The sequence below is a fragment of the Anolis carolinensis genome, chromosome 1 (genome assembly GCF_035594765.1).
Source record: "Anolis carolinensis isolate JA03-04 chromosome 1, rAnoCar3.1.pri, whole genome shotgun sequence".
Lineage (NCBI taxonomy): Eukaryota > Metazoa > Chordata > Lepidosauria > Squamata > Dactyloidae > Anolis > Anolis carolinensis.
Genome location: NC_085841.1, coordinates 31,458,452 through 31,530,540, shown reverse-complemented (window position 1 = coordinate 31,530,540; position 72,089 = coordinate 31,458,452). Strand labels below are relative to the sequence as shown.

At 40.0% G+C, this 72,089-nt stretch overlaps 1 protein-coding gene and 1 long non-coding RNA gene across 2 annotated transcripts; both read left to right on the top strand.

The window, feature by feature from the left end:
* The first annotated feature begins 21,841 nt into the window (after positions 1-21,841).
* LOC134296618 (rootletin-like) lies at positions 21,842-25,044 on the top strand. Its single transcript, XM_062972009.1, has one exon. It carries the CDS (start codon positions 22,286-22,288, stop codon positions 23,354-23,356), a length of 1,071 nt encoding a protein of 356 aa, XP_062828079.1. The 5' UTR covers positions 21,842-22,285; the 3' UTR covers positions 23,357-25,044.
* A 14,641-nt stretch (positions 25,045-39,685) lies between these two features.
* On the top strand, positions 39,686-41,613 carry LOC103283033 (uncharacterized). The gene is made up of 2 exons (XR_507970.3): positions 39,686-40,125; positions 41,183-41,613. It is a non-coding gene; the product is annotated as an uncharacterized LOC103283033 (long non-coding RNA).
* The last annotated feature ends 30,476 nt before the right edge of the window (positions 41,614-72,089 follow it).

Below are 72,089 nucleotides of genomic sequence, written 5' to 3'. Positions count from 1 at the left end.
ATGTTATTCACTGAGTCTGTTTCATTCCCCTCCAGCTTTTTGTCTCCTCCTCCACCACTACTTCTTCTTTTCTTTTCTTTTTTAACTAGAAGAAACAGATGGATTGAGCTGCAGCCAAAACAGAATATTTACTTTCAATGCACTTCTTATAAACTTCCATTCAAAGTATTTTTTTCTGACTCCCTTTCCATGATTCATTCATCCAGTAGGGACAGGGACAGGAACTATGAGCAGCTTTAGACTACTGGTGGGTAGGAGGTAGATTTCTATAGTCCCGTAGAGGAAGATAGAAACATAGTTTCAGATGCAGATAGTAAAATATGTATTGAGTGGCAGATCTTTGTCTTGGAACTAGCCAAGTGTTCATGGAAGCTCTAGTGGAGGTCATCAGAGAGTGATTCTTACTTGCATTTTAGCTCTAGCATCATATAGAAAGTTTTTGAAATTCTTAATTACCAATCCTTTATTAAGGTGTCAGATCCTTGTGAGAGCAATCTAAGATTGTGGTCACCTTGGACCTACAAGTCCCATAAGTTCAACTCCAGTCAGCTCTGATTAATGGTCAATAATAATACAGGACTAACAGGAAATTACTCCTCCTTTGATAAATAATTTGCTGTGAGAAGGGCTACTTCCTTTTAAGAAACCAGAATCTACTGCAAGTCAAATTAATAGGATTAATGGGATTTATAGCTTTATTTAGTGTTATTTGCTTTACTTTCTCCAGCATGCAAGCATAAATGCCTAGCCCTGACTCCTCCATTACCATTTCCTCACTTGAAGAGCTTTTGGAGAAACTGAAGTATGTATGGTTGGAGACTCTAGCCAGAAGCGTCAATCTGTGATGGACTGGGACAGCTCTGTATTCTCTAAGAAAGAATAGTGCTTGAATTTGGAAAAGAGTCTTGAGAAACCTGCTGAGATCAAAAGATTTAATATCAGAGAGAAAAGTGTGGTTTTGGAGAACTCTGTCAGGACCAAAGATTTTTACACTTGGTTAGAGAAATACTAAAAGGGTAGAAAGGAGTAGGGTGTGCTTTTGCCCAGAGAGTTGAACAAGATGTGGAAGTGGATAATGTACTTGAAATCAAGTTTATGAGATGATTTACATTTTTACAATGGCTGACATCTGGGAGAAAACCTCCCATTAGATATAAATACTTATAAGGGATACATTTAAACAGTTATATAAAACTTTTATTTATACCCCGCCACCATCTCCCCAACGGGGACTCGGGGCGGCTCACATGGGGCCATGCCCAAGACAATACAATAGACAAAATATAAAAACAACATATCAGAATGCAATTAAACAATGCAACAATAACACTACACAATACAGAACAAAAAAGCAGAACGTAGCATAACATAACAAGGGCGGGCCGCATGGACACAAGGTTAAAAACTCGGGGTAAGAAGAGATAAGAATAAAACCATGGGGAACAGGGTCTACAGAATACATGTTGGGGAGAGAAACACAGGAGGTATATACAATTACTCTCCGAAAACACACCGGAAGAGCCATGTTTTTAAAACTTTCCTAAAGGCTAAAAGAGTGGGGGCTAGCCTGATCTCAATGGGCAGTGAGTTCCACAAACGGGGGGCCACAGCAGAAAAGGCCCTCTCCCTTGTTCCCACAAGGCGGGCCTGTGATAAAGGCAGTGGAGACAGGAGGGCCTCCCCAGATGAACGAAGGGCTCGGGCAGGTTTATAGTAGTTGACTTTGGTGTGAAAATAATATGTATGTTACTTTGCTATCTGATGTGAGATGTTTGTTTGTTTGTTTTATCAAAGAAATGTTTCTTTAAAGATTTGTTTGATTATATTAAATGGAAAGAGGTGGATTGAAAAATGTGATAAGGTAGGGTTAGATGTAAGTCATGTGATATTCATATGGAAATTTGGTTGGTATCCATGCTGGAACAGTAGACAATTAGAAAAGTGAGACATATATAGTAGGAAATACTGGAAACAAATTGGAAAAGAAAAAGATATTATTAGAAAAAGATGGAAGGACTGCCTCCCAATAAAGAAGAAAGGTCTTTTAAAAAAAATAGGATAGATTGCCTGAGAAAAGTGATTGATTTTGTTAGGATAATCCTTGGATTTAAAAAAGTGTTGCTAAAAAGTTGGTGGTGAATCTTTGATTCATTGAATATTTGAACCTATAGATCCCATTTGTCCTATTCAACGTGGTCAGTTGTAAGGGATTGTAAAAATTTTAACCCAGAACTTCTGAAGGAACAGAGATTGCCCACACAGGGTGTAGATCAAAGCTTCTGATGTGGGTGCACCAAGGTATATTCCCCCAATATTCCAGGGACCAACACTGCATTTAACCACAGTTATTTCTTTCTTGGAAATCCACTAAAAACTATTAGAGATTCCTCTTCTTCAGAAGAGGAAGGGGAGCAGGAAAGTGTTCATGAATCTGAGGGTGAGTTGGAATCTGAGGAGGAGATTTTGCAAGTACCCACATTTCAGGAGAGGCAAAAGGAAACAGAGCAGAGACGTCGTTCAGCTAGAATAGCTGCCAGAAATGCAGCTGAGTAATTGGGAACTGCCCTAGCAGCTGTGACGAGACTCAGGGCTATAAACCAGAAGCAGATGCAACCAGCTTTTGCTGGTAACAAACTGACTCTAATGCCTAAGTCTTTGCTCCCCTTGTGCCTGCTTCGAATCAGCATCTGGGAAACTGCTCCTAAGGATTTATTGCTGTTTCTTTGTCTGAAGTAAGCCTGCTATTTGATTTGGGAATTTATCAGATTTGGGAATTTATCAGGAAGCAAGGAAGTGTTTGCCCTAAGACTTCTTTGCTTCCTTTTGTATTATTCCACTGAGTGTGCTGTTCTTTATGTTTTGCTAAAGTAAAGCAGTTTTCATTTACTTACCACAGTGTTTTAAGGCTGTTCTTGAAAGACAAACCAGGACAGAAACAATGTTCCAGGAAACACCACTTTGAGTGGCAATGGCATAGACCAGGCATGTCCAATCTGCCACCCAAGGGCCACATGCAACCCAGGATGGCTACAAATGTGGCCCAACAAAAAAAATCATAAACATACTAAAAGCATTAAGATTTTTGTTCCGGTTTTTATAACTCGATTCCATGGTCCTGAAATGTGTACTTTGTAGATGACAACAGGATGGAATGGAATGGAATGGAATAATCAGAGTATGTTACATCTACAAATATTGGAGTATTTTCCATAATTTGCATTATAATTGCAATCAGATCAGCCAAAAGACCAGCTCAACAATTTTAAAAGATGCTCTTAATGGGGCGGCACATTATTAAGATGATTATATGAGAACTTTTCTTTGCTACCTGTGGTGGTGGATATCACAGGGAAAAGGTTTTGCTTGTCAATTATTGTTAGTGTCAATAGATTTTATATGTGTCCCAAGACAATTCTTCTTCTTTCAATGTGGCCCATGGGAAGCCAAAAGGTGAGACATCCCTGGTGTAGACACTACTGCGCTAGATGGACCTAACTCAGTGTGTCGCAGCTGCTTATATTCCACTTTCATAAAAATGTACTCCTTGAGGCTTGGAGATCCTGAGAAGCCACAAAAACTTCTGAAGCATATATAAGGCTACCCCATTGCTAACACTCAAAGAAATGATTGCAGCAAGAAGGTTAACTTTTATTGTTGTGTAAAGTAAGAGAGAAAAATAACAACTTGAGTTTAGACAACAGAGGGTGGGAGGAATATCACACTCTGGCAGATGTCTTGGCTGAGGTAGGTTATTTACAAGAACACAACTGAGTTCTGAGAATGGGGAGATTTCATCTAAAGCTTCCAGGAGCAAATTGGAGCATTATTCAGGGGAAATTCCATAGAGACCATGTTAGGGGAGCTGTTGCTGATAAGCCTGCTGTGGATTTGATAGAGCCAACACAGAATCTTTCTTGCTCTCCTAACCAAATGAAGAGGAGCGTGCAGAGAAAGGTTTAAAACAGCCCAATAGCTGCAGGCTGCAGAATGTAGGTAGATTTCTCCTCCTGGGTAATAAAAGAGGCTGTTGCAAACTTTTCCAACCTTGTTGACAACATAACCCATTTACTCTGGAGATTTGAGCGTGAAATTTGTACTTTAGAAACGAAATCCTCATTTAGCAACAAAAGTGTCACATATGGAAACTTTTTCCAGCACAGCTTTCCAGTTGCCATCTGGCTACTTTTGCCAAATTCATAGCAACGGATGAGCAAAGCTTCTGTGCTTTGAAAGCAGTGACAGAGTTTTAGCCAACATGTCTAATAACAAATTGACACACACACTGCAAAAAAAAACTAAGTCAGCAAAGACTTCATTTTGTCTTGGCAAAAGATTGTCAGTAGATCACTGGCAGGTCATATACATTTGACAAAACTGGCCCAGTCAATTTTTATTCTTATAGAATCAACGAGTTACAGACCGGAAGGTGTGCTCCTGTTATCCCATTTGGACCACCAGGAGATGTAGAAGCATTTGACAAGTGGGACCTCCAGCAAAATGATCAACAGACAAAATGCTGACCAGCCTTGCCGCATACCAGAATTTGCATTCCCTTTCCATATATCTCACCTATCTCTTCTCTTTCCATTTTGTTTTCTTTTCCAACTTGCATTCAGTATTCTGTGGCTAAAGTGATTAGGTGATCTTATTTTGTAGTCATCTATTTCAAGCCCTGCCCAGCCCAAACCTCTTTTAAAGATAAAGAGCCATACAAAGGGATAGCAAGGATCATGAAACACAGGTTTCATGAACCCGTGCTTTATTTCTGTCTTCCCCACTATAGGGCATTTCATTTGAAGCCTGACCTAAGAAGAATACTGTTAATTCCCTCAATGCTCCTATAAAGCTGCCCACGTGTAAACATGGACGAAGGTGCAACTTTTCTTCTATTCTAGAATTCAGCTGTGGAAGCACACATTCAGAAAGTACAAATAAACATATGTCTTACAGAGTTCCTTCAAAATATTATATATGGTAACCCAATGCCTAATTACTTTACTGATCATATTAGGAACTAAAACTACTTCAACTGTAAAGCACAAACTCTTCTGCTGAAATACGGTGACCCTTCTGATTATCAGACCAACTAAATTGCCCTTGACATTAATGACAGCATGTTCTATAATTTCAAGGATGCGCTGTGAGAATTCTTTCTTTGAGCTGTGTGTTGAAGATGTTACTTTTCTCCCAATCATAGAAAGGGGGGAAAGATATTTTATTGAGGTAATGCAAGAAGTGCTTGACCTATAATTTTTCTTTCTCTTCCCTCATTATTTTTGCTAATTAATGAAGCTGCTAATATTTGCATGCAAGTTCTCTTCCCACTTTTTCTATAACCTCATTCCACCACCACCACCCCACCACTACTCCACTTGATTTCTACAGAGATAGTCACAATACAATGTTTATTTCAGCCTGGTCTCTTGGCAAAGAAATGATTGTAACATCACAGATTCAATCCTAGGAGGATGAGAGAATGCCAACATCAGTTGTTATAGAGCTCGGTAGACTTCCCCCCTTCCTTCAAATGAATGCCATGCAAAACTAAAGGAGTGTTGTTGAAAATTGGATTTCATTCAGGCAGACAAGCAACACATTTCTTGTCACTCGCTACCAACGTCTTCAATGCTGACCATAAATGAACTTGTTCTGAGGCCGCAACCATAACAGAAGGCATCAAAACAGACTGAAAGTAGAATCTTAGCCCCTCATGCCTAGACATGGTTCTTACAGCTAAGGATAGATGTGTGGAATTGTGCTGTGAATGAAATGAGAGCCCTGTATTTTTCAAATGCTTTTTTGCCTGGAAAAGAGTTGCTGGGAATTAGAGCAGTCAAAGGGCTCAACCAAGAGCAGCTATGGTAGGACTGAATGAGTCTGATACCCAAGGATTTGAAACTCTAGGAAGCCTCAATTCTAGAATCTAAAAAAACTGATCCCAGACACTGTAGCTAATACTGAAATAGATGGAAAATAGTCATATGTGCCATTTTATTTATTTACTTATTTACTTACTTTATTTATACCCCGCCTTCCTCCCTGAAGGGGACTCAAGGCTGCTAACCATCACACACTTTGATCAAATTTTAAACAAAGCAAATACAAAAATTAAAAAAACAATTAAACAATATTGTGTGCTTAGATTAAAAATATATCGTTAAAATACTATATGGATGAGGACAAAAATTGAAATTGAATCCTCCGGGTTCAGTCATAAGGCCGAACAGGGTATATGGTTAAAGCCTGTGTTGGATGGGGTTACACTGAAGACACAGGTTCACAAGTTAGGTGTTCTCCTGGATTTATCACTGAGCCTGGAACCCCAGGTCTCAGCAGTGACCAGGAGAGCATTTGCACAACTAAAACTTGTGTGCCAGTTGTGCCCGTACCTTGGGAAGTCAGACTTGGCCCCAGTGGTCCATGCTCTTGTTACATCCCGATTAGATTACTGCAACATGCTCCACATTGGGTTGCCTTTGAAGACAGCCCGGAAGCTCCAACTAGTCTAATGGGCGGCAGCCAGACTTATAACCGGAGCAGCATACAGGGAGCATACTACTCCTTTGTTGTGTCAGCTCCACTGGCTGCAGATATGCTACCGAGCCCAATTTAAAGTGCTGGTCTTGACCTATAAAGCCCTAAACAGTTCTGGTCCAACTTACCTGTTCAAACGTATCTCCTCTTATGAGCCTACTAGAACTTTAAGATCATCTGGGGAGGCCCTGCTCTCAGTCCCACCTCCTTCGCAAGCATGATTGGCGGGGACGAAAGACAGGGCCTTCTCAGTGGTGGCTCCTCAGCTGTGGAGCTCTCTTCCCAGTGACATCAGGCAGGCTCCATCCCTTCTGGGTTTTAGAAAAAAGCTGGAGACAAGGCTATGCGCAGAAGCATTTAAAAGATAAGTCTCTACGGATTCGACATAGTCTGGATTAAGGATTATGCACAAGGTTTTGGATGAATTGAATTATACACTTTATATGTTTTAAAATTGTGTATACTGTTTTATGTGTATTAATGAATGTTAATCCTTTAAAACTATTTTTATGTTTTACTGTTATTGTTGTTTTTTATCGGCATTGAATTTTTGCCAGATTTGTAAACTGCCTTGAATCCTTTCGGGTGAGAAGGGTGGGATAGAAATGAAGTAAATAAATAAATAAATTACAAGAAATACAATGAAATGCATTTTAAAACACTCAATCCCCCCAAAAATCCCACCCACAACCTCCCCAGCAATGTGCCCCTTATCCTTCTCCAAATGCCTGCCTTCATAAAAAAAAAGTACTGACCTGCTTGTGGGAGGTCAGAAGGGATGGGGCCATCCTGGTCTCGCTTGGGAGGGAGTTCCACAGCATGGGAGCAGCCACCGAAAAGGACCTCCCCATGTTCCCACCAAACATGCTTGAGCAGGTGATAGGACAGACAGAAGGCTCTCCCCAGTTGATCATACATGTCTATGAGGTTGATAGAAAGAGATACAGTCCTTCAGATAACCTAGACCAGAGCCTTATAGGGCTTTGTATGTCAAAACCAGAAGTTTGAATTGTGACTGGAATCATGTCGGCAGCCAGTAGAGCTGCTGCAACAGAGGAGTTGTACGCGCCTTTTTAGTCTGGCTGCTGCTCTTCAGACCACTACAAGTTTCTGATCACTTTTCAAAGGCAGCCCCACGTAGAGTGCATTACAGTAGTCCAACTGGGATGTAACTAAAGCATGTACCAATGCTGGCTTCTCCAGGAATGGGCGCAGTTGGCTCCCTAGCTTTAATTGGGCAAAAGCACTCCTGTTCACAGCTGAAACCTAAGCCTCCAGGAGTACCCCCAAACTTCAAATTTGTTTTTTCAGAGGGAGTGTAACCCCATCTAACACAGGCTGAATCCTTATTCCCGGATCTGTCTTTCAACTGACCAGGAGCACCTCTGTCTTGTCTGGATTAAGCTTCAATTCATTTGCCCTCATCCAGTCCATTACAGCTGTCAGCCACTGGTTTAGCACAGGAATTGCTTTCTAGAATTAGTTGGAAACTCCGGATGACCTCTCCCACCAGTTTCATTTATATGTTAAACAGCATGGGGAGGGGGGGCAATGCAGAGCCCTGAGGGACCCCACAGGCCAGTAGCCAAGGAGTCAAACAGAAGTCCCCCAGCACCACTTTCTGAGAACGTCCCTCCAGGAAGGAATGGAGCCACTGAAGAACAGTATTGTACCAGCTATATACCAATGCCTTCCACCTCAGTGGGTATCAGGCTTTAATCCAAATGTTAAATGAACTCTCCAAGGTGCTGAGGCCTCCACCTTGGATAACGTCTTGGACAGGATACTCAGAAGCCTGACTGACATGGAAACCACTGCCCTATACCCAGCTCTGAATTTCAGCTCCAAGGTGACTGTACAATGTCAATACATTACCACTTTCATTGAAAGAGCCACAAAACACCCCATTCTCAAACTTTCCTTGAATTCAAGGTCTCTTGGGTCTTATACAAACAATTCTTAAATTTTGAGGCATTGTGAACCTCTCCTACCAGTGCTGAAAAGCCTATAATATAGTGAGCAAGTCATCAGTCCTATGTAAAACAAATGATGGGTGGATGAATGATGTAAATGATCTTGAAGTATATTTATTTAGGCAAAGCAGAAAAGAAAAGAAGCAAGGAGAGGTGTCTTCAATAGCTCTGGTTAACATACCCAGTGACCCTACTGTGCTGGATAATAAATGTCACATCTCATGTTAGATCTTGCCTGGACAGATTATCCCTGAAGACTTGGATCTGTCTCTGAAACTAACATTAGCAGCTGCATGCTTTAGGTTAACCCTTCACCTGCCTCACAGCTGCTTTTGCTTTGCCCTGAGCCAAACCTTTTAAAGGAGGGTTGACTGACTTCAGAGTCCATCAAGCAAGAGAGCTGCAGGACAGATAGCCTACCACGGAGAACATCTGTGTTTGAGTTTGTCCTTCTATAGGACATTTGTTGCAGTGTTTCCAAAGCAAATTCAGTGGCTTTTTTCTGATCTGAGAGGACAATGTTGTAGTGAGGCTCTATATCTAATAGAAAACAGGATTATCCAATACAGTCTAAACACTTGTTAAGTCCTTCTGTTTTCCATCAAGGAAAAGGGGTTAAGTGAATGCTTGAAATTAAAAGAACTGAATGATGTTTAACAGTTGGCAAGTCATGCTGATAGCATTCAAATTGTTGCCTCTTTGTACCATTGCTCCTAGAATCCAGCACAATAAGGCTTCTAGTTGAAATCTTCTAGTAGATGTGTGGAAAGTTTGAACCATATTGGTAAATATTTAAGTATCCCAACTGCTTGATGACATGAGAAATAAAATGTTCTGAATTCATTCATTTTAAAAAAACGGGATAGAAATATTTGTGAGAGGGATTGTGAACTCTGGTGTCCAAATTCCTGTTCTTGGGCTCCTTTAATTCAAAAAGAATACTTTTGAGCCAGCATCTCTTTGTAGGTCTGAGGGTTATAATAAAGAACAAAGTTCACAGTTCTCACATGCCCATTATTACTTTATTTTATAACGAAGTACAGAAGACAGTGCAGTGTAGTGGTTTGAGTGCATGGAAACCTACTGAGTAACCTTGGACAAATCACACTCTTTTAGCCTTACAGGAAGGCAATAACAAACCTCCTCTAAAAATAGTGCACCTTGCCAAGAAAACCTAGTGATAGAATCACCAGAAATCAGAAATTACTTGAAGGTGCACAGCAGCAATAACAGGAGCCCTGTCATGGGACTTTTATGTGTATCGTACTTAGTACACTTTAGGTGCTTTATACACGATAGATAGCAGCAGCACCAATATTATTTTCATAACACTAAACTGGAAGACCTGCATACAAAACAGAAACAAAATATCAATTTCATCAAACATCACAAGTCTCTGATTCAATAAACTTCTGTTTCATCTGTGATGGAAAGAAACATGAATTGAAGAAGGGGAAAGAGGTAGGAAGGAGGAGAATATATCAGGGCATAGTGCTGAAACTAGTACAGGCTGAGTATTATTCAGAATTCTCCAAAATTCAAAATTTTTTTTACAGCATTTATATTCCACCCTTTTGACCCCGAAGGGGACTCAGGGCGGATCACATTGCACACATAAAGGCAAACATTCAATGCCATAACATAGAACAGAGACAAAGACAAGACGCAGGCACGGGCTGGCCTCGAACTCATGACCTCTTGGTCAGAGTGATTTGTTGCAGCTGGCTTGCTTTCCAGCCTGCACCACAGCCCGGACCGGCCCAAATTGTTCACATAGGTGGCTGAGATAGTGGCATCTTTGCTTTCTGATGGTTCAAAGTTCACAAACTTTGTTTAATGCACAAAATTATTTACTGTATATAAAATTACATTTGGCTATGTACGATATATAAGGTCTATAAGAAAGACGGATGAATTTCACATTTAGACTGGTATCCCATCTCCATGATATCTCATTATGTATATGTAAATATGCCAAAATCTGTGAAGAACGGAAATCCAAAACACTTCTGTTCCCAAGCATTCCAGGTAAGGGATAATCAACTTGTGCTACAATGAGATCGATGAGACCCAAAGTTTAATTGTTTATTTAGTCATGAAGACCACTGAGTGGTCTTGGACAAGTCCCTTTTTATTTTTATTCTGCAGTGATCTATTCAAACAAAATAATATCTGATCTGGACTTGCTCTAGTCACAGAAACATTAATGAACTGAAACTCTGCTTGTAAGACCTGTCTGACTTCGAAGGAGTCTTCTATGGTCTACTGGTTTCAAGTCATGATGACCTGAATTATTTTCTACATTAACCTCTGATACCACTGTGGAATTATAAGAGGTGAAAGCAAGTTCACAGTTCTGGTTGCCTTTGTTTCTAGTGGTCATAGATAGCACAAGCTATACTGCACCTGCTGTGAAAATAAATAGGGTCAATATGGTAATATGTACTTTTTGTGTTATATACCTATTTTCCTCACCCCTCCCCACTGCTGCAAATAGATAGGGACACTTTCTAATCTCATCAAACAGCTCCCACTACTGCACAAAACCCCACAAATTAGTCAATTTGGATTTGATTTTGGGGTTTGTTTGTTTATAGTTCTCAGTAAATGAACTGACACAGGACTGCTTCCATTAGTCTAGAATCTTTCTTCAAAAATGGTACAAAAATATATTAAAGGTTGGAATAAGAAACAGAAAAATCCCAAAATCAGATGGATAGTGTGACTATTAGATTTGCACCTAAACTATATCCCAAAATGGAATTATAGAGTGGATTATTATGCATGGCAATACCAGGTTCTTTTTATGTGAATATTGAATCTATGGCCACTCTGCACCTCTGTCATATTGAGGAAAACCGCTCTGAGGCCATCTGGCAGCTGCCACACAGGCCCAATCCATCCCTTACTTTGAAGAATGCAGCAAAAAGAACAGTGGACCCGTCTGCATTGGGCCTGGTCTGCTGACCACACTGTGGCCAAACAGCAAGCTACTCCACAGTTTTGAGCAAATTCCGAAGTATCCCCGGGTTTCCTTAATATGTGGCTAACTCAGGTTACCTTACATTTTCTTGTGATAAGGACTGTAAATTCCAGAATGTCATGGGGACAACAAACTATTAGACTATGAGTCCAGGTAGACAGGTCCTAAGTGGTATTCAGAGGGATATATTCTTTAAATGGTAGAACCTGCCCTTCTATTATGACAGTGAGGAACTAGCTCAGGCAGCAGAGAAAGGGGGAGGTGGCAATAACAGCCTAGCAAATATTCTTCCTGAATTCTCTGATCGTTTATCTGTGTGAGGCCCACAGCCTGGCTTTCCAACTCTAAACTAATCTGATACCTTCTGCTGTGGTGGAAAATCTAAATTCAACCTCTAAACTAACCTTATACTTTCTGCTGCGGTGGAAGACCCTAAGATTCAATTGCAAGCCCAGCTGTCTTCTGGATATGGAACTAATCTGATACCTTCTGCTGTGGTAGAAGATCTAAGATTCAGCTTCTTCATCTATCTAATGCCTTCTGCTATAGTGGAAGACCCTAAGATTCAATTGCAAGCCCAGCTGTCTTCTGGATATGGAACTAACCTGATATCTTCTGCTGTGGTAGAAGATCTAAGATTCAGCTTCTTCATCTATCTAATGCCTTCTGCTACGGTGGAAGACCCTAAGATTCAACTGCAAGCCCAGCTGTCTTTTGGATATGGAACTAACCTGATACCTTCTGCTGTGGTGGAAGATCTAAGATTCAGCTTCTTCACCTATCTAATGCCTCCTGTTGCGGTGGAAGACCCTAAGATTCAACTGCAAGCCCAGCTGTCTTCTGGATATGGAACTAACGTGATACTTTCTGCTGTGGTGGAAGATCTAAGATTCAACTTCTTCACTAACCTGATACCTTTTGCTGTGGTGAAAGACCCTAAGAGTCAACTGCAAATCCAGCTGCCTTCTGGACATGGAATGGAAGACATCTTGTCTTTCAATGCAAGCAGCAATGAAATGCAAAGTTTCCACTGATTTTCCATCCAATAATCATAGACTGAGGCCCTTTTGACACTATACAATAAAACACGTTCCCGTTGCCCAATGAAATCCTGGGATTTAGAGTTTTGTGACAGATGTTTGCAAAATTACTCTAAATACACCATCAAAGTACAAATCCCCAGATTCTGTATGATGTAGCCAATGCAGTTGTGGAAGTACTATAATTACACAGTGTGAAAAAGACATTGACTTCTTAAACCTACAAGAACTACAACCTCAGCAACCAAAACACATCAGGATCAGGCTCCCCTCCTCTCCCCATGCACCACCCAAAAACCTCTCACCCCAACACTGAACAAGTAATTTTTAAAATACTGTGTATATGTCTAGAAATGTTAGTCAATAAATCAACCAAAAAAAAGGTAAGATACAAAATTTATTGAGTAGAGTTCAAGAGTTTAGTTCATCCCAGGAGAATCGAAAAGAAGCACTGGCCCCTGTACTCTCTCTGTTGTGACTCCACTTCTAGCCTTTTTGAATGTCTGGATGGGAAAATGGTGGTGGTAGTAACCAGAGGAAGCCAGCAGCAACACAGGGCCTTTCCCTATCTGCAGAATGACTGACTTATTCACATGTCATATCAAAATCCCCTAAATTCTTAACTCATACATAGGGATCACTTACACTTGAGTATATATGGTGGAAAGCTAAGAATTCTACCAATCCATATACTTTTTACAATATTTTCAATACCCAGACATTCTGCTGTTTATCCACCACCTCTCCTCTCAGCATAGTTCACATGCAAGAACTTTTGAAAAGCATCAATCGGGCTCCTTACATTTTTGCAGCCCTTCAATTCTTCTTGCTGTATTCTCTTTGAACTCATTTGAAATTTTCATTTTTCCCACTTTTGATGCTCAAGTGTCTAAGGAATCTTCCTCAGACAAAGAAGCCAGAGATACTGGCACTGGGGCAGGGTGGTGTTTGAAAGCAAGAAGAGATTGTTTTCAAAAGTCAAATTCATTATAAGCATTTCTTATATTTGTTTAATAAAAAGCCAAGTTTTCTTCAACAAGCAAAGGCTGGTGTGAAGTTCTATCCATCTTTGTCTCTCTCTTCCCCCACCCCATGTGCTTGTTAGTGGAAACATTCAGGCACTATATGCTCTTCAAGTATGAAAATAAAGAACACACACACAAACACATATTATACATATATTAAGAAAACTAAAATCCAAATATGGTAACAAACGAAAAACATATGCAAGGAAACATATTGCAACAGTATCTGCACCGGGAAAGTACACCGGAATAAGAAGTTTTCTTAATGTATTAATAAGGTCAACAAGTAAAGTAAAAAAGATACAATCATTTTATATATTTAACATAAAATAATGAAAGGTGTGATAATAAAGAAACACCTAATTTATTTTAAATCTTTCCCCATACTACACTTACTGTTCTAATAAAATGCTTCTAATTACTTGAGTATGTTTAGCTTTCCCCCTCCCCACTCCCTGTCCCTTCCTCTTTCCTTCTGCCACCTTCACATGGACCAATGTATCTTATTTTTTATCTCCAGAATTTCATTCTTTTTGTTGAAGATTTGTTCCCCTGTCCTTCAGTAAATACACATTCTATAAATTTCCCCCATACTTTCATATTTTCAAGAAATCTGTTTGCTTCAATATTCCCTTTTTAACCTTAATGTCACAAGTCAGTTTGTCGTTAATCACTATGTTCCAAACTTCCCTGTACCATTCTTCTAACTTTTGTCTTTCTTTTCTTTTCTTTTTTTGCAATTGTCAGTCTCACTGCCGTTAATTCCTTCACTTCTTATGAGGATATAGTATTCCCATATAGTGATAATAATGCTGCTTTTGGTGTACTCTTTATCTCTATTTTTATTATTGACCTTATGTCCTTAAATACTATTTCCCAGAATTTTTGTATAAATTTCCAAGACCACCACAGAGGAATATATGAGCCTAGTTCTTGGCATCTTCTAAAGCATTGATTTGAGTATTTCTCATCTATCTGATTTAATCTAACTGTTGTTAAATACCATCTCCACATTATTTTATAATAATTTTCTTTAATTCTTATAGACATATTTTTTAAAGTGCGCATACTCCATATTCTTTTCCATTCTTGAATAGTCAATTTTCTTCCCAAGTCTAGTTCCAATATTTCCCTGAGATTGTCTTGAGAATGCTGGTCTTCCAGTAATAGTTTATAAATATTTTTGTACCTCTTATTGTTTTGTTTTCTACCTTAGTCTCTCTTTGGATAATCATCCTCTCAAAATTTGTATATTCACTACCCTCCTTATATTTCTTTTGTATATGGTTGACAATTTTCCCAGTTGTAAGCACTTATACCATGCTATATTATTTTCTAATAATTGATCTTTAATTCTTTCTATATTTGTCATCTTTGAATCCTAATCTCTTATTTTCATTATTTCTCTTCTTTCAAATTTTCCTTCTAGTTCTATTTTTTAAGTTGACGGGGAAGAGTTCTATAATTTATATTGGTGTTAATGGTGAAATACCTGGCATCAGCTTTATTTTATATTTCCTCCAGATTTCCAAAATGTTTTTAGGAAGTTCTTCTTATATCTTCCATTTTTATCTAGAAAAATGTATTCTAATTTCAAATCAAAAATTTTATCGTCTTCTTCTAACCGTTCAAAATCTCTTATTTTGCTAAGCTTCCTACTATGTATCTTATTTAATTGACTTGGTAGTATAATTTAATATTTGGGAGGCTTAAGACACCTTTGTGGTTTATACCATTTAATTTTATTTATTCTGGCTTTTTAAATTCCATTACAATACAAATGTAATATATTTTGCCAGTTTTTTACTTCTTGATCCGAAATGTTTATAGGTAACATTCTGAATAAGAAATTTAATTTAGGTAGTATCTTCATTTTAATGCTATCCTTCCAAACCATGATAACTTAAGTTTAGAATCATAGAGTTGGAAGAGACCTCATGGGCCATCCAGCCCAACCTCCTTCCAAGAAGCAGGAAATCGCATTCAAATCACCCCCGACAGATGGCCATCTAGCCTCTATTTAAAAGCCTCCAAAAAAAGAGCCTCCACCACACTCCGGGGCAGAGAGTTCCACTGCTGAACAGCTCTCACAGTGAGGAAGTTCTTCCTAATGTTCAGGTGGAATCTCCTTTCCTGTAGTTTAAAGCCATTGTTCCGCATCCTAGTTTCCAGGGCAGCAGAAAACAAGCCTGCTCCCTCCTCCCTATGACTTCCCCTCACATATTTATACATGGCCATCATTTCTCCTCTCAGCCTTCTCTTCTGCAGGCTAAGCATACCCTGCTCTTTCAGCCACTCCTCATAAGGTTTGTTCTCCAGACCCCTGATCATTTTAGTCTCCCTCCTCTGGACACATTCCAGCTTAGAATCAACATCTCCTTTCAATTGCGGTACCCAGAATTGGATACAGTGTGATTCCAGGTGTGGCTTGACGAAGGCAGAATAGAGGGGTAGCATGACTTCCCTGTATCTAGACACTAGACTCCTATTTATGCAGGCCAAAGTCCCATTGGCTTTTTTAGCTGCCGCACAACATTGATGGCTCATGTTTAACTTGTTGTCCACGAGGATTCCAAGATCTTTTTCACACGTACTGCTGTCGAGCAAGGCATCCCCCATTTTGTATCTTTGCATTTCATTTTTTCTGCCTACGTGGAGTATCTTGAATTTGTCCCTGTTGAACGTATTTTCTTTTTCTTTTTTTAGTTTTGGCTCATCTCTCTAATATGTTAGGATCATTTTTAATTCTGCTCCTGTCTTCTGGAGTAGTGGGCATCCCTTCCAAATTGGTGTCATCTGCAGACTTGATGATCATGCCTTCTAACCCTTCAACTAAGTCATTAATAAAGATGTTGGAACAGAACCCTTTGGGTTTGTTCACTTAACCAATTACAGATCCACCTAACCGTAGTTTTGCCTAGCCCACATTTGACTAGTTTGTTTGCCAGAAGGTCATGAGGAACCTTGTCGAAGACCTTACTGAAATCCAGATATGCTAAATCCACGGTGTGCCTAATAATAATAATAGGAACAATGCTGACTAGAGGTCCAAAGCTGAAAGAAAAAGGTGCCACTTGTTTCCTCTTCTTTTCCAATCATTTCTGAATTTCCTGCTATTTTTGTTAGCACTGATGATAATATTGATTATGTTGTTAGCTTCTCCAAAGTTGCATGGCTGAAAATAGGCTCAGGCCTGAAAATGTTTATGCTGCTCTTATTTCCTGTTCATTCATTAATTTTCCTGAAGCTGGTAGAGAGAGCTCCATACCTGCATTTTTTGTTTTAAAACAGGTTAGAGAAAGTACATCTGTGGAGCAACATGACCCTCCTCTAGACTACTTTTGTGTCCTCAACTCCACGGATCTCCCTATTCCTCCCCCCTCAAAAATAAAATGCCTATTTGGGAATAGCAACTCACTTTTAAATAGGTTGCATTCTGACTCTACCACCCCATGTTTAACAAAACCAGGCATGGATGTTGCACCATTGGGGGTGGGGGAAAGGTGTGCCATTTTTCACAATTTATGTAGGCCCTGAAAGGCCTATGAGTGGAAAATCCCTCCATGGGGTCAAGTGCACTTGGCACACCCCTATAAAACAAAGGTACATGGCTCTGCCTGTTGCTATCCAGTAACTCCCAATTTCTTCACACAATTATTTTAAAATGGAGGATTGACTATCTATTTAAATAAAAATGTGATGTCCATTTGTGGGGACCTCATATCTCCCAAACTACTTCACTGATTGCTACAAAATTTGGACACAACGTAGCATTCAAATTGACAAGTGTTTTAAGGTATTTACATACCTACTATCACAAACCTACCACACCTGAGAAAGGTAAAATCATGTCCCTTAGCAACAGCCAATCAGTCTCCTCCTCCCTTAGCATCTGTCATAGCAGATGGCTCATCCCCTTAGCAAGGGTGCTAGCAATGGTAAAGCAGTCTCCTCTTTTTAGCAACTGGAATGGGCTTGGTCACAAGGGATGGCTAGGCCTGCCTCCTTGCCACTCAGTTCGGTTTGGCGAGTTATGCGAAGTCGAAGCTCTGTGGCCTAGCCATGGAAAGGAGGGATACTGAGAATGAAAATCATTTCCATGGGTCCCAATGAGGTGAGCGAGAGATATCATTAGTTATTATATTATTATAATTGCATTACATTATTATTATATGTTATTATTATACTTATTGTATTAATATATCATATTATAGCTGCATTTTAGTGTATATTATTATAACTGTATTACATTATTAGTATATATTTTTTAAAATAATTTTTAGTAAAGATTTTCACAGTAAGAAAAAAGGAGGGGGTATATGAATGGGTAAAATAAGAGGGTGGGGTATGGGAAGGGTGTCAAGGAGAAAGAGAAGAAGAAAAGAAATGTACTTACATTCTTCCTTATAATGGTGTAAAAAAAGAGTTCTATACTGTCCTTCAATCTTCTTCCATCAGATTTTCTCTGTGATGGTGTTTCAGTCTTCCCTTTTAATCAGACTAGATTAACATCTTTATTTTATTCTCTTTCAACCATTCCTTGAATGGGGTCCTATCTGTCATTTCAATCTGTATGCTTTGTAATTTGGAAATCAAGAGAGTCAGTTTGTCCATGTTCATAATATCTAGCATTTTCTCTATCCATTCTTCTTTTGATGGCATTACTTTTTGTCTCCACACTTTAGCAAACATGATTCTTGCCATCTTTGTTAAGTAGGTGAATAGTTTATCTTTATTTATTTCCCATTCAATGTTAGTCATCCCTAGTAGGAAGAGTTCCGGTTTCAGTGGGATCCTTACTTTCAGGATTTTCTAACAGAATTCATTAATTTCTTTCCAGAAAGATTTTGCTTGCTCACAGGACCACCACATATGGTGAAAGGTTCCTCGCATTTCCCACACTTTCAAAATTTATGATTTAAGTCTTTTGAGCATTTAGTGAGGAACCACCACAAGTATTGCCTACCCACAAGCATTGTGAAATCACATATATCTGAAACCTACTCCTTCTCTATCCTTTCTTTACCAATGAACCAGACTGGGGCACAGCAATGCGTGGCCAGGTACAGCTAGTCTTTAAATAACATTCTATACTCTAAATCAGGCATACTAATGCCAAACTAGGATTGCTATTTCTTCCTTCAGAAAGGCATGGTCCTCTCCATGCATATATTAATCTGAAAAGTGGAAATGAGAGAGACTTTACTTTGTGTTCATTTTTCAAGAACTGTTCAACAATGATAACATTCTTTATATTCAGGATGAAAAATGATAACAATCACATTCCTATTCAGGGGTCAATGGGGCCCAGGCAATACCCTAACCATGCCGGTAACAAGTCTGTGTATTTCAGTGTCTCTTTACTGATTGTGTATGGTTGCTCTTATTATTGTAAATTTGCATATGTAAGGAAATAAGTTTATGAAAGCACGTCATATAAATAAGACAAAGAAACACATAATATTCTAACTGTGACATTTAACCACAGCTTTCTGAAACAAGTCTACTCATACCTATCCTCTTAGAGATTCACATTTTCCCTTTTCTTACACTGATTGTAATTTCCTCAAATGCTTTTGACCCCAGGTAACTTTTAGTCCTGTTCAGTTCACCAATAGCTTGCTAGACACCTCCACATGCAGATCATAAATAATGAAACAGACCTTGAAAATATAATATGACTTTTTATAGCTACTGTGTGATCCATAAACTCAAATAAAAACAACCTCAGAAAAATAGAGCTGAAAATCCATTATCAAATTCATGCTTCTTGCTCAGCTATAATCCCTACTAGGGAGGAAAAATTAATAATAATAGCAACCCATGCTATAAATTTGTGTCCTGGGTGCATGGAATCTGATAAAAAAAATGTAAGAAGCTTAACAATCCCAAACTGTATCTTATAAATGCCTAACCTGGTCTCAAGAATGTATGAGACCTAGACTTCATTCCAGATGCATGGATGAGATCAAATGAGCCAAAGAATATCAACATATTCTCGCATCTGTGAGTCAGAAGATCAAAGTTTGCGCCAAAACACAATGGAAATCAGATGGCAAGCTTCTGTGCTTGTGCAAATGCTGCATAGATTTTCATTACAAAGAGGCCCAGCCTGGGCAATAGAGGCATGCAAATGTAAATATATGTGGAATTCATAGTAAAGGTGACAATGATATTAGAGCTGATGCTAAATACACATCTTCTGCAAGCAGCAAGATTGATACAGTGTAGATCGCATAATCAAGAGTACTTTTTGTGAGCTTGGTTTCAGCTCTCATTGCCAGAACAGTAACAAAGGTCTTATGTAATTGGACAAAGAAGGAAATCTTGCCACTCTATAGCATTTTTCATTCGAATGTCATAGCTACAAATAAGAGTGGATTTATATTTTAAACATTATGTGTTATACTGATTTCTCCACATCATATTTGGGAGTTGCCTTGTAATTCAAGATCTTCGAGTCATATAAATCAACAAGGGTAACTTTGGTCCCCGGAGCAGGGGGGGGGGGGGAATTCTCAGACTTGTCGTTTGTTAAATCTGGTAGAGATACCTTCCTGACAAAAGGATTTTTTGCAAGTTTCATTCACGAGGAGAAATGGTTAAGCATTACTTCAAAGATGTATATCCTAAAAGAGTGTGAAATATATAGCCTTACCAATGTTGTTGACTTCCAAATTTCATCAGGGCCAATCCGCATGAGCAAAACTTGTTTGGCTCGTTCTGGGAGTTGTCTAAAAAGTAACTTTTTCAAGCTCTGGGCATAGGACTCTATCCTTTTTTACTCACGAAAAGGCAATGTGATTTTCATTATGTCCTATAAATTTGCTCTTGTAATGGTCAGATTGCCATACTCAACATTTTAAGTTTTACTGTATAAATAGATGTCTATTGACTCCAAATATTAGTGAGTATTGTGTACTTAAATCTAAAAGAAAAAAGTTAATTTACCAAACCTCGTTCACTGATCCTTGTAACATGGACATTTAAAAGCATATGTGTCTGCAGAGGACATCATCTGATTCAGTATGTTTGACTCTATCTATGGACTTCATCCCACCGGGGGAAGCCCCCGGTGGTGCAATGGATTAAACCCTTGTGTTGGCAGGACTGATGACTTGAAGATTGGGTTGCTGACCTGAAGATTGCCAGTTCGCATCCAGGGAGAACGCAGATGAGCTCCCTCTGTCTGCTCCAGCTCCATGTGGGAACATGAGAGAAGCCTCCCACAATGATGGTAAAACATCAAATATCCGGGCATCCCCTGGACAACATCCTTGCAGATGGCCAATTAGATCACACCAGAAGCGACTTACAGTTTCTCAAGTGACTCCTGACATGAAAAAAAATCCCACTGGGGAAAAATCTACAGAAATCGTCTTTTTTTGCATTGCATTTTGTGTTGCTTCATCTCCAAAAGATCTAGAGAACTTATCCCCATTACACGTATTTTCTTTCTCTCGTTTCTACAGGAATTATCAAAACTGGACAGAAGTATCATTCATGCATGCTCTGATCACCAGCAAAAAGAACTAGCTTCTCTCCATACACCTGATGCCCAGTAAAGTGGGTTAGAGGAGTAGCGAACATAGGGACAATGTTCCTGAGTCATGCTTTTGGCACTATTGCCAGATTATAACCTACATTACCAGGCATCAGCTGCATAGAGTGAAGAAAATCTATTCTGCCAATGATCGAAACATGGCTGAATTATGGGGACTTCCGGGTGAGCGCACTATGGCGACAGACACGGTTCATCGAAGCTCTCGATGATCCGCCCGTTGCTGGGTCTGATCGAGCCGAGTGCTCGTCTCCCCGCCGCGGATTGATACGGGGGGAGCTGCAAAGTCCGAGGTGATCTCCCAATGGCCCCAGTGACCGTCCACCCCTCAAGGGTGAAGGGTTGAGTGGGTCTGGGAGTTCCAGGACGTGGCTAGACCCGGCACGAGAAGCGGGGGTTCGCCTGCCGCACAAGCTGCCTGCCGCGCTCGCCGCAAAGATAGAAAGAATGAATGAATGAAAGAAAATTTTCCGGTACTGGGGGACCCGGAAACCAGGAAACGTAAGTTTTCAACCGAGATCTATTTGGCTCTTGGTCTTCCTTTAAAGAAGTCGACTGTTTACAGCATTAGCAACATTGGCTATTCCTCTCTCTCTGACCATCCAAGAGGATATCAATTAAACAATTAAACAATAATATCTGGACGGGTTCGGATTTGAATTAAATGTACAAACAAACAGCAAGAGGTTTATAATAGAGATAGGGAGAGGGGCAGGGGGTTGCACCCACCCCCCTTTTTTTTCTCCGAAGCCTCTGCTTTAAAGGGGAAAAAAAAAAAACGCTGCTTGCAGACCGTGGAGCCATGGAGCCGAGGGAATTGCCGAACGGGGGAGTCGCCGCCATTGGGGAGAGTCGCCAGGAGGTGTGGTGAGGAACTTACTGACCTTGGCAAGTTGAGCTGTTGTTGTGTCTAGAGAAAGTTCCTGATAAGGAAGAGATTAGTCTCGTGAGAGCTGGGGAGTAGTCCGCAGCCCGAGCGGGCCTACGCAACAAACCGGAAGGAAATCCGGGGAGCCGGAAAAGAAGAGACACACACACCAACAAGTGCGACACCCAAGGAACAAGAAGGCACTCTCTTAGGTTCCGCAGCGTGCACAGGAAATTGAAGGATGGACGTAAAATAAGAATATAAAGGGTGCGACCAGCGGAAAATCGAAACTATTAATACAATGACTTCATCGAAAGGAAGAACAGATAAAGACTGGAGGGACCTGAAAGTTCCAGCAAGAAGAAACTCAGTCTCCGCGATGGAGGAAGTTAATCTCCGGGACCTTCTCAGAGAGATCCAGAGTGTCTCGGGGAAGCAAGACATAATCCAGAAAGAAGTTCAGGCAATCGCAACTAAACAGGATATTCAACATAAACAATTCCAGGAGGAAATGGCTGAACTTAAAAGGGAATTGAGAGAGGAATTGGGTTCTTTGAAGGAGGAGATCCAAAAAAATGCAGACGAGATTCAAGATTTAAAAACAGAAAGCGTAAAGGCAGAGAAAATGAATAACAAACTGCAAAGGAAAGTGGAATCGATAGAGGCGAGAAGCAGCAGGTTGGAAAAAATGCAAGAAAGGATTGAAACAAACGAGTCAGAATACCAACTCAGACTCCGTAACGTCCACGAAGAACAAAAAGAGAATATTAAATCTATAATATCACAATTGATTGCAAGGCTAATGGACTGCCAGGAGAAAGAAGTAGATTTGCAAATCGATAAGGTCTATCGTATAAACACTAACTTTGCTAGAAAGAATAAAGTAGCGAGGGACGTAATTGTACATTTTGTCAGAAAGAGTTTCAGAAATGAAGTTCTGCAAAACAACAGAACCAAGACTATGACATATAATGATAAAAAGGTAGTTATCCTTAGAGAATTCCCCTTGTCAGTCTTGAACAGACGGAGGAAATATTTTTTTCTCACGGACGAACTGAAACGATTGCAGATAAGATTTCGATGGGAAAAATATGAAGGCATCATGCTAACATATAATGGCGAAAGGACCTGGATTACGTCGGAAGAGAAAGCGGATGAGTTTTACAGAAAGCTAAAAAAAGATCTAGCCCAGATACAAACGCCACAATCGGCTGGAAAGGGGAAAAACCCTAAGGGTTCAAAAAAAAGGAGATTCGAGTCTCCAAAGGAAGACTACACCACTTCGACGTCGACTCGGATAGCCAAAGAAGACGAAGCGAGCAGACTATCGGATAAAGAGGAGGAGGAAGATGAAGAACTTTTAAATGAGTGATTTCAAACAACCAATAAAACTATTTTCAAACAATATTAACGGTTTGAATGTCCCCAGTAAGAGAAAGAGAGCGTTTAACTATTTAATACATAACAACTTTAATATCATTGGTTTGCAAGAAGTCCACATCTCCCAAAAACATTATAAATATCTAATAAATAAAAAATTAGGAAAAGAATACTTCTCCCTAGACAGGAAAAAAAAAGGGGAGTAGTTATATATGTAGATGAAAAATTTAAATCAGAATTAGCATTCAAAGATCAGGAAGGCAGAATAATAGCGACAAAGATCAGCATAGGTTCTGAAACAATATTACTATGCAATATTTATGTACCAAATGGCCCAAAAAGGAAGTTTGTGAAATCGCTGAGACAGTATATTGCCCAGAGTAATTTTGATCATGTGATTTTAATGGGTGATTTCAATGGTATAATAGATAAGAATTTGGACAAATCAAATGTACAAAAGAGAAAGGAAAACAACTCACTCCCACAAAATTTTATGGCATTCAAAAAAGAGTATGATTTGCAGGATATATGGAGAATTAGAAACCCAAGTCAGAAGGATTATACCCATTTTTCAAACAGGCATAAATCCTGGTCTAGGATTGATATGATTTGGGTATCAAAAACATTGGCTACGAAAATTAATGATTTAAAGATCATGTCTAGAGATTTGTCAGACCATAGCCCATTAATTATGGAAATAAATGTTAGGAGTACTACTAAAAAATGGAGATTAAATGACAATATGATTAAAAAGGAACAAGATATTATTAAATTGAGAGAAATGACCAAAGAATATTTTAAGTTCAATGACACGCCGGAGATAACACCTAAAATTATATGGGATTCCTACAAGGCGGTGGCCAGAGGATTTTTTATCCAACAAAAAGCAATACAAAATAAACATAAATATCAAAGATTAAAAGAACTACAAACAGAGATCGATAGTAAAGAGATGGAATTAAAAACTAACCCAGGAAACGAGAAAATTGTTAAACAATTAGGGGTGTTAAAAAATCAAAAGAAAAATTGGGATCTAGACAAATTAGCAAATCAGATAAAATGGACAAAACAGTATGGATATGAAAATGCCAATAAGCCGGGAAAATGGCTATCAAGATTAATTAGAAAAAAAAGGGAAGCGCAACAAATATTACAAATCAAATTAAAAGATAGAGAGATAAATACTGATAAGGAGATAAGAGAGGAATTTAAAAAATACTATAAAGAACTATATGACAAGGATCAAATTAGCCAAGATGATATAGTAGAATATCTATGCCAACAAAAACTACAGAAGATTACAGATGAACAGAGGTTAAATTTAAATAAGGTAATAGATATCGACGAAATTAAAAAGGCAATAAAGGATCTAGATGCAAACAAAGCGCCAGGCCCCGATGGGTTCATTGCAGGCTTCTACAAAATTGAGCAGGACGTTGTCCTTCAACACTTAAAAAAAATAATGAACCTGGCCCTAACTGATAAGACCATACCAGATACTTGGAAGGAAGCTGAAATCATAATGATACATAAAGAGGGGAAAGACCCGAGGGATGTAAGAAACTATCGTCCAATCTCCCTGTTAAATACAGACTATAAGATTTTCACGAAAATATTAGCGAATAGACTAACAGAATTTCTACAGACATGGATTGAAGAAGACCAGACGGGGTTCTTACCAAATCGTAGCACAAAAGACAATGTTAGAATTATAGTAGATGCCATTGAATATTATGATCAGAACTGCCAAAAAGAGGTCGGCTTTCTATCGCTGGATGCGGAGAAAGCCTTCGATAAACTTAATTGGGACTTTGTAAAACTGTTATTAAAAGAATTAGATTTTGGAATGCAATTCATAAATGGAATACAATCGATTTATAATCAACAAAAAGCAAAATTAAGGATCAATGGCGAAACAACAGAAGAATTTGAAATAAAAAAGGGCACCAGGCAAGGCTGCCCGTTATCCCCTCTGATTTTCATTTTGGCGATAGAGGTACTCCTAAGATCAATTAGGAAGGATCCAAACTTAAAAGGCATCAAAATTGATAAACAAGAAATTAAAATACGGGCATTTGCGGACGATTTAATATGTATAGTAGAAAACCCAAAATCTAAATTAAAAGATTGGTTAGGAAAAATTGAAAAATTTGGTAAACTAGCGGGAGTGAGTATAAATAAAGACAAAACGGTGATCCTGACAAAGAATATTTCTTTAAAAGATCAAGAAGAAATAAAGAGGATATCAGGCTTAGAAATAGTAAAAAAAATTAGGTACCTGGGAATTTGGATTGGAGTCAAAAATAATCAACTGTTGGAACTAAATTATAGTAAAAAATGGAAAGAAATTAAAAAAGATTTAGAAAATTGGAAGGATTTAAATCTGTCTTTATTAGGAAGAATTGCGACTGTCAAAATGAACATTTTACCTAAATTACTTTATTTATTTCGGAATATACCTATTATTAGAAATATGAAGCTAATCAATGGCTGGAATAAGGAAATAAGTAGATTTATATGGAAAAACAAAAAACCCAGAATTAAATTAGCAACAATGATCACCCCAAAATCAAAAGGTGGATTCGGCCTCCCAGATTTTAAATTATACCATGAAGCCTGTACACTAGACTGGACTATGGATTGGGTAAAATTAGAAAAAATCAAGATTTTAACACTGGAAGGTTACGACCTAAGAAAAGGTTGGCACAGCTACTTATGGTGTGACCAATTTAAAACTGAAAAAAACTTCGGAAATCACTTCATTAGATCATCCCTAATCAAAACATGGATAAAATACAAAAGATATTTTTATGGGAAAACCCCACTCTGGTTTTCACCCTTAGAAGCACATCAAAGAAGACTTCTTGGTTGGAATAACTGGCCGACATATAGGGAAATCCTAAAGAAACCCCTTAGAACAGAAGAAACACCTCAAATTGAGGAATTAAAGGAACTCCAAAAAGGATATAACAACATATCTTGGTATCAGTATTTACAGATAAAGGAGAGTTTTAAAAAAGATAAAGAAGTAGGGTTTAATATGTGTAATGGATTCTGGGACAACATACTTTTAAGGAAAAAAAAAGTCATAACACTACTATATAATAAATTATTAGATTGGGCAACAGAATCTGAAATAGTCAAAGAATCAATGCTAAAATGGTCAAGGGATGTAGGTCGACCGATCTTAATGGATGAATGGGAAACAATCTGGAATAAGAAAATTAAATACTGCCTAGCAACTGATCTCAAAGAAAATTGGCTAAAAACAATACACAGGTGGTACCTAACACCAAAAAAAATAGGGTATATGTTCCAGAATATAGACAATAGATGCTGGAGATGCAAAGAACAAGTCGGCTCATACCATCATATGTGGTGGAGCTGTAAGAATATTAAAAAATATTGGAAAGTAATTAGAGAGGAATGTGGAAAAATTTTAAAAACCAAATTTGAATGTAAGCCAGAAATATTCCTATTAGGACTATCCCCTATATTAGATAACAAGAGGAAAGATACAAAGGAAAATAGGAAGAATGCTGAGAAAATCTTCACTTTTTTAGTAACTGCAGCTAGACTAGTAATAGCGAGATATTGGAAAGGAACAATTATCCCAACTAAAGAAATGTGGCTGGAAAAAGTAACAGAGATTAAGAATATGGATAAATTGACCTACATGGTCAAAAAGAATACCGGACGCGCCATGAAGGAAACGGATTGGTCAGACTTTGAAAAGTACCTACAGGAAGAATTAAGAAGGTGATGAATAAACAGACTGAACAGGAAGACAGAAGAGTGGAAGTCTACCCCCCCCCTCCCTAGTTAGATAACCTTTCCCAGTTCTTTCCCTCTCCCTTCTTCCCTGACAACCCTCCCCATATCCGCCCCATCGTCTCGATGAGACTCCTATCCCCACCCAATATCCTTCCCACCCAGATCAACCCTATTCTTTTCCTTTAGTTCCCAACTAAATGTACTAAAATTCAATAAAAAAATTAAAAAAAAAAAAAAAAGAAACATGGCTGAATTATGTATCCATCAAGGTTGGGGGTCAGACCATGATAGGTTATTTAGTCAAGTATACTTTTACCCATTTATAATGGTTCCATATTCATAAACCATTCAAAGTTTCATGAATATGGTTCATAACTTTAACGCTACTGCCACATTGAAACTCACCCCCAACCTACTTTACCCGGCATCAGCAGTACAGCAAATCCATTCCGTAGGTGATCAAAGTAATATACTTAACTGCAGAATTGTACACAAAATCCCAGTCATAGTTCAGCCAGTCACAGAAAAGGGGAAGGTGCAATTACTCAGCAAATGTAAAAGTTCTAGCTATTTCAGATCATCAATATCTTATTCTCTGCAATGCTAGACATGGGACTAAAGGAAATTTCATTGGCAGCATATGAGATTGTTGCCCCAAATTAGGGTAATTTGGGCAATACCCAAGTATGCCTACAGCTAGACCTGTCCATGAACTCAGCTATTCTGTAGGTTTTGATTTTCTCATTCTTTGTTGTTGTTTATTGCCGATATGTGCCTTCCACCTGCGGCAACCCTACCAAAAGGTTTGTTTGTTTGCTAGTTTTGTTCTGGTAGCTCTTGGGAGTTTCAGAAAAGGGATTTAGCCAACTTTTTCCCAAATTGGTGTTAGCTAATTCTGGAGCCTTCTGCGAGTTAAGGTTTTGTGAGTGCAGTCCATATTCTGCCATATGTCCCAGTATAACAGTGGTTCTCAACCTGTGGGTCCCCAGGTGTCCCAGCCAGTTTACAGCTACAACTCCCAGAAATCAATTTACCAGCTGTTTGGATTTCTGGGAGTTGAAAGCCAAAACATCTGGGAACCCACAGGTTGATAACCACTGCAGTATAAGAACTTCACTGCCTATTTGTCAAATTACATTCAAATACAACTAGTGCCTCAAGGTTTCAGTCAGAAGATGCTGAATATGAGTGGTGAATTCCTCTAAAATCATCTGATCCCTTCTCGATTGGCCCTTCTTTTGTACTGCTGCTATCAGGAAGGCACAGTTTCATGTTAGTGACTGTGGCCTCTTATTAAAAATTCTCCGCATTAGTTCATGGCAACAAATGCTTCCACTAAGGCCAATGGACAGCAAAGGTAACCCAAAAAAAGGAATAGAAAAAAAAGTAACGGAGAGCTTTAAATTGCACAAATGCTAAAAGGTAGACGGACAGAAAGCAGCAGGCCACTAAAAGCCATCTGCCATCTTGGCCCGCCCATTCGTCCCTACTCCCCAGCAGTGTTTTATATTAGTAATGATGTCTCTGTATTGTGTACAACAGAGGCTGGTTTCCTTTGAGCAAGCAGGAGCAGAGTTGCTTCTTCCAACACTAGGGCAGCCGATGCTCCCTGACTCTTGGAAGACAATAAGGGTTGCCTTCCCATTCATACTGTGTATTTATCCACTTGCATGTTTTTTTTATCCAGTTCTCAGCCACCATTCAGATGTGACTTCCAGTTGACATAAACTGCTACAAGCACAGATATGTTGACAGTCCTTTCAGGCTACAAATAATAAGAGGATGGTTTTTTTTAAAAAAATGTATCATATTATAACATTTTTGGACTGGATACCTGTGCAGCAGATACCCAAATAATTTACATGAAAGTCATCCATTTCAAGAGGGAAAGTGAGGATGGGCAATTATGCATCTATGTGCATTTTATTTGCATATATTCAATCAAAAGTCCTTTTGGTCCTATTTCCATGGTAACATCAGAATTAATAAAAAACAAAATCTCAAGGAAAAAATCATCTTTCTTTTCAGATGCAACTTAACACATACATTTGGCATGTCACTTGCTCCAACGTGCCCATTTTGGTATATAATCTCTTTTTTGATATGCAAGGTGCAATTCTCTCCCCTCTTCTCTTCAACATCTACGTTAGACCCCTTGCTAGTTTGGCTCGGAGTTTCGGCCTAGGCTGCTATCAATATGCGGATGACACCCAACTCCTTCTGCGCTTGGAGCCTGGAGCAATGTCAATACCAGACAATTTCACCTTATGTCTGGAGGCTCTGTCGAACTGGCTACATGCTAGTAGACTGAAGGTAAACCCGGCGAAGACCGAGATTCTCTGGCATGGCCGCTCAACTAGTCTGACCCATTTGCTACCCACCTTCGATGGTGCTGCCCTATCTCCTTCGCCTACCGTTAAGAGCCTGGGTGTCGTTTTAGATTTGCAGCTGACAATGGAAGCTCAAGTCGCTGCTGCTAGCAAACAGGCCTTTTTCCACCTACGACAAGCAAGGCAACTGGCACCCTATCTATCTGATGAGGTGCTGGCAACAGTCATCCATGGCACGGTCACGTCTAGGCTGGACTATTGCAACGCCCTGTATGTTGGCCTTCCGATGTCCATGACCCAAAAGCTCCGTATTGTTCAGAATGCGGCAGCCAGGCTACTCACAAGAACACCCATAAAATGCCACATAACACCAGTGCTGCAGCATCTGCATTGGCTTCCAACTGATTACCGTGGTCTATATAAGATGCTAGTTCTGACCTTTAAAACTCTTTACGGCCAGGCCCATCGTACCTTAGGGACCGTCTCTCCTTCTCCCATCATTGGAGGTCGCAACGACCATCCCAACGAGACTTACTTTATGTACTGGGTCCTAGAGAAGTGCACTTGGAAAGGACCAGACGCAGAGCTTTTTCTATTTCTGCCCCTGCCTTATGGAATGCCTTGCCGCCCCATATGAGAGCCATGCATGAGTTAGGGCCTTTTACCCTAGCACTCAAGACCTGGCTCTTTACTAGAGCTTTTAATCTATGTTAATTTTATCAATATTTGTATGTATATATTTTTATCCTTTACAATTTTATCTTGTAAATCGCCTAGAGCATCGTGGATGGAGGGCGATTAATAAGTAATTATATGATGATGATGATGATGATGATGATGAACCATACTGGTAGTATGTATGTGTATACACACACACACACACATTGTGGTTGGTGGGGTAACGGGATTTTCATGGATTTGAACGCTCAAACTAGGAAATTCAGGTACTGAAGCTGAGGGCCTTTGTGAGTTTTTTTCCTGGAACTATGTTCTCAGCTCTGGTATTCCTCTACAATCAGAGAAGAGATGAGATGGCAATTAACACTGGTTCTTGCAATATGAATGCTCTACAAAGGCAGTATGGAATTCAGATAAAGTCCCAGGTTTCACCAGAGTTCCCACACGCCAACATCCATAATCCTAACCAAGATAGTCTATGGATGGGCATAATGACAATTATGTTGTTGTTGTTGTTGTTGTTTACAGTATTTATATTTTGCCCTTCTCACCCCAAAGGGGACTCAGGGTGGATCACAATGTACACATACATGACAAACATTCACCTCCATATGAACATAGAGACAAAGACAGAGACACATCATCCACAGAGGCTTCATCATCCACTGTGACGCTGAGTCCCTGGACACTTCCTCATTCCAAACACTGCTGGACTATTTTTATGGTGTCATAAATTAGTTAAATTAGCCTCCCCACATAAGTGGTACCTAAATTTCCTACTTGATAGATGCAACTATCTTTCGGGTTGCTTAGGTCAACAACGAGCAGGGCTATTTTTATTTTAATGGTCGGGTGCTCACTCTGACATGGGCTGGACTCGAACTCATGACCTCTTGGTCATAGTGATTTATTGCAGCTGGCTACTAACCAACCTGCGCCACAGCCCGGCCCAACTATGGGTCAACAATATCTGGAGGCCCATGTTTAGGAGACACTGTCCAAGAGCTTGGCATTACCGTAGTCTAATAAACACAAAGTATGATTTCCTTTGGATACCAATTGGACCAATTGTGGCAGCAGTACCCAGCATGTGTTGGTGAAGGCTTTCATGGCTGGAATCACTGGGTTGTTGTGAGTTTTCCAACCTGTATGGCCATGTTTCAGAAGCATTCTCTCCTGACATTTCACCCATATCTATAGCAGGCACCCTCAGAGGTTGAGGGGTCTGTTGTATCCAGCATGATCAGGCAGACAGTAATGGGTTCATCTGACCTCCAGGTTCCTCATGGTTGCTGAGCCTAGGAAGCCTCCTGGAACCACACTCCATTGGAACAATATGAGAAATTACAATGGAAAATAACCACTGAATGGGTCAATATTCAAAATTATATTTGACTGTAAGATTTAAAATGAGTTTCCTGTGTTAGCCAGTCTTGACAAAGAGAATACCGGCAGAACAAGAATATTTGCAATTCAGGACATATACTTTGTCAGAAAAGCAATTGAGGGGGGTTGTTGTGTAGAAATTGGTATTTTCTATGCAGAAAACAGGTCTAATTTAAAACAATTTAAACTAGTTAAAACACAACAAGGGGGAAAGTGCAGCAACCCTAATTAAAAGACGCTACAAAAATAACCACTTAAGGGGGACAAACTGGGAGTTGGACAACTTAGCTTCTCATAATGGGTTCCACGGCCTTTCCATGATTGATTCATTTCTCCATAGGCTGTTCACTACAATGGCTTCAGAGCCACTGAATTCTCAAAGCAATGTGGCAGAGGGAGATGATCCTGCTGCCTGGAAAGCTAGCAAAGGGACAGAGGGACAGGCTGAAAAAGCACCAGAGTGAAGGGAGAAAAAGGCAAGTGGGGGAATAAAAGAAGTTGAAGTTGCAGGAAGAGCATAGAAAGAAAAGTGCATAAGTACTCACCATGAAAAGAAATCCTTCGTGTTGGGACTGGTCCTTCCTTTGTGCTTGACAGGCAGGACTGATTTCAGTCATCTTCACCAGTCCCACCTTCCCAGTGATATAATGGCAAGGCTGAACAAACAAAAAGAATATAAAACAAAGCATATCCACCCACTAGGGTGGAAAGGATTCCCTCTCCACAACTGCAGAAAAGAAACCGTTCTGGTGGGCTCCAATGTTCCATTTTCCTGCAGGGTGGGGAGGCAATCCTTCAAGCTGGGACCTATAAAAGTGGCCAACTCATCATTTAACAGGTAACTCTCCAATTACAACGACATAACCTAGAGCCCGCAATGGTGCAGTGGGTAAAACTGCTGAGCTGCTGAACTTGCTGACTGAAAGGTCGGTGGCTCAAATCCGGGGAGTGGAGTGAGCTCCCACTGTTATTCCCAGCTTCTGCTAACCTATCAGATCGAAAACATGCAAATGTGAGTAGATCAATAGGTGCCACTCTGGCGGGAAGGTAACAGCACTCCATGCAGTCATGCCAGCTACATGACCTTGGAGGTGTCTATGGACAATGCCGGCTCTTTGGCTTAGAAATGGAGATGAGCACCAACTCCCAGAATCAGACATGACAAGACTTAATGTCAGGGAAAACCTTTACCTTTACCTAAGCTAGAACACAAAACTTTAACCAACAAGACAAGGTGGAAGGGAACAACTGCTGACTCCAGAAAAGAGACAAACAAAAATTCAGATTCACTAAATTCATTTGTTCACTATAAGTAGAATTTAAGACCTCTCTGCACATTTAGTTTATGTCACGCTTTGTCCTGTGGTGCTTTTGGAGCCAGGCAAAAAAAATTATAGATCTTTCATGTCCTTGACCTTTTCATCATATATTTGACAAAGTTCTCAGTCTTCCAGATTAACATTTATTTTTCTAGTGTGGAGCTTCAATAAACAGTTTTTTAAATGTGGTGGTTTCAAAAAGAGGCAGTGAGAGCAAGTTAAAATCCAGAATAGTTCAGATGTAACTTTTTCTAATGCAACCCATGGTTATCCTGATGGAGGGAAAAGAAAGCCATGAAGCCTATCTCTCTTTTTCAGAAGCAAGCCCAATCATGCCTTCTGTGATGCAGGCACACCCATTTTAAAATTCAATATGAAGCACCAGTAACAGCACAAACTCAAAAAGAAAAGCTTTTGGCACCATTTTGACAAACATGATTCTGCACTTGATGCCCATCAATAGATGAAGCCTAACCTCAAAAGGCAGAGAATTATCCAGGCCTGAGTCGTATTCCTAGTACAATTTCTCCAGTTCACAATCAGCCGTTTTTTCTTTTGCTTTTCATTGGCGCGTTTGGTTCCCGTATTTGGAGCTCCAAAAGCCACTCCAGTTTTCTAAATTGTTAGCAGCTTTTACAGGCAAAGCTGAGTGTCCATCACTTTGAATTTTCATTGTTGCATCTGTTTTGCCATTTTAACTGCAGCAGGTTGTATTACAATGAGAGGCCATTAATAGGGAAATGGATGCAAACATTTTTATTTCAAATAGCCGCTCTCGGAAAGATCTGGAAAACAGAATCAAGCCATATGATTGTTAAAGAAGTGGGGAGGGAGAGAAAGAGACAGGACCAAGCCAATAGGCACTGTGCCATTCTTTGGGAACATCTTTTAAATACAAATTTCTTACCAGGGCAGAAACTAAAAGGGCGGTGAGACCACAGAGACGGGGGAGAACTTACAGTTCATCATTTTGTTTGTTTTTTTCCCTTTTCCTTCTTTAACTTTTAAAGTAATTAATTATTTCTTTTTAAAAGTTTGACATAAATGTCCAGTGGAAATAAAATGAACCCACAAATATTATCATTTATCTCTGTGGCTGAAAAAAAACTCCACTTACATTCAGAAAAAGGGAAAAAACAAGAAAGAAAAGATGGCATATATAAGCTGTAATGCCAATAAAGAAAGCCTTCAGACTAATTCCTATCTCTCTCTGAAGTACATTGACCACAGACGGACTTCATCAGTAATTATATTTAGCTAGAAAACATCCTTTTAGCTTCACAATTTCCTGGAGATTCAGAAGCAGCAAAAGAATATGGGTAATGCAAAATAAGCTGGAGAGCAAGAAAAATCCTGAGTGCTTTATTTTTTTTATTAAAAAAGGCAAACTAGGCTCTGTCTAACCTATTCAGAAATTATCCTTGATGTCTGGGAAATTATCTTCTCTAAAATTCTATATATAACTTTTTTTAATCCCTGCCCACCCTCTAAAACTCCTAGGAGGCGGTTAATTGAATGATTCATTTTGTAATTAAGCCTGTAACTTTTAATCAATTAGGTTGTAATTTCATAAATGTTTTCCTGAAGGTAAGGTCTATTGAACGCAATTTGGCTTACTTCTGAGTAGATATGTATGTAGTTATACTGTTAATCAGATCAAATTATTAAATCAAGTTGTTTTAAAAGTTGCTTCTAAGCAATTTGGCAAAAGGTTTTTAAAATAAGTATACAAATATTTTATTTTTAGATATTGAGAAAAAACTGTAGATGGCCATTATCTCACATATAAAAGGCATGCCTCTTCTTGGAAGATGTCCTCCATGTAATGTATGTATCATCTTCAATATAACAAATGTGCCAAATTGAATAAATCAGTCCATTGAAGACTCAAATGAATGAAGACTTTATGAATGAAGCTTTCTTCAATCAGATAGTACCCCGGCTTTTAATATATTTTTTTAAAACAAGACTATTATCATTTAGCATTACATTTAACGCATTTCATATTGTGTGCACACAAAAAAAGATCTAATGTAATGGAGGGAATTGCTTTCATAGGTGAAAATATTTCAGCCTCATGTGTGGAGCTTTGATTACTTGTAACTACTTTCATTAGCCAATAGCAGCAGTCTTGGAGTCACATCACATAGCCTTACAGTTGTAGTTTAACAAGGGATAGTTTATTCATTTTGTAATGTAACTATCAGTTTAAAGTCCCTTTTCTACTATGAGTGTGTGACCTCACTAGCACAGCGGTTTAAACCACCAACTACTGTAAATCTTGTTGACTGGAAGGTCAGCAGTTTGAGCTCCTGAATTGTGAGCTCCAGCCATCAACCCTATGTTCTGCATACCTAGCAGTTCGAAAACAGCAATGTAAATAGATAAAAAGGTAACGCTTTGGTGGGGAGGTAAATGGCGCCCCTGAAAAACATGCCAGCAAATTCAGTCAGAAAGGCATCCACTGACATCGGCCTCCTTGTTGGAAAACGGAACACCACCACCTCCCCATGGCCGAGTCAAACACAGCCTCCAGATGCTGGAAATGGAAAAGCAGGAAGCCTTGCTTCTGTCCATGTATTGTCTGTCTTTGTTATTAATGGTGACGGCATTGAATGTTTGCCTTGTATATATCCTGCAATCCGCTCTGAGTCCCCTCGGGGAGATAGAGCGGAATATAAATAATTTTATTATTATGGTGAAGGTCAAGTGCTACTTAGAATTCATCTGCACTGTAAAATTAATGTAGTTTGATACCATTGTAACTGACATGCATCAATGGAATCATGGCAGTTGTAGTTTTACAAGGTATTTAGCCTTCTCTGCCAGAGTGCTGCTGCCTCACCAAACTACAGAGTATATTTGTATCACAGAGCACCCATTGTAACATCCAACTTTTCTTTTCCTTAAAATGTAAATATTTCCATTATTTTGGAGAAACAGGAGTACACAGCCTTATTTGTAAACATTGTAACTATAATAATAATTACAGTAGAGTCTCACTTATCCAAGCTAAATGGGCCGGCAGACACTTGGATAAGCGAATATCTTGGATAATAAGGAGAGATTAAGGAAAAGCCTATTAAACATCAAATTAGGTTATGATTTTACAAATTAAGCACCAAAACATCATGTTATACAACAAATTTGACAGAAAAAGTAGTTCAATACGTAGTAATGTTATGTTATAATTACTGTATTTACGAAATTAGCACCAAAATATCATGATATATTGAAAACATTGACTACAAAAATGGCTTGGATAATCCAGAAGCTTGGATAAGTGAGACTCTACTGTAGTTATTTTTGAGTTGTAACTCAGTAATTATATTTTTAAAACAAATTTACAAGTTCTGCTTAAATATGAAGAATGGGAAGCCTAGGTAGGTCCAAAATATGGGTTAATTTTTTTTAGTAATTTCTTGTAATGAAATGTTTCCCCAGATATGTACATGTGGCAATAACCCAAACTCTGTTCCAAAATGCTGAACAATTAAAAAATGGGACAATGATATTCAAGCTTGATATATACAGGTTCCAAAAAACATCAGGAGGGAACCTTCTGAAATATCTATTCAGGTGAAAGATATCACTGCAAAATAATCTCTTCATTACCCCGGGCCTTACATTCAATAATGTATAATACTCATAGGTCACAGTTTTCCATAGAACATTTCCTCGAAGTCTCAATGTTTCATTTGTGTTATGTTTACAGAAACTGAAATATTTAGAAAATTGAATTTGACATGCACATATACTCATTATATGTTGGGAGATTTGATACATATACTCCATGGATGAGATGGCAGGGTTGATTTATTGAACTTTCGTACTTATAGTTTTGTTCTTATAGTAATGCATGATAACAGTAGGACAGTATCCTCGCATAGCCTAGCTCTACACTGTAGGTAGAACTGTCTCATTATCCAGGCGGAGGCCACAAGGGGGCGCTAGACAGAGAAGGATAGTCCATTTGACGGGGGAAAGTGGATTGAAGGGGTTAAACCATTTCCTCCTGCTTTCCTATTATTCCCCCCACGCATGATGCCGTCATCAAAACAACCACTGTTTATGAGATGGGAAGAAGAGGTGATACACAGTAAAAATGGGGGAAATGGTTTTCCTCCTTCAACTCCCCCCGCCCAAAATGGACTATTCTTCCCTGTCTAGGCCCCCTTTTGCTGCCCTGTAGACAATGAAGTTTGACACCTCTTTAATTGCCATGGCTCAATGCTATAGAGTCTTGGAAGTTGTAGTTTGGTGAGGCAACAGCATTTTTTGGTAGAGAAGAATCTTCCGGGGAGGCATTCTTTGAAATGATCATAATCATAATCATAATCCTACTAGGTAGACTTTAGGCTTACTGGAACCATAGCACCTGCATTGGAAAGTAATGCTATAATTTTGTAGTGTAAAAGGGTCCCTGATCAAGTTATAAATTCTAATGCCAATGTTGTTGTTTTTTATCTTGTAGAGTTTTCTAATATATGGACTGTTAACACACTGAATGCACTCCTTGTAGTAAACCTTCTTGTAATACCAGGAGTGTGGACAGTTGTGACCACAAACAAACAGAGAGTATAACATCGACACACCAATCTGAAAGAAGATTTAGGGTGCATCTTCACTTTAGGATTAATGCCACTTTAACTGCCATGACTCAGTGCTATGGATTCATGATTCGTAGTTGTAGTTTTGCAAAGACTTTAGCCTTCTCTGCCAAGGAGTGCTGGTGTATCACCAAACTACCAACTCTAGGGATTCCATAGCATTGAGCCATGACAATTAAAGTGTTGTCAAACTGCATTAATTCTATAGTGTAGATGTAACCTGATTGAGCTTCTAAGATGTTGTGAGCACCTGCTTATGTAATGAAAAAGATGGATTTAAGTTCTAAACGTTTTCCATGTAGTCTGTGTAGATAAAATTCTCAACCGTTTACTAAATATAGCAACACACAATCTGTTTTTAGTTTTGAGACAGATAAATATTAGTTATGTTTGAGAACGTTGTTACCATTCAATATGTCTCACCCAAGATCACAGACTTCTGTATTTCACTTTCAGGACACTGGGAAGAAGATGTTGATAATAACCTTGTGATAAATTACTGCAGTCAAAAGAGGATCAGACTCATATTTACCAATAATTATGGGTTATTGATCTATTTATTATAACTGTAAATACAAAAGTGATTTTGGTGGGGTGGGGGTTAGGAATTCCCATCAAAAATCACATGTGGTGGGGAATGTCTCTTCCTCTCACTCAAGTTCTGCTGTGCATGTTAATATCCTTTATCCAAAATCCTTTGGACCATGGGCATTTTGGATTTGGGATTTTTTTTTTCAGATTTGTATATAACAGAGATGGTACCCAAGTCTAAACACAAACTTTAGTTATATTTCATACACACATTACACACATTGCCTGGAAGAACTTTTCTACCCAATATTTTTAATAATTTTGTGCATGAAACAAAGCTTGTGTACATTGAACCATCAGAAAGCAAATATATCACTATCTCAACCACCCAGGATGCTCAGCCTACATCTCAAACCAGCAGCGTCTTAAAAACAATGTGTGTTACTTTTGTAAAATAGGAAAGTGTATATATATGTGTGTGTGTGTGTATGTGTGTGAAGATCATAACTGTAACATTTCAGTTACACATGATTACTGAAGCTCCTTGAAGAAGATAGGATTTTCCCTTGTTTTGGTGCAGAGCACCACTTCAGGTGTCGCCAAAAAGCAAAAAAAGATTTACCATTGAGGAAAGATTCACAGCATAAAAAGATTACGATGTTTATATTGATCTTTAAATGTTCACCAGAAAAAAATTCCAGTTGTAGTTATTTTTAATACAATGATCTTTATTAATACATTGTAATATGTGTGCTTTTTAGGAGGCTATTCAGCCATCAAAAATCCCAAAGCTGCCAAACATAAACATGCAATCCCCCTGAGAATTAAATTGTGAGTGTGTTTGTATATATACACTAATTGTTTAAGCATTAAAAATAATTTTTGTAAAAGATTTGGAAATGTACATTTTTACCATTTCAAATTGTAATTTAGTTAGAAATGCTACCCAGGAAAGATTTTTAATTAAAAGCAAAATTCCTGTCAAGAATCCATACCCATCTACATGCTCAGACAATGCATTCAAAGCAGTTTTTTTTTACCAATAATACAAATGTATCTTTTTAACATGTAAAAGAGAGAGAATGTTACTTTCATAAAATCATCTCTAAAATATCAACAGAATGGGGATCCACTTTTTATTTTAATTGGTTAATATATTGACCCGGCTGTTACCATTAATGCTGGCTGGTCGTTGTGGTATAACTTGTAAAAAGGATGACAAATTTTAAATATACATATAAGTAATCTCAATCCAGCTGTTAACATTAACCAGTTGGCAGTTGCAACATAATCTATTTAAAAGATGAAAAAAACTGATATAAACAACCTATCGTCCCTGTTCTTGACTATTCTGCAAAAATATAGCAACAACTTCTCACCAACAAATAGGGAGCATTTTGGTTTAGAGTGCCATCTCTATCCACCCATGCCCTCTTCTTGTGGAGAGTGCAGTCCTTTCTCCCCTCCCAACCAACAGTTTTCCATTTTTCCACACAACACTCCATTTTGGGTAGCTATTGAGCATGCTCAGTTCTCATTTGAATGTTTTTTTCAAAGTTTGGAAGGTTCCCTTTTAGATTTGGGAAGATGAGAGTTTTATGCTATTTTTTTTCATACCTTTAAGTTCTCACACCCAACAGAATCATCTGATTGTGTCATTTTCCAATGGCTCCATTTCTGTCAATACTCATCACCCAAGGTCTTCAGCAAAGCAAAACATCTTTCTAATATGCCGGGCTAGACTTGAACTGCATAGGATACTTACACTGCAGATCTTTCGAAGAAATCACTAACCAACTTTCTCCCTTTCCCTCATTCTTCCTGCTCTTGTAAAATGCTCCCCTACTCTCACTGGGAGTTTGGCAGGAGTTTTCAAACTCTCTGCCCTGGCTTTCAAAATATCCCTACAATAGCAGAGTTGGATTGAGACCAGCTGTTGGTGCATTACCATTTGTAAATGCTTTAAAAGCAACTACTTGCTTGGCAGCATCTCTTGTTGAAGAAAGGCGGTGGTGGTGAGGGGGCAGCAGCTCTTATTCAGACACTAAGAACCACTGGGTGCCAGCTTTGGCACATTTGGGCCATTGTTTGCACATCTCTCTCCAAGTTTCCATAAAGAATTGTGAGAATCAGGTAAGGAATAGAGCCCACAAAAGCTTTACCGATATCATTCACAGTCTTCATCTGTAATCTGACGCATCGCACTGGGAGTCTAATTGTTTGGAACCAGGAGATGAGATTGCTGTTTTACTGATCCATTGCCAAAATCACCATATTCTTCTGAAACACTGAACTGACCTCCTTATTTCTCTCCGAAATGAACAAGAAGATTCTTTTTCTTTTCGTTCTTTGCCAATCAGAACAGAGATTTCACTGCACGTGGACTGGATTCAATTCAGACACTGGGGCTGTCAAAGCATTATACATAAAGAAAAGGGAAAATATATACATATATACTTTTTCCATACCAGTAAGGCAGCCACATAAACCTGACATTCCTAAGCCTAAATGAGGAACCCAAAATTGAATAGGTCTGTTGAAAAATAAAGGAGGTTCTACACACAAAAATTGGAAAACAAAGAAATACTCTCAAGAGAAAATTAGATTATAAACATTTTGGAACTGGCAGAAATAGAAAAGTTATCTTGTCTAATAAAAGAGAAATGGATAGACACTTTTCTAAAAGAATGGAAAGCGTTCATACAATTCACAAAAAGAAAAGAAAATATAAACATGTTTGAAAGTTTTGGAGATTAAGTATATATAAATGAGATTATAAAATAGAAATGGGGAAATTTTTTAGATAAGAAGTTAGTAGGATGATAACTATATTTCCATCATATGTCTTTAAGTAAGGAGGTTGGAAGTCAATCTTAGTAATTTTTATCTAATTTTTATTACAGAATTTATTGAGGGAAATGGGGTTTTATTTTCGTAGTGTTTAGTGTTTGATAGGGTATATTGCAAATTTAATCAATGTTGAATATAATCACTGATTTTAAAAATTGTATAATGAAATTTTCTATTGCTGGAGTAAAAATATTTTTTTAAATAACAGGGGGTCTTATACATTCACAGAACATGCCCATGAATGCTTTCCCCCACACACATACCGCCCCCTTCCCCGGTTATTATTCCATTGAAACTGGTGACCTTTCATTGTCTCTTCTCTTCCAACCATCTCTACCAGGGCTTGGTGCACTGGAAGAACCGAAGCATGAATGCTAACATCTCACTCGGTGCAGCTGCTAGTACAAAAGGATTAATTTGCCATCGACCAACTCTAATGCCCTTCTGTTTCATCGCCGTTCCCCCACCAGGGGCAGTGGTGGCAGCATCTGTTCCCCTGCTTTTTTACTGGTGCCACTCGTGCCGTAACAGAGAAGGTCTGTCAGCATTTCCATGACATCCAAGGCACCCGTTTACATTGCCAAAGATGAGACATTGCTTTCGCAACTTGCTTAAGAAAGAAAAATAAGAATATATGTTGAAACGTAAGCCATAAACTCATTGTCTTGGCAGGCCAATACCAGAAGTCTTATAGTTGTTCTTACTCTGTTTGTGCCATGTATTTCTTTATTATTCCTGTTCAGTTTTTGTTAAAGTAAAATGAGGCTAAAAACATCATGGAGCATGGTGCACTCTCACTTCTCCATCTCTCCCCACCCAAGCACACACAAAAGAGAGAGCTTCTCAGTGAAATTCAATATGCAATGTAAACAATTGTTGATTTTATATAATGCTATTAGCATGACATTTTTGCTGGCAGTAGGGAAGAGAGGCATCCAGGCTTTAAACAATTATTGAGTTTCCTTTAACAGCAAACCATGATTTAGGATTATACACTAAGGGTGCTGCAACAGTGCAGTTTGACAGCACTTTAGCTGTCTTGGGGTCGTTCCACACAGGCCCAAAACCCATGATGGATTGCGGATTAACATGAGGCATCATGGAAGGTGGTCTCAAGAGTCAATCCCCTCAGGATTTAAAAAACACCTGAAAAGATCCAGATCTTTCCAGGTATTTGGGCCTATAGGGATTGCTCTTGAGACCGCCTTCCATGATTCTGGGGGTCAATATTCATTGCCATCCTGGTTCTTCAGGATTTAAGGGTCTGAAGGAGCAGGATGGCATCTCCACACTCCCCTGCCAGTCCTCCATTTCCCCTCTAGACTTACCAGAGGGGCCTGACTGCATTTTGTGCCATTTTGACATTTCGGGAGCTTTCTCTAAGAGGCCCCTCTGGAAAGTTTAGAGGGAAAACAGGGGGCTGAGAGATAGCTAGATGCCCTCCCAGTGTGTGGCTCAATGGCCAGGAAGGCATTTAGCCACACACACACAGAGGAAAACTTGGGGTTTGGAGCTGCTGTGTGGCCTAAATCACGAGAGGAATTGGGATTTTAAAGGTTTGGGCCTGTTTGGAAGGGCTCTGAGTGCTATTGAATACTAGGATTTGTAGTTTAGTGAGGATACAGCACTCTGGCAGAGAAAACTGAAGGCTTTATAAAACTACAACACTTGTGGTTCCATAGCATTGAGCCATAGCAGTTAAAGTGGTGTCAAACTGCATTGTTCTATGTCGGTGGTTCTCATCCTGTAAGTCCCCAGATGTTTTGACTTTCAACTTCCAGAAATCCTAACAGATGGTTAACTGGCTAGGATTTCTGGGAGTTGTAGGCCCACAGGTTGAGAACCACTGTTCTGTGTTGATATAAGACACTGAAGACCAGGGTTCGAGTTCCTGCTCAAACATGGGAAACAACTGGGTGACTTCAACCCCCTCCAAACTGCCATATAATTCTGTTTGAAATGGCATTATATGGTCAGAGTAGACTCATGTACCGTAATACAGTTCAATGCAGTCTACACTGAGTCTACACTGATCTTATAATGCAGTTTCAAACAGCATTATATGGAAGTGTAGATGGGGTCTTCGGATGAATCACACTCTCTCAGAGAGAGGCAAAAGCAACCCCTTTCTGAACAAATCTTGATAAGAAAACTTTGTGATAGGTTCATCCTTTTTGATATGTGGGTTTCATTTGGGTCCATGTTATGACACTGAAAAACACAGTGGGGTCCCGTGGTCTTCCTAGGTCTTGAAGATGACAATAAGTTTTGGAAAATGGCATTCATAACCTTTTGGAGATAATAACCTTTTGGAAAAGCATGATCTTCCAGAGAAGAGCCAAAAACCCATTTGAGTAAACTCTTCTCAAGTGGTACACAACCAGATATAATTATGCAATGCAATGGTATTGTTAGACTGAAACCTGTTATCTCTATTAGGAAAGCAGAGATTATGCCAGTGCACAAAATAGCACTGCTTCAGAAATGTTTTTCAGTTGCTCAAAAATATATCAACTCTTCCATAAAACAACTTGTTCTATATTATGAACTCAAGAGACAAAATGAAGTAGACTTTGGTAAAAATAACATATTTGGTTTACTGACAACTTCATGTGTTCAGCATATACAGATACACAACTTATCAGTCCAGTTACAGATATGTTTGATATAATATCTGTGTGCAGATGGCATAGGGCATCTTTCTTACAATCAACAGCAGGCATGTGTTTGTCTGAGGCTTCCTTAAGTGAATTGATGCTATAGAATGAATGCTGCCTGACACCACTTTAATTGTCCTGGCTCAATGCTATGGAATCCTAGGAGTTGTAGTTCTACAAGCTATTTAGCCTTTTCTGCCAAAGAATGCTGGTGCCTCACCAAACTATCACTTCCAAGATTACATAGTACTGAGCCATAGCAATTAAAAGTGGTGTCAAACTGCATTAATTCTGCAGTGTAGATGCATCCTAGGAGGGCTACACTGGGGTCCTAGACTTTAGTCCCCGAATCTACTCAGAGCTGCAAAAGGGAACTACAAACAAATTTCATAAAAACTCCTCTGATTTACTGGAAGGAATTATCGAGACTAAATCCAAAGGTTGTCTGCTTAGAACTGCTTCTTTAAAAACCAAATTTTCCATTTAGATTCTGTGCCCACTATCAATCCTACAGCTGCCTGCAGATTCTGGGGCTTGTAGTTTCTCACTGAACTACAAGCTCCAGAACTCTGCAGGTTTTAAAGTGAAACAAGGTAAGTCCTATCTAAGAAGGGTCAGTGCTAATTCATATTGGAAAGGGATACCCTCAATGAATACCAGTTAGGGTAGGTTATATTTCAGGTGAAGGAGTTGGAAACAATTATTTCTTGAGCCTGGTCTTGCCAACAGCTGATGTCTCTCTCATAGAATCATAGAGTTGTAAGAAACCCCGTGAGCCATCCAGTCCAATCCCCTGCCAAGAAGCAAGAAAAGCGTATTCAAAGCATCCCTGACAGATGGTCATCCAGCCTATGTTTAAAAGTCTCTAAAGAAAAAGCCTCTCCCCACCCCCTCCAGGGCAGGGCTTCTTCCCCGCCTCCCATGGAGCAGGGAGGCAGAAAATCTTTTTAAAGCAAGTAGCTTCCAAGCACCAAAACATCATGTTTTACAACAAATCGACAGAAAAAGCAGTTCAATACATGGTAACATTATGTAGTAATTACTGTATTTATGAATTTAGCACCCAAACATTGCAATGTATTGAAAACACTGACTACTAAAAGGCAGACTGTGTTGGATAATACAGAAAGTTGGATAAGTGAAGGTTGGATAAGCGAGACTCAACTGTACATAGATACCTTCTGTATAGGTAAGAGGGAAGGGTAGTTAACTGTGGAAAACTTGATTAGCCCTCCTGAAGATCTTGGAGGGTTGTACTCCTACAACTCTTGTTCTCACAAAAACAACCTTTTTTGTCCCCAAGCATCCTCTATGGAACATTAAGGTATGTTTTTCTGCCTTCCAGGATTTCTAGTGGGCATTTCAAGCAAAGGGGCTGGAATCTTGCCCTTCCCTGTAGAATCAGCCAAAAAGCAAACTGTTGCAGCTTCTCCTAGCTTGGTGTGTACCCTTTTGTCATCTTGACCACATTCTGATAATGCACAAGTTTGTAATTCAGTATTCATCTGTGAAATATTGTAGGACACTGAGATATAAATATTCCTCCTAGAGGACTGGTAGAACAGTCCTGAGAAAAGCCATTAAATCTTTTTGGAAGAGGAAGGGGCAGAGCAAGTCTAGAGGTTGCCAAAAAGAGTCCCAAGGGCGATGTGAGATCTGCCCTGCGTTTATACCTGTTGCAGTTGAAGGTCTGCTCTTCTGGCCTTCATTAGAAGGAAGTAGAAGCATTGAGACATAGCAGTTAAACTTTTCTCATAGGTTGTGGATACCACAACCCATGAGAAAAGTTGTGTCTGCATCTCTAGTACATTGCCCTGCCCTGCGGTCTTGGCATACAAAGGGTACATGTGGAGGTCTCACGGTTTTCTTAGTGTCAAAAACTGCTGTCTAATGAGACCTAGAACGGACCCAAGAATAAACATATTTAAGTCTGATTTGAAATGAACCCTAATTAAGTCATTTTCCCATCTTTCCCATCACCATATAAATTTTAGTAAAAATAGGGAAAAGGTGGCTTTGGAAAGGACCCAGGCCAGGAGCAAACTCATTATGAATTGAGCCTGAACTTCAAAAAGTCTTGGACTCAATTCATAATTAGGGTAAACGTTCTGAAAAGGGCAGGCTTAACTGCATCTCTAATAAAACCCAATGTGATACAATGAGAAGAACGTGGGTGTAGGTTTATTACTAATTTATTTCTGTAGGTTTATTACTAATTTATGTATATTACTGAAAACGGGTAATAGGCAGAACATTTATTACTAATTTATTTCTAGGATTTCTACACACATATCCTTCTTAGAAAACAATCCTGGCAATTTACCAACAATACTTTTATGTGAAATAAAAGCTTTATTTAACTCAGTAAGGATTTAATTCAATACAAATTGAATGATCTCGATCTAGTGGTGAAATAATAAAACAGGCCTTAAACAATACAAGCATTTTATTGATTTCTGTGAAAAACTCAGTGATTTTGATTGGGTTCAAATCTCAGGTAAGCAGAAGTGTTGTGTAATTTCCTATAATTTCACATGTTCATCCATGATCTTCTAAATTCAGAAACTGATTATGCAATGCACTGTTTCTATGATCTGGAAGCATCATTGAATGTACATTACAATGATTTGTCTCCTAATGGGAATATAAAAATGAGAAGCTTTTACCTCCATCTCCAATAGATATCTGATTTTCCCATCCTTTGAAAGGGGCCATTGGACATTTTTGGACTTCAGCTCCCAACAGCATCAGGCAGCATATCTAGTACTCCCAAACTGTGACAGTTGTAATCCAAAACATCTGGCATGCACTAGGCTAGGGAAGATTACTATTGGCCATTGGGGTACGTAAGTCCTTATATGCATATGACAACGTAACAAATTCTGAGCATATAACCACCATCTAATTGATCAAATAATAGATACCATTGATAAGGAAAAAATTTTCTGTGGTAGGATATACACTCTGTGTGTAATAAACCCCTAGTCCAGTCCCTGGCAGCCTTAGTTGTAGATGACGGGGAAAGAATTTTGTTTGATATCCTGAGGGGAAGATTGGGGAAAGTATGGCTCTCCAGATGCTACTGGCTTGACAGTCCCAGCAGACCCGATTGTCAACTATCCAGTTGCAATCCAACAAGATCTGGAAGACCATCCCTGTATAGAGGTATTTTCTGTCCAAGTAGACAATATTAAGCTAGACTGATAAATAAATAACCTAGCTAGCTTCCTATTTCTACTATTCCGTGCCCCTCACAGGGCTTGGTTGAAACCTAAGTATAGCCAATGCATGCCTAATTGTGTGGTGTATGGAATGAATTTGAACACACTCCTGGCTATATCACTAAGAACCACATGTATACTCATAAAATACACACTGTCAACTTATTCTTCAACAGGGACAAAATTTCAGTAAAAACTTAAATTTTTAACTGACCAGTTTTTATTCTGTGCTTACAAAGATTTACTTAAGAAAAGCCCCCCTGTTCTTTTTGTTATGTGGCTTCAAATCATTTCTGACTTATGGTGAACCTATAATGTGGTTTTCTTGGCAACATTTGTTCAGAGGGCATTGCCTTTCCCTGGTGCTGAGAGGCCCAAGTGGGTCTCCATGGCCAAACAGGGATTTGAAACCTCCAGAGTTATTGTCCAATGTTCAAACCACAATGGCTCTCTTAATGGAACTTGGCCTCAGTATAAAGTGCTTGGGATATTGCTCCAGACTATAAGTCTAATACATACTGAAATCAATGGCTTGGATCTAAGCATGGCTTGCATAGGACTTGAGTGCCAGGACTTGAGCCCTCTTCTCTGATTTTCTGGAGGAAGGAGAGAAATCTCAGGATGGAAGCACTGCCTTCACAATATATATTTCCCTTATTTGTTAGACTTACTTGAATGGATTACTGCATTTGATGCTTAGTGTATGCTGGTTTGTTCTGCCCCTTATAACATCACAAGGGGTCATCTCTAGGTCTCAAGTTTGAGCTTTGAATCTCTGAGACTCAGATCATCCTTACCTGGCAAGCTGCTCAGCATCTTTATTTCAACTCCATCTTCCTACAGTTCCAGGAAGCAGTACTGGGAGAGCTACAGTAATGGAAGAGCCAGGTAAGATCCATAACATGAGCCAAGGTCCACCCAACTATCTGGGTCCATGTTTCATTAACAACTCAGCTCTTTAAAAATCCCACATAGCTACACCACTGCTTATCCTTTCTTTGAATATTCAGATCGACATATGGATATAAACCCTCTTCATTAGCAAGAAATATATCTGTTAGATTTCTCCTCTGTGTATTATGCAGGATTAATCCTGCACAAACAAGACAAAAGAGGCTAAGATCCCATTTAAATTATCTTATGAGGAAATGAATTTAGATGTACCTTCAACATCCCTTATTTGGGGAAGTAAAAAAGAATGTTTCCTCAAATTAGGATTTACCAAAGTGTACATGCTCATGATTATTCTTGTTAATATTGCTTGTTAATTTATCTTTTCGTGTTTTGTTTTAATTGTAATTGTTATTTTTGGAATTGTATGTCGGGCATCAAATTACTGCTGGTTGTGAAGTCCTCTTTGGGGTGAGTAGGGTGGGATACAAGTATAGGAAATAAAATAAAATAAAGATACTTAATGCCAGATTAGCAGTCCGGGCCTTCTTATACATTCTGTGATCCTAAAATGTTCTTTATTTTTAGCAAACCTCCGTTTTAGTCTAGGGTCTCCATGTATGTAGACAGACAGTTATGAAGAAAACGGTGACATATATCATGACAAACAGCAGGCTCTTACCCTGTCATGTTTTAAAACACCAGACCATACCACATGGCTTGATTTGACAAGAAAATAAAAAGAGGGTGAACAAAAAAGTACTTCCTAAATACGAAATTCATGAGCAATATGAATTATTTAACAGGCAGCTGAATAAGAGAAAACTCAACAGAAGACTACCAGCACGCGCACACACACATACACAAATCTCACATCCAGCCACCCAACCCAGGGCAGATTCTTTCCCAGAAGCCTGGGACAATGAAATACATTTTATATCTCTGATTCTCTTGCCAGGAGACAAGGCTAGCTTGCCATTGCCATTGCGCTGCGTCCCTCCTAAAAAGAAGTTGGGGGGGGGGAGAGAAAAGCAAGCAAGCGCCTGATGGGTATCGTTCTCCATTATCTCTCAAACCTTTGCCACCAGCGTGCAGATAGAAGCGGCAAAAAAAAGAGGGGGAAAAGGAAACGTGTGTATATTGTTAGCGTTGGTTAAACAAGCCCACAGTAATTCTTATTTGCTGGAGGTTTTAGAGAGCAGATGTAGGATTGGCAAGGCCTCGGAGCTGGCTATATTGTACTCATTCGTTCAGAGCCAACATGGAAATAACACAGAAAAGCTGCAGGGGTTTTTTTGGTGTTGTTTGTGTATGTGCGTGTGTGTACGTTTGCCGTTTTGCCATTCGCTCATGGAAGGTTTCTTGGATTCACATTGACCCATAGGAGGGAGGGGGGAGAAAGAGATTGGGGCACAGTCCAAAGGAAATATGACTTGTATCAGCAGCTGCTTGAGAGACTCTCCATTGACTTTGCTAAGCGGCTGCCTCTTTTGTAAGAGCAAATGGCCCTCTGCTGTATCACTCCCATTGCTTACTTTGGGTGGCTTCAGTTACTAGAAATAAGAACAAATAAGTGGAGACACCATATATATTTGTTTGTTCTGTGTGTGTGTGTGTGTGCTGCCAACATCACGAAGAAGCATTTTCAGCTCCCAGGCAATAACTTAGATAGTTATAGCTGCCATCGCTAGTTCACACAAGCTTTTTTAATAACTTTTGGCAGCATTCAGTGTCACGGCACAAAAGCAAAGTTGGCACTTCAATGCATACTTTGTTTGACATAACTGTAGGCAGTACCCAGCTGATACCTTCCTCTCTTTCTGTGTGTGTGTGTGTGTGTGTGTGTGTGTGTGTATGTGTGTGTGTGTATATATATATATATATATATATATATATATATATATATATATATGTTTGTATGTTGCTCTTAAGGTACATACTAGCAGATCAAACACTGAGTTCATCCTCTTCTTTTGCCTCTCCCCGCACCCACCAGCCCATGTTTCCCTTCCAAATGCCACCATTAAATTGTAAGATGGGAATCAAACCAGATTAACAGGAGACAGGATGCTGGAGCATCTAGCCAGTCTCGGCGAGTGACCCAGATAAAAAAGTGGGATAGAATAGGGAGGCATGTGTCTATAAAAAAGAGAATTATTGAAGTGGTAGTGTCTTTTTAAAAAACATACTAATTTGTCAGACTGCTCCTTTTGAGCCAGTAGTGGTTGAATAGATCCAAGGCCTTCTCAGCATTTACCATACTTTTAAAATCATCTCTGCAAGCACAAACATATAAACTGTCACAGGAACAATTAAAGCTTCAGCATCAGCCCTGTCTAGTCGCACGGGGTGTAAATCATATGCAGGCACTCAAAAAGATTTCATCCACGCTTCATCTGTCATTTTTGGCAAATTCAGCTTTCCTCATCCGACCACACCTGGGGACTGCCGAAGCAGATACACAAGCTTTACGTGGTCTTTTGACTGGGATGATGTTTCCTTTTATGTATCTTTCAGAGAAAACAGATTTAAGGGCACAGCTTGTCCCCCCTCCACCCCCAACCCAAGCATTCTCAAAGCAAAGACCTCAGAATGCAGAATGACTGCATTGAATTGAACTATCTGTCAGTGTAGACTTATATAATCAAGTTTAATGCAGTCAATCTGTATTCTGAAACTGGATTATATGGCAACTTTAAATTTTAGTTTTTCAGATTTCTAGCTTTCTTTAAAATGTTGGTCTAAATCAAATTGTTAGATCCAACTATGGACTTCATCACACAGATAAATGTACCTGTTGTACTACATTTTCACCACAGTTCAGAGATGGAGCCCACTAGATTCCATCAAGCAACATACATCTACTTCCAGCGGGGCTCTGTCCCTGAACTGTGATGAAAGCATTGTAACAGGGAGCAACGAGAACACAGGAGGTTTCCCATGTTCTTATTGCCTACAATGGAATGAATGTAGTGGGAAGCTGGGCAGTGATGTTTTCTGCTGTGGGATGGGGAAGGCATTGCTGAGGGCAATGTGGGACATGGGGCAACGAATTCCCCCGCTGCCCACTTGGCGAATCTCCCCATTGTGGCCTGCATTGGGCAACTGAATGTGATGAGTCCTATGAGAGCTGACATTACTCAATTACTGGAAACTTGGTAAATCAACATGCATTCCATTCATTTTGTTGGTTATTCTAATGAGACATAATTGGATTTAGGTCTCTGTGTTATAATTCATGCTGTGTGTTTATTTCAGGACTCAAAGTAAATTATTTTCTGTGATCGCCTTCCATTTCATTTTGGGTTCACAGTGTCTTCTAGGAACTTGCATGAATGACTTGAGATGAGTTCATTTTCTTTACTACTTTTATTTTAGCAGAACTAAGACTTGCCATAGGAAAATTTCTGAAATGTGAAATTTATTACTGAACATTTCAAGACCAAAAATGCAATAAGTACTAATTTTTAAAACTCTCTGCAAATAATTTTTGAATAGTCAAGATATCCAGTTTTCTTTGAAATGCTGATCTAAATCCAATTTCATCTCAGTTGCTAAAACATATATATGTAATCATTGGGGAAAACAAAATCCAGCACTTGTACATGTTCTGATTCAATATGTTTATTCTAATAGTATCTATCACTTGTATTTTAATGCCATCCTCTGTCTTTCTTTCAGCTTCTATCACCATCCTACATTTAGGTCAAGATGCTGAATTGTAGGTATATTGATTTGGGTTTCAATTAGGCATGTGCGCTAAATTCGTTCCTACCATTTCTACCATTTCTTTCATGTCTCTCATTTCTTTGGAAACATGAAATGGGAAACCCCCTCCCCACACAAAAATCTGCTCAACATGAAAGCCTGCTTTTGTGTGCATCTGAACTTGCCTCCTTGCCTTGGAAAGAGAGTGTACGTGTGTCGAGGAATGCAGGCAGGCAGGGCCGGAGCTCAGCTGCAGGTGCGCTTTGGGCCTGCCAGCATGCCCCACCACACATGCACTCTCAGAGAATATGTGGCAGGCCATGCAGGCAGGCAGGCAGGCCCAGAACTCCATTGCATGCGTGCTTTGGGCCTGCCTGCATGCTCTGCCACACATGCACTCTCTGAAAGTGTGGCAGGGTATGTGTGGTGGTTTGGGCCGGCAGGCAGGCCTGGAGCACACCTGCAGCTGAACGCCTCTTACTCTAGAGTAAAAGGTGCTTGGCTGCAGGCACAGGCAGGCGCACACACATTCTGGGCCTGCCTGCATGCCCCGCCACAGATGCACTCTCTTTAGAGAGTGGACAGCCATGGCCAGATCTGGCATCTCTTTAGAGTGAGTGTGTGTTGGGGCATGCAGGCAGACCCGGAAAGCACATGTGCCTGCCAGTGCCTGCAGCCAAATGCCTCTTTCTCTAGAGTAGAAACAAATAAGAAGAATGCATGCCAGGAAGGGGAGCCATTGAGTGGGAAGTCCCCTCCCCCCCATAATGGTCTGATTTTCAGGCCCCAAAACAAAAGAAGTCGCAATTTCAGGAATCTTACAAAAACAGATTGGGGCCATAATGAAAGCCGGGAAACAAAATGGGACAAGATTTCCCCCGAATGCACATCCCTAGTTTGTATCCTATTTTGTTTAATATTATGTATTCCCAATTTAAGTGTGCAGTAGACTGTAGGCTTAACTTGTCAAAATGGGAAGCTGAAATTTAACAAAATTGAAACTTCCTCCAGAGGGAAACCATGGGCGCATCATCACTAGCCACTTTGCTTTATCAAATTTAGTAAGCTTCACTACTAGTCTTTATTAGGACAGGAAGTTGTCTAGGCATGAGCCAAACAAGAAGTTATGACTGCCCTTTGCACTCATTGTTAAAATGAAGTTCATTTTGGATAACTTTAAAAAATCTAGGCTTACATAATCCTATCTTTGTAGAGCTGAAACTGCTAATATAACTTCCCCTTGTCTTCCATGACAAATGTCCCTACTTCTTGCAGTGGAAGTATGTTTGCCCCTCTTAACTCCTACTTCCTGCATAAGAAGCCTTCCGTTTCCTATAAAGAAGAATCAGTCATTGGTCATATACCAAATAAAGCTGTTTCCTTTTCTTTAATAGGGCACCCACTTAGAATATAGCCTTGTTCTGGTTAAATGAGAAAAATAGTGGTGGATGGGGATATAAAAATAACTATTTGTGAAAAGTAGGACTAGGGGGAGAAATTCCAATTTTGGGAGGGAAGAAATTCCAACTTTTTGGAAGTAATTTCTTTGAAATTCTAAGCCCCCAAACTAAATTAGTTATTGTTATAGCTTTGAAGTTATTCTGCATATTCCTCTATCTCAAAAAAGAATTCAAATTATTCAATACTTTTGAAGAAACATCTGAATGCCACAAAACACACGATGTTCATATGTACTTTGTGGTAACCTCAACACACATTTGAAGGAAACTGGTGTGTTAAAAGATGAGGACTTTGTCAAATGCAAATCATGTAACACAGATAGATTATATAGTCAGAGAGAGATGGAGATGATAGATGATAGAGAGAGAGAGAGAGAGAGAGAGAGAGAGAGAGAGACAGACAGACAGACAGACAGACAGACAGACAGACAGACAGACAGACAGACAATAGGTAGACAGGGTGTATGGGCTTTGGTATGGACTAACCACATGAGAATAATAACAGAGCTTGTTCTTCTGCCAGAAAGGATACTCATTAATATCAAAGTTCATATTTTGGTGATGCTTTTGTTATGCCAACTAAAAGACACAAAACTACTTTGCACTCAGTTTCAAACCTCACAGGCTTTTTCATCAGGCAAAGATAGTAAAAAGCATGCAAAATATTACTGCAAAATCTAACTGTCCACTGAAGAAAAAAGTTGTATTTTTTAGAAATAACAGATTACTTCCTAGTTCTGAAAGGAATACAATTGGAAGAATTGGACAGCAGCTGCAGAAAAATACTAAACCGCTGCAGTGCTCACTGTCCCATGAGTCAATGAAGAGTGAGGCCATTTTACAGCTCTATCTATTAGTTTCCCAGGTGTTGCTCCACCTTTTTCCATCCTAGGCCCCTTTCACAGAGCTGTATAAAATCCACATTGAACTGGATTTTATGGCAGTGTGGACTCAGATAATACAGCTCAAAGCAGATATTGTGGATTATCTGTCTTGATATTCTGGGTTATATGGCTGAGTGGAAGGGCACCAACTCTTATCCTCTCCTGGCAAGATAATGTTGATCATGATGCTTATTGTAAGAGAGGAGATTCCATAACCCAAATGCAGAAGAAAATGGAATTTTAAAAATTGTTATTGTGATGCAATGGGTTAATACCATGTTTCCCCGAAAATAAGACAGTGTCTTATATTAATTTTTGCTCTCAAAGATGTGCTAGGTCTTATTTTCAGGGGATGTCTTTTTTTCCATGAAGAAGAATTCACTTTTATTGTTGAACAAAAAAATGGACATTTATTATATACTGTACAGTAGATGTTATCACAAACCAACATAACCAGCCAAACTGTGAATCCTATCAAAAATTTCTTGTTACTACCATTATTTTCATGTACAGCAATCTATGGTATGTACATTTACGAATCCTGCATGCGCTGGTGTTCTTTGGCAGGCATAATTCCAAAAAAAAAAAAAACTTTGCTAGGTCTTACGTTTGGGGGAGGTCTTATATTTAGCAATTCAGCAAAACCTCTACTAGGTCTTATTTTCTGGAGATGTCTTATTTTCAGGGAAACAGGGTAGGAGCAAGCCATTAAAAGCAGAGTTTAGGCAGGTGAATGTTTTGTAGATATTTATTTTGTTTTAAAAGTGTTAAAAACAAAGCTGGGAAAAGTTTGAGGATTTATTTTGTTTTATTCGTACAAGGCAGAAATTCAAAAACTATTTGGTAGGTCTACAGTTTCCAAGGGGAAAGGGGGGGGAAGAGAGATGTAGGAGATGAAGTGAAAAAAGGGCAAGAATAAAAAGAGTGGGATTTGCAAATGAGAAAAAAACACTTGGGGCTGGGCTTTGCTAAACCGCTGTGCTGCACAAAAATCCTGCCGATCGAAAGGTTGGCAGTTGAAGCCCGGGTCGGGGTTAAGCACCCACCGTTAGCCCCAGTTCACCTGCCCACCTAGCAGGTTGAAAGCAGAAATGTGAGTAGATAAATAGGTACTGCTTTTAGCGGGGAGGTAATAAAGGTGCCCTTAAGAACATTGATGGGAGAAAGCTCTTCGGCATGGAAGATGGAGTGACAGCACACACACACACACACACACACACACACCCCGGCCAGAGTCGAGCACAGCCTTCAAGATGCTGGAAATATGATGGGAAAAAACTGCCTTTACCTCTGTTTGTGTTGTGCTGTTTGTGTTGTCTGTCCTTGTTAATTGTATTGAATGTTTGTTCTGTAAGCTGCTCTGAGTCCCCTTCGGGGTGAGAAGGGTGGGGTATAAATACTATAAATAACTATATAAACAAATAAAAACATGAATATGGGTAACTGTTATGAGAAGGGACAGAAAGAGGACAAACAAAAAAACAGAGAAGGGAAATCATGAATTGTAAGGCGGGAAAATGTCCCTAAGTAGAAGTGATACCACATTCACATGTGTTCTGAAGAAAGAAAGATTAAATTATGCGAGAAATGCAGGGCAGTGCTTAGAAAGTCAAAAATAAGATAAAAGGCAGCAGTCTTCTAGTAAGATATACTTTGACTCCTAAGGCAGCAAATATAGGCAGTCTCCAAGTTGTAAACAAGATAGGTTCTGTAGGTTTGTTCTTAAGTTGAATTTATTTGTAAGTTGGAACAAGTACATTTTAAGTGTAGCTCCATTTAGGGAAGGGTTAACACCCCTGTGGCATTTGTTTTGCTGTCTGTTCCCCATTCAGAAGATTTCCCCTCACTTTCTGTTCCTGTGATAATTAGATTTTGACAAAAAAATGGCTTGTTGAAACAAGGATTGGTGATAAAGCTTCAGTTGAGACATCTTTTCCCCATGATAACTCTTTCCAGTGTGAATTTCCCTTTTGAGTCATTTATTTCTCTCACTTTCTGTTGTCTCATCCCCTTTCTTAACTATGAGCCGTTTGTAAGTTGGGTGTTTGTAACTCAGGCTGCCTGTACTAAGGCAACCCAGTATTTTCCTATTCTGACTACTTGTACTAGCCATAGAAAAGAGAGAGGGAATGTCACAAAAACCTGGGAATGCTTTTCTTTTCAAGACAGTTCTCTTGTCCTGAGATTCTTTCCTTCGCCCTGAGATTTTTGCTTTGCCCTGACCCCTTTTTGGGAAAGATCAAGCTCAATGATCTTGGAAATAAGCTAAGGCCCTCCAGAAGTCTCAATTGCTATTCTAGACATGATGGAAAATGGAATTCAATTGCAATCCTTAAATAAGATTGAAACATGCATGAGGGTGCCTTTAAAATAAACATTCAATAGGCTCTATGGCAGTATTGACGTTCTATAGCAACAATGTACAGAAAATGCTCAGAAATTACAACATTCTGCAGAGTTTGATTAAATCTCTTCCCAGTGGTCTAAATAGGTAAATATATCCTGGGGGGGGGGGGGGGGATCCCAGTTGGTTGGGATATAGGAAATGTCTGTACTTAGAGGACACACACACTTTCCTAATGTCTACAACCAATTTACTTTTGACTAAAAGTTGCAGCCATGGAGCAGTGAGCAACATGCCCATTGTGCAACGTGCCCGTCTTCCTTCCTAGATAACTGGGAGTCAAACTATGCTATCAATGCTGCTGCTCACTTCATAAGGAGCTGGACACGTTTAACTGAAAACATGTAAGCAGTATTGTAGTCCTGTATTCTGGCAAAGCCAGCTCTAAACTTTAACCGTAATCACAATCAGTATATCTTTGAAAACTTGATTTAAGACTTGAAAAGGTTACTTTTCTAAACTAGCATAATTTCTGAACCCGTGGCTTTGCTAGGTAAGGGATTCTTGGATTAAAAACACCTAACTTTTTCAAGTTCCTAAATGGATCCTTTTTATCATTTAAATGAAAACTTCATCCATGGCTTTTTCCAGGTCCATTTGGTATGGACAGGACTCAGCCCAAGATTCAGTGTGGACAGAAATGACATAAAGTTGCCAAATTGCTATCATAGGAATACTGCCTTCAAGAGAGATGACCACCTGCTGAGCTACAGGCCATAACAAAGGCATTTTTTCCTGGCCAAGATTTCCCTTTTGCTTGTTTGCTTGCTTAAATTATCGTTCTCCCTACAATAGCTTCCCAGAGCAGCTTACAAAAAAAAGTTTAAAAATCACAACAAAACATGGTAAAACAAAAATCAGAGGGAACAGTGAGACAGCAGGGCTTGTTCCACTGTTCCAGGCAGAGCTTGGAAAAGTCACTTTCTTGGACTACAGCTCTCAGAATCTCCCAACCAAAATGGCTAGTGGCCCATGCTGGCTGTGGGATTCTGGGAGTTTTCCCCTCCAAGAACCACTGTCCATCTGCTACCATTCTATTCAGCCCCATCAGATGGGGAGATGGCAGCGAGACCCCCTTCCGTGGTATCAGAGAAAAGGCAAAAAAATAAAGCTCCTAGCCTCCCACTTGGTAACAGAAGATAGCAGCCTAGGTTACATTTTACACAACTGTTTTGTCCTTTACTTCACCTTCAGAGCTTTGATCATTGAAAGATGGGGTTAATTTAATTTAAATTAACAGTTTTGGGTGAACTTGCAATGTTTTCTGAAAAAATTAAAACAAAAGAGTAGGGTTGCCAGATCTCCAGCTTTGGCCCTGAGTTTCTGGTTTTTGTGGAATATCTCCAGGCAATGGACAACAGTGCTCTTTCTCCAATTTTGGTGGGATCGGTTCAAAGCAAGAAGATAGTACTGTGTGCACATCTCCTGCTGAGCTATCACAACAGCAGCGTGCTACTACGGTATGATCCTCTTATCCATGAATTTGATATCCATTGTTTCACTTATCCATGCTCCAAAAAAAAATCCCTCACAAAATCCCAATTGGCCATTTCAGAGGCTACATTGTTCTGATAAGTGGCACCAAAGTAGTAAAGCTCAAGAAGCTGGAGGCCAGATGGGGAATTTCTGTAGGTCATTACCTGAGAACCTAAACTGGATCCACTCATATACTAAGGATCTGGGTGTGACAGCTTCTAGGCAGACTTTTTTAGCGGTAGCCTCTTCCCCACCACAACCACCACCATGTTAGAATGCCTGTCTTTTAGATTTTTCAATATCAAACAATGGCTTTTCATTCTGTTGGCCCTTCTACACTGAAACTATAATCCATATTGGAGCTGATTCGAGAGAAAATGAGCAGATGATCAGATTGCCATAGCTGGGACTGGTATGAGGCCAAGAAGGTGATCACATTAAACATGGAAACTGACCTCATATGACTTTGCAGAGGATTTTTTTTTCCATTTCATACAAAGATGTGCATCAGTGCACTGGAGTCATACAGGGTCAAAAAATGTAAGTGGTAAGTTACACCCCAATTAGTCTCCTGCTAGCCAAACATGCCTTTGGGGTGCGTTTCGTAGCCCCCTAGAGATTCTGCGCTTCAGCAATAGCAGGTGTCTACAATGCTCAATGTTCCTGTTCCGACTTACATACAAATTAAACTAAAAACCAAATCTACAGAACCTGTCTTGTTTCATACCTTGGAGACTGCCTATACTTGTGATATTTAATTATTATTATTATTATTATTATTATTATTATTATTATTATTATTATTAATATACCGCCCTATCTCCCGGATGGGACTCAGGGCGGTTTACAGTCATAAAAGCAACACAAACATTACATAACAACATAATACACATTATTAAACAAAGTAAAATAATACAATTATAACAATAAATCACACTTACATGACCAGATCAAGGGGACAGGAACCATACACCCAATATATTAAAATGTATCATTTTAGGCTAGGGAAATCTTGTGCAATATATTCACGCTCAGAAATCGGCGGTAGTCCAATGTAATTACTCAAAAACCTGCCGACACCACCAGGTCTTCAGTTCCTTATGGAAATTGGATAATGTAGGGAATTGCCTGATCTCTTTTGGCAGTGCATTCCAGAGCCGGGGGGCCACTGCCGAGAAGGCTCGTTCCCTCGTCCCCACCAGCCGCACTTGAGACGGTGGTGGGAGAGCGAGAAGAGCCTCCCCGGAAGATCTCAAGGCCCGCACTGGCTCATAGGAGGAGATGCGATCACGGAGATAGGTAGGGCCCGAGCCGTATAGGGCTTTATAGGTTAAAACCTGCACCTTGAATTGGGCCTGGCAGTTTATCGGCAGCCAGTGGAGCTGCTTTAATAGGGGCATTGTGTGCTCCCTATAGCCGGCTCCCGTTAGAAATCTGGCTGCCGATCTTTGAACCAGTTGGAGTTTCCGGGCTGTCTTCAGGGGCAGCCCCACGTAGAGAGCATTGCAGTAATCCAGTCTGGATGTAACTAAGGCGTGGACCACCATAGCCAAGTCAGACTTCTCGAGGTATGGTCGCAGCTGGCGCACAAGTTTTAAATGTGCAAAGGTCCTCCTGGCCACCGCCGACACCTGGGCATCAAGCGCCAGAGATGAATCCAGGAGGACCCCCAGACTGCGGACCTGTGCCTTCAGGGGGAGTGCAACCCCGTTGAGTACAGGTTGCCACCCAATACCCCGACTGGTCCCACGACTGACCAGGAGGGCCCCTGTCTTGTCTGGATTAAGCTTCAACTTGTTAGCCCTCATCCAGTTCGACACAGCTGCCAGGCACCGGTTTAAGTTCTGAGCGGCTTCCTTGGAGTTTGGTGGAAAAGAGTAGTAGATTTGGGTGTCATCTGCATAGAGATGGCACCGAACTCCAAAACCCCGGGTGACCTCTCCCAGCGGTTTCATGTAGATGTTGAAAAGCATGGGGGAGAGAATGGAACCTTGCGTGACCCCACAGGTCAAAGGCCAGGGGTCCGAGCAGGTGTCCCCCAGCTTCACCATCTGGGAACGACCCTCCAGGAAGGAGCGGAGCCACTGCAAAGCAATGCCCCCAAGACCCATTCCCGAGAGCCGCCCCAGAAGGATACCATGGTCGATGGTATCGAAAGCCGCTGAGATGTCCAGGAGAACCAGAAGGGATGCACTCCCCCTATCTAGTTCTCTGCGGAGGTCATCCACCAAGGCGACCAAAGCCGTTTCAGTCCCATAACCAGGCCTGAAACCAGACTGTGACGAATCCAGATAATCGGTTTCAACCAAGAATTCCTGGAGCTGAGAAGCAACCACCCTCTCCAGGACCTTGCCCAAAAATGGGAGGTTGGAGATTGGCCGGTAGTTGTTCAATAATAATGAATCTAAAGTCGCCTTCTTTAAAATGGGCCTCACAATTGCCTTTTTAAGGCAAGATGGAACATGCCCTTGCTGCAAAGAGGCATTGATGATACCCGTAAACCAACCCCCCACCGGCAAGTTTGATAAGCCAAGATGGGCAAGGATCTAGGATGCAAGTGGTCACCCTCACTGCTCCAAGAACCTTGTCAACGTCATCAGGCTGAACAAGTTGAAACGAATCCAATAAAATCTGAGAGACAGGTGCCTCGGTTACATCCCCTGGTTCTGCACTAATGTCAGCGTCCAAGTTGGAGTGAATTTGAGCGACTTTGTCTGCAAAATGATGTGCGAACTCGCCCCAGAACAGCTTAAAGCCCCAGAACAGCTTGAGTCTGCCATATTTAAGGGGACTGCTTCTGCTGCTGCTGTTCTTGTTACTTAGCTTTGATTAGTTTCTGATTTATGGTGACCCTATGGTGAGACTATTGCAGGGTTTTCCAAGCAAGATTTGTTGAGAGGAGAGGAGGTTTGCCTTTGCTTTTGCCTTCCTCTGAGGCTGGGACTTGCCTAATGCCACCCAGTGGGCTTCCTTAACTGAGCAGGGATTTGCACCCTAGTCTCCACAGTCATAGGCCCCTTCCATAGTCATAGGCTGTGGAACTGGATAATATGGCAGTGTGGACTCAGGTAATCCAGTTCAAAGCAGACATTGTGGATTATCTGCCTTGATATTGTGGGTTATATGGCTGTGTGGAACGGGCCCTTGGTGTTCAAACCACTACACCACACTGGCTTTATCTCTGTTTATCTATCTATCTATCTATCTATCTATCTATCTATCTATCTATCTATATGTTACAGGGGGACTGAAGTCTTCAGGGCTGGGGAGGGGGTGTCCTCTAAATTCAGTAGGTTGCCTGAGGATACAGGAATAGGCCTTCACAGCTTGACACCCAAATTGTGAGATGTCTTCCCATAGAAGGCCCAATCATCACAATTGCTGGCTTAATTTTAGGTGCCAAGTAAAAACATGTATATTTATGAAAGTCTTTGTGATTCACTGATTTATCTCAAAATGCTAGTACACATGGTTTTGAAATGCATTTTAATCTTAATCTATTTTTAATCAGTTATTTGTAATTAATATACATTACTCATTTGTTGTTTTCATTTGTTTCCAGTGATTTTTACCTATGTGACGCCCTGAGATCTCTTGAAACAGGGAAAGTTAGGTATGTTTTAATTAATTTAGTGATGGTTTTAACTTGTTTTTAGATTCACTCTCCATTTGTTGTTCTAACTGCATTTAAGTGGATTTTACTATGTTACATTTTGTATTTATGTACTTTACCCTGAAACCTCTAAGGAGAGGGCAATTCATAAGTTGCATTAATGTATAAAGAGAGAAATCAATAATCCAAGAAGCCCTGACCTTCAATTTCTTACCTCAACCAAGAGTTCCAACACTGTTTAAGGCTACTATTACTGAATTTAAAAAAATAGCATTGCCGATCCAAAGGAAATCATAGAAAGAGGAGGGAGAAATTATTTTAGAGTGTTATTTGCACCTTCAATTTGACTGAATGCTTTGTGAATAATCGGCAAGATCCCTCCCAATCCCTATGCCCCCCTATTGCCAGTTTTCCCTGTTTGTGTGGGCTTTGCACAGTACGGGGGAAGAGAAAGAAACAAACAGGAACATGCCATTGTAAAAGCACGCACTTTGGCAGTGAGACTCAGACAGCTGTAGAAACTGTAACAAACCGAAGGCTGCCAGCAATATGGTTCCTTCATGTGACAAACTATCATCTTTTCCAACTATGTCACAGCATTCATCCGACTGGCTACCTCTTCCTTCTTTATCCTAACCTCTGTTGGGTGGACATCGTGGATTTCAGTACTTGCCAACCTGCAATAATGGCAAGGCTGAATTAGGCTCTGTCCGATCCACTCCAGAAAAAGGTGGTCAGGTGTTTTCAGTATTCCCATTCATTGCTTAACCATATGTTAAAGGGTATCACATTAAAGCACTTCGTATCTAGGGCCAAAGCAGGAAGAGGGGTTGAATGCTGAAGAGGAGCCGTCTGCAGTGTGTGGACATAGAAACCAGTTTGCCAAGCTTATCTGATGTTGATCCATTGTATTACTCCAGTTGCCCTACAAAGGAAAATGAGTATTTGCAGCTTTGGTTCAGGGAGTCAAACCAAACCTGAACCCAAAATCAGATTGAGCCTTCTCCTAACCCCAAATCAAGAAGGAACTCAAACCAGTATCTGAAAGTCTTTTTTGTCGGTGAACTGGATGGGGTAAAATACAAGCTATCAGTTCACTATAACGACTCAGGGCCCCTTCCACACAGCCCTATAACCCAGAATATCAAGGCAGAAAATCCCACAATATCTGCTTTGAACTGGGTAATCTGAATCCACACTGCCATATATTCCAGTTCAAAGTAGAAAATGAGGGATTTTATTCAGCTACTGTAGAGTCTCACTTATCCAAGACTCGCTTATCCAATATTCTGGATTATCCAACACATTTTTGTAGTCAATGTTTTCAATACATCATGATATTTTGGTGCTAAATTAGTAAATACAGTAAATACTACATAGCATTACTACATATTGAACTACGTTTTCTGTCAAATTTGTTGTATAACATGATGTTTTGGTGCTTAATTTGTAAAATCATAACCTAATTTGATGTTTAATGGGCTTTTCCTTAATGCCTCCTTATTATTCAACATATTCGCTTATCCAACATTCTGCCGGCCCGTTTATGTTGGTTAAGTGAGACTCTACTGTATTTGGAAGGGGCCTCAGTTTAACAAAGAAAAGCTTATCATATTGGGATGGGGACATCTGTTTTCTTTCTGCCAAAATTGAATTTTCCAAACTTATGGCCATTTCATTCTGAATATGAAGAAATGTGTAACTAAAGTTAGCAGTTTGAAAACTTATTCCAAATATGAAGAAATTTTCAAATTTCAGTAAATACGGGAAATGAAATGAAATGAAATTCTCATCCATTCCTCCTGGTTAGATGCACTCTCTAGCTTTCCTTTTTGTAGTTTATGCGTTCAGTTGCTTCTGACTCTTCGTGACCTCATGGACCAGCCCACGCCAGAGCTCCCTGTCAGCCGTCGCCACCCCCAGCTCCTTCAAGGTCAAGCCAGTCACTTCAAGGATAGCTTCCACCCATATTGCCCTTGGTCAGCTTCTCTTCCTTTTTCCTTCCATTTCCCCCAGCATCATTACCTTCTCCAAGCTTTCCTGTCTTCTCATTATGTGGCCAAAGTACTTCATCTTTGCCTTAATATCCTTCCCTCCAGTGAGCAGTCGGGCATTATTTCCTTGAGTATGGACTGGTTTGATCTTCTTGCGATCCAAGGCACTCTCAGAATTTTCCTCCAACACCACAGTTCAAAAGCATCTATCTTCTTTCACTCAGCCTTCCTTATGGTCCAGGTCCCACATTCATAGGTTACTGTGGGGAATATCTTTGCTTTAACTATGTGGACCTTTGTTGCCAGTGTGATGTCTCTACTCTTCACTATTTTATCAAGATTGATTATTGCTCTCCTCCCAAAAAGTAAACGTCTTCTGATTTCCTGGCTGCAGTCTGCATCTGCAGTGATCTTCGCACCTAGAAACATAAAGTCTGTCACTGCCTCCACATTTTCTCCCTCTATTTGCCAGTTATCAATCAATCTGGTTGCCATAATCTTGGTTTTCTTGATGTTTAACTGCAACCCAGCTTTTGCACTTTCGTCTTTCACCTTGGTGATAAGGCTCCTCAGCTCCTCCTCGTGTTCAGCCATCAAAGTGGTATCATCTGTGTATCTAGGTTGTTAATGTTTCTTCCAGCAATTTTAACTCCAGCCTTGGATTTATGAAGACCCGCACGTTGCATGATGTGTTCTACATACAAGTTGAATCAGTAGGGTAAGAGTATACAGCCCTGCCGTACTCCTTTCCCAATCTTGAACCAGTCTGTTGTTCCGTGGTCTGTCCTTACTAGGCTTGCTCAAATAATTCGATTTTCCCGTTACCCGTTATTAATTCGTTATTTTCGTTTGTTTTGAAGCAATATAGAACCTTGGTTGTCCACACGTCTGGATATCGCGGTTTCGAATCGCGAGAGGCCGTTTTTTCTTATTTCTTCGTTTTTTTCGTTAAGAAAAAAAAGCTTTTGCAAATCACCCAAACTCCTTTCCTTTTGCCCCTCAGCCAATGGGAGGCTCAGCCAATGGGAGGGGGCGAGGGGGAAGGAGGCCGAGGAGGAGGAGGAAGACGGAGGGGGGAAATGGCCGCCGCCGCCGCCTCGCCTCAGCTCAGGCCTGGAGAGACCGAGAGGGGCCCGGCGGTGAGGAGGAAGAGGCCCGGGATGCGAGGGGGTGTGGGCCAGGCCCGTCCTCGGCTGCTCCCAGGGGCCCAGATTCGCACCCTCCCTCCCCCCAATACAGGTCTCCAGTCCATACCACGCTACATGAACTTGAATGGATACTGTGGTTGTGTTGTCGAAAGCTTTCATGGCCGGGATCACACTGTTGTGGTATGTATTCCGGGCTCTATGGCCATGTGCCAGAAGCATTCTCTCCTGACGTTTCACCCACATCTGTGGCAGACATAGAGGTTTTGACGTCTGTGCGAAGCTAGGCAAGTGGGGTTTATATATCTGTGGAAGGTCCAGGGTGGGAGAAAGAACTCTTGTCTGTGGGAGGCAAGTGTGAATGTTGCAATTGGTCACCTTGATTAGCATTGAATGGCCTTGCAGCTTCAAAGCCTGGCTGCTTCCTACCTGGGGGAATCCTTTGTTGGGAGGTATTAGCTGGCCCTGATTGTTTCCTGTCTGGAATTCCCATTTTCTGGGTGTTTCTGGGAAGGTAATGGCACTCCATGTAGTCATGCCGGCCACATGACCTTGGAGGTGTCTATGGACAACACTGGCTCTTGGGCTTAGAAATGGAGATGAGCACCAACCCCCAGAGTCAGACATGACTGAACTTAACGTCAAGGGATACCTTTACCTTTACCTACACACACACACACACACACACACACACACACACACAAGCAGGGACTATATATACACACAATATATATCACACACACACCAATTTAACAAAGTTTCAGCCACAAAAACAAAGTTTCTGAAGTAGAACAATGACTTTCACAGTAAAGACAACCCAATTTAACAGGAAATAAGACTTTCAAACCAGGAACAGATTTCTGCAATTATTAAAAAATGGTTTATTATAAAAGCTATGAAAATTCTCCAAAAATCAGAGGATAAGGGAAATGTTCCACATTTTGGTGAGCTATCAGTGTTAAATGTGTTCTACCACTGTACCAAGTTTGAAGAAGATCACTCAAAAAATGAGGGCGGGAGAGCCCCCTAAGTCCCCCCCCCTTCGGGCTGTTTTTGGGCCACCGCGCATGCGCGTCCGCCATTAACGAATTAATTTAGAAAATAACGAATTTTCGTTAATTTCGAAAAATTTTGGGGGCCAAATTCGTTATTAGCAACAAAAACGAAAAACTGCCCCCTCTAGTTTTGAAACGAGTTTAGAATCAAATTTTTCATGGATCGATCAAGCCTAGTCCTTACTGTTGCTACTTGGTCATTATACAGATTTCTCAGGAGATAAACAAGGTGACTTGGTGTCCCCATACCATCAAGAACTTGCCACAATGTATTATGATCCACACAGTCAAAGGCTTTATAATAGTCATTAAAACAGAAATAGATGTTTTTCTGAAACTCCCTACCTTTCTCCATTATCCAGTAGATATTGGCAATTTGATCTCTCGTTCATCTGCCTTTTCTAAACCCAGCTTGTAATAATAATAATAATAATAAAACTTTATTTATACCCCGCCACCATCTCCCCAACGGGGACTCGGGGCAGCTTACATGGGGCCATGCCCAGAACAGTACAATATAGCAAAATATAAAACAACATATCACAATACAATTAAACAATACAATAAATAATCATATACACTGCAACACTATATATATATATATATATATATATATATATATATATATATATATATAACAGGGCGGGCTGCATGAGACACTTAATTAAAACTTGGGGTGAGAAAAGGATAAGAATATAATCACGGAGACCAGGGACATAAGATAAAAACAATCTAGAGGGTAGATGATGGGGGAGTAACAAAAGAAGTGTGTAATAGTTACTCTCCAAAAGCACATCGGAAAAGCCAGGTTTTTTAATCTTTCCTGAAGGCTAAAAGAGTGGGGGCTTGCCTAATTTCGATGGGCAGTGAGTTCCATAAACAGGGGGCCACAGCAGAAAAGGCCCTCTCCCTTGTTCCCACCAGGCGGGTCTGGGATACAGGCAGTGGCGACAGGAGGGCCTCCCCTGATGATCGAAGAGATCGGGCAGGTTTATGGTAGGAGATACGGTCACGAAGGTAGGTGGGTCCCAAACCGTTTAGGGCTTTATAAATGATGGTCTGCACCTTGAATTGGGATCGGAAAGTGAACGGCAGCCAGTGGAGCTCCTTAAACAGGGGAGTAGATCTCTCCCTGTAACTCGCCCCCGTTATTAATCTGGCAGCCGAGCGTTGGATCAGTTGTAATTTCCGAGCCGTCTTCAAGGGAAGCCCCACGTAGAGCGCATTACAGTAGTCCAGTCTAGAGGTAACTAGGGCATGGACCACCGTGGTCAAATCAGACTTCACGAGGTATGGTCGCAGTTGGCGCACAAGTTTGAGTTGTGCGAAAGCCCTCCCGGCCACCGCCGACACCTGAGCCTCAAGCGTCAACGCTGAATCCAGGAGGACCCCCAAACTGCGGACCTGTGATTTCAGGGGGAGTGCAACCCCGTCCAGCACTGGTTGCCACCCAATACCCCGATCAGACGAGCGACTGACCAGGAGAGCCTCTGTCTTGTCAGGATTGATCCTCAGCTTGTTCCTCCTCATCCAGTCCGCCACAGCGGCCAGGCACTGGTTCAGCATCCGAGGGGCTTCCTTGGATTCAGATGGAAACGAGTAGTGGATTTGCATGTCATCTGCGTAGAGATGGCAACGCCCTCCAAAACTCCGGATGACCTCTCCCAGCGGTTTCATGTAGATGTTAAATAGCATGGGGGATAGGATAGACCCTTGCGGGACCCCACAGGTCAATGGCCAGGGGTCCGAGCAGGTATCCCCCAGCTTCACCATCTGGGAACGGCCCTCCAGGAAGGACTGGAGCCACTGCAGAACCGTGCCACCGAGCCCCATCCCAGAGAGCCTCCCCAGAAGGATACCATAGCTTGTACATTTGGTAACTCTCACTCCATGTATTGCTGGAGTCTGCCTTGCAGGATCTTGAGCATTTCCTTACTGGCATGTGAAATAAGTTCCACTGTACAAAGGTTTGAGCATTCTTTGGCTTCCATCTTTTGGTATGGGTATATAAGCTGATTTTTTCCAATCTGATGGCCATTCTTATGTTTTCCATATTTGCTGGCATATGACATGCCTCACCTTGACCACATCATCTTTCAAGATTTTAAACACTTCAGCTGGGATCCCATTGTCTCCTACTACCTTGTTATTAGCAATGCTTCTTAAGGCCCATTCAACCTCACTTCTCAGGATGTCTGGTTCTAATTCACTCATCACACCGTCAAAGCTATCCTCAATATTATTATCTTTCCTATATCTTTCTGTATAGTCTCACCACCTACTCTTGATCTCTTCAGCTTCTGTTAGGTCCTTGCCATCTTTGTTTTTTATCATGCCCACTTTTGCCTGAAATTTACCTCCAATGTTTCTAATTTTCTGGAAGAGGTCTCTTGTCCTTCCTATTCTATTGTTTTCTTCCACTTCCATGCATTGCTTGTTTAAAAATATTTCCTTATCTCTTCTGGCTAACCTCTGGAATTGTGCATTTAACTGGGCATATTTCCCCCATCACTGTTTCCTTTTGCTTTCCTTCTTTCTCGGGCTACTTCCAATATCTCAGCACACAACCATCTTACCTTTTTGGTTTTCTTTTTCTTTGGGATATACTTTGTTGCCGCCTCCTAAATAATGTTGTGAACTTCTGTCCATAGTTCTTCTATTTATTAAATCTAGTCCCTTAAATCTATTCTTCACCTCCACTGCATATTCACTAGGAATATTAGTGCGATCATATCTAACTGGTCTCTGTGTTTTTCCTATTCTCTTTAGTCTGATTCTAAATGTGCAACAAGAAGTTTGTGATCTGAACTACAGCCTTCCTTAGGGATTAGGAAAGTGTCATGTGGACACAACTGTCCTTTCTATCATGGAAGCAACCTTTTTCAGAAAGTAGAGAACATAAAAGATACATCACTCCAAAACAAAAAGGAATGTGTGCTCTCAGGAACCTGTTTCAATTTCCATGACGAAAGGCAATGTTCTGAGCACAAAGCTGCCAAAAACCTCATTGTGCAGTTCTTTTGAAACATTTAGAGAATGTGCCTAACTCTTGGTTGGGTTCTGACTGGCAATAGATCCAGGCTGTTCCATAATATCATTGTCCAAGAAATCTGTCTGTAGACCTCAGTAGACATCACAAGCCAACAACCCACCAGGAAAAAAGAAAGAAACACAATACTGCAGAAAATTCCCTTTCAGTCTGCACCTTCCTCCTTGGCAGGTAATTTTAAACAAACCAGTCTTTATTCATCCTCGCTTTGGCTCCCATGATGTGCATGAAGCCAAAAAGCCAAGATGAATTTAGGTTCCCTAAGAAGAAGAACTGGAGTTTATGAAGGTTTCTGTGAGTAGAAAGTGAGAACCATGAAATCCACAAAAATCAAGGAAAATCATAGGCTGTATTCTCGTTTTATATTCATAATACACTGTTGCCTGTGAGATAACTGCATCTGAAAACCTTAGCATAAAACATGCATAAAATAAGCTTTTGTTTTCAGAAGCTATAAAGGCTTAATTAGAACTTAGATAATTAAAGATTGCACAGTTCTGGGAGGGGGGAATAAAACACAGTCATTCATACAAATGGCACGCTTTCAGTAAAATACCATATAATGCATATTTACATCCAAACATTGTTTACATGATCAGTGCCTGAAAATGGAAGGCTTTCTTGCTAAGATTTGAAGAATGCACATTGCAATTGGTCTGCACTGGGGATTTAAAACTGAATGGTATTTGGAGACCTTGCTTTAAAACGATTAGCAATCCTCATGGGATTTATTCATTGCCGCCATAGCCTTCATGCTACTGAACTCTATAAAACCTCATTCACAAAAGCACAAATAGATCACAAATGGATTGTTGCAGCTGTTACATAGTTTTATTTGTATTTTATAAGCTATTGATATACTGCTTTTCTGCCAGAGAAAATCTCCACGTTGGTTATGAAATTTAACCCCAACCCCATCCAATTAATTTAGCTATAGCGGAAAAGTAATAACAAAAATCAGTTGTCAGGTCACCAAGCAAAGACATAAGAGAGCTATGAAACATTTGAAAGAAAGCAAATACATTTTCTAATTATGACTGGATCCTATGATACATTTTAATGTTAATTTTATTTGCAATGTGCCATAACAGGAGCTTCTTTTGCTTAAAAGGGGGAAAACATGACAGAAATATATGAAATTATGCCTGATGTGGAGAAAATACAGAAGGAGACATTTTTCATAATGTTTCATTATGAAGACCTCGTGGATGTTATGGGGTTTTCTTAAACAGGAATACTAATGCCCCTTCTACATTACCATATAATCCAGATTAACAAAGCAGATAATCCAGATAATCTACTTGGAACTGGATTATTTGAGTCTACACTGCCATATAATCCTGTTCAAAGAAGATAATCTGGTTTTTATATGGCAGTGTAGAGCCCCTTCCACGCAGCTGCATAAAATCCTACATTGTCTGCTTTGAACTGAGTTATATGGCAGTGTGGACTCAGATAACCCAGTTCAAAGCAGACATTGTGAGATTTTCTGCCTCAATATTCTGGGTTATATGGTTATGTGGAAGGGCCCTAGAAAGGGTCTAAGAGGTGTTTTGCCAGTTCCTCCTCTGAAATGTAGTCTACAGCACCATTCAAGTACTAACCAGAACTGACTCTAGTTACCTTCCATGATCACATAGGATGTGGTGCCTTTAGGGTATTTAGGCTCTGCCTACTGTTTCTTATTAATTGGACCCAATGGAGTCATCCACAGGAAAAGAATCCATGATTGGTAATGGGAAGTTCTTCTTCATATCGTAGGGAATTAATATTTGGAATTCTGTCCCACATGAAGAGGGACACTTCCCTCAATGACCCTAAAGGGGGATTGGACAAATTGATGGAGGATGAATCTATCAATGGTTGCTCATCATACAATAGATATTTCATTATTTTATTTATTTGCTTTAAAAAAAATTCTGCCTTCCTCCCAATATTGGAACTCAAGGCAGATGACAATAAAAACTGAATCATGCTAATTAAAAACCATACAAAATATTAAAAGATAATTTTTAAAATTAAAAACTATGGCTATTACTAAAATCATTAAGCATAAGATTTTAAATCTATTAAAAGTTATATGAACCTTAAAATCCCAATCACACCACTTTTAAAAGTCAACTCTCATCAGTTTATGGGAGAAAAATGCTTTTACCTGCCAATGAAAGACAAGGAAGGATGGGACCATCCTGGGCTCTCTAGGAAGGAAGTTTTATAGTCTGGGAGCAGCCAATGAGGAAGTCCTCTCCCTATTTCCCACCAAATGAGCTTGAGCATCCATTAGTATTTAATAAATAGGGCATAGCAAAAAATTGATGAGCAAGAAATTAGTTAAACCATGGGAAATGGCCATAGTTACACTCATACCAAAAGAAGGACAAGAGTTAACTAATCCAAGCAACTATAGACCAATATTTTTATTAAATAATTATTACAAAATTAATTTTAGTGGAAAGACTCAAAATAGTTCCTTGATAAATTCATATAAGAAGATCAGGTAGGCTTTCTTTCTAAAAGACATATTCGGGACAATCTGAGAGCAGTCAAGGCACAATTGAATTCCTGAATAAATATAATGGAAGAAAAGCAGCACTATTTATTTATTTATTTATTTATTTATTTAGTATATTTATATACTGCCTTTCTCACCTCTGGGGGGACTCAAGGCGATTTACAACATATTAGTGGTAAGAATTCAATTGCAACATACGTATAATAAAAAGTTATAATAACTAAACACTGACTTATAAATATTAATAAAATCTTTAAAACTATTAAACTTAGGCATATACAACATGTAACACTAAGACAAAGCCAGGAGGGAGGGAGCTGATCTAATCTCAGTGGGGGAAGAGTTCCAGAGCCAAGGAGCCACGATTGAGAAGGCCCTGTCCCTCGTCCCCACCAACCGCACTTGTGATGCAAGCGGGACTGAGAGCAGGGCCTCCCCAGAAGATTTTAACCTCCATGACGGTTCATAGAGGGATATACATTCGGACAGGTAAGCTGGGCTGAAACCGTTTAGGGTTTTATAGGCTAAAGCCAGCACTTTGAATTGTGCTCAATAACAGACTGACAGCCAATGGAGCTGACATGACAGAGGATTGGGTGTTCCCTGTATGCTGCCCCAGTTAGCAATCTGGAGTGCCGCTTATTGGACCATTTGAAGTTTCCAAACAGTTTTCAAAGGCAACCTCACGTTAAGCACGTTGTAGTAATCTATTCTGGATGTAACAAGAGCGTGGACCACTATGGCCAAGTCTGATTTCCGAAGGTATGGACACAGCTGACGCACAAGTGTTAATTGTGCAAAGGCTTCCCTGACCACCACTGGCAGAAATGTGCATGGGCTTCTCAGCGCACTAGGTGCCCGGCAGGAGGGGCAAAACGCAGCTGGTGCGAGCCAGACACTGTGCGTAACATGAAGGGTCTGCACCGGCCGCATCTTGCCCCTCCCAGCAGACGCCCGGCGCATGAAGAGGACTGCTTCATATTGCTTCCTAGAGAAACAGCTGTGGATCCGGGCAGGAGGCAGACTGTGTTGGATAATACAGAATGTTGGAAGAGCAAAGGTTGGATAAGCGAGACTCTACTGTATTACTGAAGATGGAAATGAAACTGTAACTGATAAAGGAATGCATGATTAAATGAGCACAAAATGTTGGACACAACATAGCAGTAGATAAATGG

What these genes read in the sequence shown, in the direction of transcription:
- LOC134296618 (XM_062972009.1), top strand. Translation starts at nt 22,286, where the DNA reads ATGACTTCATCGAAAGGAAGAACAGATAAAGACTGGAGGGACCTGAAA.